The sequence below is a fragment of the Epinephelus lanceolatus genome, chromosome 19 (genome assembly GCF_041903045.1).
Source record: "Epinephelus lanceolatus isolate andai-2023 chromosome 19, ASM4190304v1, whole genome shotgun sequence".
Taxonomy (NCBI): domain Eukaryota; kingdom Metazoa; phylum Chordata; class Actinopteri; order Perciformes; family Serranidae; genus Epinephelus; species Epinephelus lanceolatus.
In genome coordinates this window covers 39,480,782-39,551,872 of record NC_135752.1, presented here as the reverse complement: position 1 = coordinate 39,551,872, position 71,091 = coordinate 39,480,782, and the positions used below count along the sequence as shown (strand labels likewise).

Sequence of the window (71,091 nt, the reverse complement as noted above, 5' to 3'; positions counted from 1 at the left end):
TTTCACTCTCTGAGTGTTTTGACTTGCCACAACAAACATGTCTGAATTTTGACCCGATTTTGACCAACTGGATCTGGATGAGCCATTTGAATTTGATGAGCGCCCGTGTTTATTTGAACACGGAGTACACGGACGTACACGGACGCAGAGCTCATTGAAACTGAAGAGCGGACGAGGAGAGAGAGGGAGCAGCAACAGGCAGAGGAACATGTCTGAATCCAGCTAAAGGTAAACACACACGTTCATTTCTCCTTTCCGTTATGTTGTCAGATAATTATACTAACAATCCGAGCCTATCTGTGTGAAAAAAATGCACTTTTAGTGGACGTATTTTGACGCTGTTTGACCATAGCGTCGTACTGGAGACATGTCACATATTGAACATCCTGTCACTCATTTAGACAAAAGGAGATCAGAAAATAGGGCCCAGGTTGAAAAAAACATTAGTTCCCCATTAAGTCCAAGTAGACGTTTGTGCCAAATTTGAAGAAATTCCCTTGACGTGTTCTTGAGATATTGTGTTCACAAAAATTGGACGTTCCCCTTTAAGAATAAACTGATCAGAATTTGGCAGTCGAACGTCTAAGGTGTCTAGATGGAGAAATCTACATCCAGAGCCGTGACTTTTTGGACGGACCAAATGTACAGAGCTGTAAAGTTGTCCACCATGGTAGCAGTTAGCTGCTAGCTAACCGTAGCTAACTTGTTTGTCCATTGTTTGGTCTGTGACGTAATAGGTCAACAGGAAAAAGGTCCAATACTAACAAGCTGAAAGGGGGCATATCTCCACCTATCGTAGAGGAGTCGCACATACTTGGCTCAATAAATGGATTCCCCTCCCGTGCTGGTATACTGGGACAAGGACAGGAGTAAAGCTGAGACTGTAGCTCCACTTAACTGTGACTGGAAACACACTGAGCGAGTGGGCCTCAGTTTAAACCTCCAGACTGACATGAATTCAGGCTGAAATAAAGTTAATTTTTCTGCCTCTGAACGTTTTTTATCTGCTCCTTTAAGTCTAACGTTGCACTGGTAATCAAGCTGGACAATGTGTGGAAGCTACTGAATAACACTGGACATAAATTCTCTATTGTGAAATACACTCAGTTACCAGTTTATTAGGTACCTTTGAATGTAAAGCTGCTGCAGTCTAATGAGACAGTCCTCCTCAATGAAAGTTTTAATGTTCAGTTTGTGTTTTAACTGTTTCAGAGACGTGTTGATTCGACTGTTCAGAATGAAGTTTGTGTTGCTGTTAAACTGTAGGATTAATTGTTGTATTAGACCATTAACAACCCAATAAACTGCTAACTGAGTGCAGCTATCCTCGATTAAAGAATTCACACCTCAGATATTAAATGCTGCTACCTCTGTAACATGAGTGCCTGTGAGACGGTGTTTGTTTTAACCTGCTGAGCTGAGCTGTGCTGACTGCTCTTTACTTTGAAATAAAACGTGTCAACTAAGTCTTAAAGGAAAAGTCTGGTGATATTATATATACATTTTTATTGTTAATAAATCCGTCATGGTGACGATAGAGGAAGAGTCACTGGATTCATCCTCATTACAGAGAAATACAAACCGTGCTAATGAACCTTCATTAATATAGGCCTATATTTTATCTCCAAGTGCACGTCACACACTGAGCGAGCCGCCTGTTAATGACGCTGTGGGCTAATGGGCATGTAGCTACTTCCATGTTTCAGATGATACGTCATGTTTGTAGTCGACCAATGAAGATGAGTTTACATATCACCTTGGGTTCGTCCTTCACCTTCTCAAAATGATCCCACACTTTGGATTTCCTGCCCGACATGTTATTAACTAGCCTGTGGAATAACCGCAGGTACCAGCCCTGGAAATTAACCTGACGAGGACACTTCCTGTGTCTGTCCTTTCAAAGTAAAGTCACACATGCTCCAGTCATATAGGTTTGGACTTATTTTTCACATTTGTTTGTTTTTTTTTTTTTTTTCTGTGACTAAACGACCAATGAAATCTTGCAGATTAATGACCTTTCTGCTCGACCATCAGGGGGCAGCCCTAGTTTTCGGGTTGTCCGTACATCTGTCTGTCCCATCCTTGTGAGCATGATTTCTCAAGAACGTCTCAAGGGAATTTTGTCAAATTTGGCACAAACATCCACTTGGACTGAAGAATTAACTGATTCTAGTTTTGTGGTCAAAGGTCGGTGTGACCTCACAGAATATGTTCTTGGCCGTAACTCAAGAATTCATACACTAATTATGACAAAATGCACCACCAATAGGAACCCCGTAGGAATTTCTTCGAATTTGGCACAAACGTCCACTTGGACTCAACAATAAACTGATTTGATTTTGGTGGTCAAAAATCAAAGGTCAGCGTGACCTCAAAAAATTTTTGGGCCATAAATGAAGAATTCATTCTCTACTTAAGAAACAAATGTCTAACAGGATAAAATAATGAAGGTCAAAAGGTCAAAGGTCAGCGTGACTGTGACATCATCATGTTTTAACGTCATATCTCAGGAACAGAAGGGGAGACATTTGGTCAGATACTGAATTGGTGACTCTGATCTTGAAACTGAGCTGATTTCAAATTCAATGTGACGACAAAAAGGCCTTAAAAGTCATTAAATAGCCTTAAATTTGAATTAACAGTTTATCTAATTTCATTTAACGATTTTTTAATCTTTTTGTGAAAGTGAGTGAAGCCTTTTTATATTATAGCTACATTTCTAATGTAAACAATTTAAAAACTATAACACTGTCGTTTTACTTCATACTTGCACTTATATATATGATATCAGTCTTAAAGGCTGCAAAGAAGGAATTCACCCCTTTCCCAAAAAGAGAAAACACAGACGTCGGTTGGTTTCTCCTGAACAGTCACTCTGTGAGGGGATTAACTCAGCAGCAGATTGTGTTAAATAAGAGACATGATAAGAAAAGTTTGATCCAATCAAACAAGAACAGAGCTGAACTTTAAAACTTTATCATCAGTTTGACAAGGAAACACAGAAAATGACTCTGTAAAGCTGGTGCTTTGCAAAGATGTCTCTACTTTAATGTTTCTGCACAACTCGTCGCTTCACGCTCAGCAGGACATGTTTTAGCGTCTTAATGAACACACACACACACACACACACACACACACACACACACCTGTGTACTGCTGACCTGCATTATATAACGTCCTCAGCGTCTTATCTGTTTTCAAGAGAAAACCACACAGCAGAGATCCCACAGCAGATCTCAGCGACAGGAAGTCACTCTGTACATCCACTCCTGAACGTCAGCACATGTTTGAGGTGCTCGTGTTTTACTTCTACTTTATAATTAAACTCCACCACATCTCTGGGAATATCGTACTTTTTACTCCGCTACAGTTGTCTGATAACTTTAAGTAGTTTTCAAAAGAAGATTTTACATTAATAATAATCTCATTAAAACACACTTTTAGTGATTAAACCTAAGAAACTGTCCCGTTGTGTCTCCTTGTCATGTTTCACACGTCGCTGAGTTTTAAGCAGTTCCATCAGAAAAGACATTTTCCAACTGAACTTCTAAAAACCCAGCAGTGAAACGATAGTGTAGTCCTGTAGCTGCTACAGAGTCACAGCTGTGACTACAGTAAAAGTGCAAACGATCCAATATTTCACAAAAAAGACTAGGAAAACAAAAAAAAACAGGAAACAGATCTGTGTGTCTGAAAGCTTTGTCTGTGACAGTGTGAGACAGCGTGGCGTCGGCCTCCTGACGTGACACGGTCGCTGTTTCTTTGCAAGAATTTAAGGTTACATGAACGTTCCTGTTCAGACGTTCCATTAGGCATGTGACGACCCCTCAGATTTATCTGGTGACTCTTTGGAGGGGCCTGACCCCCATGTTGGGACCCACTGGACTAAACTACCTGTGTATGAAGCAGTTCAAACTGTCTCCACCTGCAGCAGCTGGAACACGCTGCTCCGACAGTCACAGATCAGTCACTGGAGATCTGAATATTTCTGCACTTTGTTCTTCAATGTATATTAAATCTGCATAATCCTCCTGATTCCTTCTCGTCCTGCGGGTTTTATACAGCAGAGATGCTTGTGTGTGTGTGTGTGTGTGTGTGTGAACTCACAGGCGTTTCCTTCACCTCTTCCTAACAGCCTCATTAACCTCTAAATACCAGTTTAACATCAAAGGCCGTGTCAGAGCTCACACCTCCGTCTCCTCTCACGTCCACGCTCTTTGACGTGCACACACACTTCCTCACATCCTCACAGTTTATTTATTTCCTTTATTTTTCCGACAATACAGCTGCATGAAATGTAAATAAAACACTACGCACAGTTTATAGTTGTAAAAAAAAACAAAAAAAAAAACGCAGTCAGGAGGTCAAAAATAAAGCTTTCATTAATGTTTCTGCGTCAGCGTCGACACGTCTCTGTTTCTGACACCTAATGTGTGAAGCAAAAGTTTCTGAGGGAGAAGGAGACATCGTCCTCCGCCGAGGAGACTATCAGTCTGAGCCGCTGTGAGAAGAGAGCAGAGGGGTGTGTATGTTAATGTGAATTAATTCAGCTGTGGACAAAGAACTTACAGCACAAACCTTCATCTCAGTATGAAAAACTAATGATGTGTAGTTTAAGTTTATTAAAGGAATTAATAGAAATGTTTTCTCACTCCTCTTCACTGCCTCACCATGGTTTATTCACCTGACATGTTCCTGTAGAGAGAAAAGGAAGACTTAAAGCCTGAAAGAGGAAATAATGAAGTAGTGGCAGCAGCGCTCACATCCTTTTACTTGAATGTACCGAAACAATTTAAAAATACTCCGATACAAGTAAAACTTCTGCATTTAAAAACCTTTCCAAGTAAAAAACAGAAGTGCTGTCAGAAAATGTAAAGTATGAAAAGTAAAAGTACCTCAACATTATACTTAAGTTAAACATTTCAGCGCCTCTCTTTAATATCAACAGTGAAAACAGAGGTCTGTTTGTCTGTTTGTTTGTGAGTAAGCACGAGCTGTTTATGCTTTGAGCACCACAAACAGAAACCCATTCACCTCCATTCACCTGAGGAAAGAGCCAAAGTCTCAGCTGCAGATTTCTGAAAAACTTAAAGTATTAAAAAGAATAAAAAGCCTTAATGTCAGTGAACAGACTAAATTCAGGAGCGCTGCTTCTGATCAGCTGAATAAAAACACACAAGAACAACTTCAGCAAACCAAAAACTCCAAAGCTGATGTAATGTGATTAATACACTACATTTATTTGCTTGCACTAGAATAAATTTAATTAATGCACTAAAATAAAATCTAGTAATTACACAACAATAATATAATTATTGCATTAGAATAAATGTGATTATTAAACTTAAATATATTTTTTGACTTGAATAAAAGTCATTCTTACTCTTTAATAGAACATAATTATTATAACAAAATAAATGTAATATTATCTGACTATACCTAATGATGAAAACTCTGTGTGTGTGTCTGTTCCACGTTTTTCTCCTCACTGACTTGGTCAATCCATGTGAAATTTGGCACAGTGGTAGAGGGTCATGGGAGGATGCCAATGAAGCAATATTACATCAATTGGCCAAAGGGGGGCGCTATAGCAATCGATTGAAATGTCAAACTTTGAATGGGCATATCTCATGCCCCGTATGTCGTAGAGACATGAAACTTTGCACAGAGATGCCTCTCCTCATGAGGAACACATTTGCCTCAAGAACCCATAACTTCCGCTTATATAGATTTTCCGCCATTTTGAATTTTTTGAAAAACACTTCAAATGGATCTCTTCCTAGGAAGTTTGAGCGATCTGCATGAAACTGGGTGAACATAATCTAGGGACCAATATCTAAAGTTCCCTCTTGGCAAAAGTTGGAAAACTTACTAAAACTGAGCTTCTATAAGGCAATGAATATTGCGGAGGGCGTGGCTCATCACATAAAGGTGTATAACATCTCAAGGGTTTCACCCATCACCACGCAACTTTGTAGGCATATGACCACACATAATCTGAGGGGACCCCTCCATTATTGACCCCATCAAACAAAATGGGGGCGCTAGAGAGCTCATTTCTTATCTAGGCCTAACCGCCATATGGATTTTTACTAAACTTGGTAGATATGTAGAACAGGACGCCTCAAGGTGACTGGAGAAATTTAACTCTAATTGGCAACTGGGTGGCGCTATAACAACAGAAAAATGCTTCAAAATGGCTAAAATGCGACCGATCGCTGTGGCGCCCCCTGTGGACCAATGTTGGTGTTGTTTTCTAATTTTTGGTATGACTAAGTCATGGTATGGTATGCTGTACATAATCACAGAAACTGTCAGTGTGTCATTCTGTCAGTCAGTCATTCTGTCTGTCCCACGTTTTTCTACTCACTGACGTGGTCAATCTATGTGAAACTGCACATAGGCATTGAGGACTGGCATAGGTAGAAGGTGACAAAGCTACCAATGGCTATGGACTAGTGTTTATAAATGTAATGACTGCATACGATCCAGTAGGTTCATCCTCATCAGCACGTCTCAACATTTGTTTGTTTTTTATTATTTGAGTGAACTGATCCTTTAAATCACCTCCTTGTTTGTTTATTTGCAACACAAAGTTTGCTCCAAGTGTTTAATCTTTGTTTATGTCTGTTTTCATGTGTGCGTGTGTGTGTGTGTGTGTGTGTGTGTTATCATCCATGATGGGGGGGTCATCAGTCCTCGGCCCCAGCAGGCTGCCTCTGTCTGTGGTGAAACAGTCTCCTGCTGAGCTCGTCTTTGATTGGCTCCATTCAGACTCTTTCATCTCTAATGGGCCTGTTTGCTGCTCTGTTATGGACACAAACACACCTCCTCCACCTCCTTCACCTCCTCCACCCCCTCAGGCTGCTGTCGAGAGACCAGAGGGAGACACATGTCCCAACCTGGCCCTCAGATCTCTGCATACAGGAGGGAATGTCTGCGTCTCTATCAGCTGATAAAACCCCAAATCAGTCTCAAACTTTAACACAGAAAATCTTACTGTCAACAAATCTCACAAAAAGACCCCAAACTACAAGTTAGTCCTTTTTTTAATAGTTTCTGCCCCCTGTGCTTGGCTCTGTGGTTCCTACTGAAGACCTAACGCTTTAAAAACACAAATAAGTTATTAAAAACAGCTGATTACTGTAGTTTTGAATCATAATATATTTATTGAGGACTATTTTCAGCAGCGGATTAATCCACATTTGGTGCTCTGCAATGAGGTGTTAATAACTCTGATCAACTGAAAGTCAAAAAGTTTGCTGTTGAGATAAAATTTCATCACAACATATTTTACTTGATTAACAGGCTGCATGAGTTCATCATGAATCCTCTTTAAGTTGTTTTTAATGTTTCTTTTTTTACATAATAATTTCTCATCCCTTTGACAAAAGGACTCACAATTTGTCCCCTAAAATATCAATTCTCAAGAGGAAGAGCAGGAAAAGTAAAATTAGAAATAACCCCCCAAAGATGTAAAAAAAAATAAAATATAATAAGATAAAAATTGATAGAAATAGATAATGATAAAAAAAAATACATATACACTTGGCCTCACCGCTGGCCAAAAAAGAAGACAACCAACAAAACAAATCAAAATGATCTTTGTTGTCAGTACACTCAGGCACAATGAGATCTCACATCTTGATGTAATTTAAATAAAACAAATAGCAGCAAACAGCCATTTGTTACAATTGTGCATGTTCAGCTTCAAAAAGAAATAAATAAAAGGCACAAGTTAAATTAAGTTTACGCATTTAAAAACAACTTTCTTTCATTTGAACTAAGAAGATGCTTCAGTTCCTTTGTGTATTTTATTCCCTGGAAATAATTTGTTTATTGTCATTACACTCAGGTACAATAACATTTTGCAAGACTTATCTTGATGTGCGCTCTAAAAAGAACCCACTGGTTCAACTTAAAGAAATTATGTTATTGTTTCTAATGCATATTTTTAAGTAGGTCCAACTCATTAACTCTGACATTAATGAGTTATTTTATAACCTAATGAACTCAATTTGTTTGGTACAACCAACAGGATTTGCTTTGACCTCAAAAACCTCAATTAAGTTGAACCAACATAATATTTCTCTAAAAGTTGAGGTGATATTTGGTGGTCAAATTATTTTATTTAAGATATTATAACTTATTATTTTACTGAAATCCCACGCAAAAATGTTTTTGGTTTTGCAAACTGACTAAAACACGTTAATGAAACAAACATAATTTTTTAATGCTGAAAAACGTCTTTATTTTAATTTTTGGACCCATGAATCATTTTTAAAGTGTAGTTTGAATAAAAAATAAATAAATAAATAAATAAAAGTAGCAAAACAGTCGTAGAAGTCGCATCATGTTAAAAAAAAGGCACAAGTTAAATTAGATTTACGCATTTAAAAACAAACATCTTTCATTTGAACTAAGAAAACTTATCGTTGTGCTTCAGTCTCCGTCCTTTAGCTTACTTCTTTGTGTCTTTTATTCCCAAATGATTTGTTTACTGTCATTACCCTCGGGTACAATGAAATTTCACATGACTTATCGTGATGTAGTTTAAATAAAACAAAAAATACAAGTAGCGGAACAGCCGTTGAAAAGGTGTCAAGTTTAAAAAGGCACAAGTTAAAATTTCTGTCATGTGAAGTAAGAAAACTTTGTGCTTCCTGACGATGTTGACAAAAAATAATCAAAAATAATTACAAAACTATTCTTTTTTTGTGCATATTATTCCCCAGAAATGATTTGTTGCCTTTAATATTTATGATATTTTCAGTTTTGTCCTGCAGCAGTTGAGCTCCCATTGAGCCAAAAAACAAGCTAACATGTGTAAATAAAGCTGAATGGATTCCTCTATGCAGATGAAGGTGCTGATGACGCCCAATAATCATTGATCCTTGCTGCCGGCAGACTCCAGCAGTTGCCCGCCCCGTCTGTAACACAGTCAGTTAAGGCCTCTTCCCCTGTCCCATTGATCCCTATCAACCTCATCAAAGGCTCCCGGGGCTTTGATGGGGCCGGCGGGACGGGTCCCGGTGGACGAGCAGGCGCTGCGACTCCCCTCATCACATGAAGGACAGGAGAGGGGACGGAGGTCTGTCTCGTCTTTAGACTGTGACATTTAAATTTCTCCCATGAATCCGGGAGCTGGAGGCCGTGCTGCTGTGACGTGGCACACCTGAGGGTTACCAAGGTTTTATGGCAGGTAATAGTCCATATCCCCCAAACCCTGACATGTAAAGCAACGTCTCACTGATGTGGTGGAGTGTGTGTTTGATGAGTGACACGTTTCAAATTGTTTTAATTCCTCTAAGACACCACAGTCGACCCCTCCACCGTCAGAGAGTTTGTTTCCTTATAAACAGTAAACAACAACAACACCGCCATCTTTGAAGAATACTTTCATAAATATTTACTCGTCATGGAGACAGACACACGTGATGCATCAGTGTTACAGCTGTAGCTGCTCCAGGTGGAGACAGTTTGAGCTACTTTATACACAGTTAGTTGAGTCCAGTGGTTCCCAACCTGAGGTCGGGCCCCTTCAAAGGTCACCAGATAAATCTGAGGGGTCGTCACAAACACCTGAGAAGTTTAGTCAGAACCACTGATTTACGCTTTACGTACTGAGGAAACTAAGTAAAAAATACTAAATGAAATATGCTCCATTAGAACGAAGGACACATTCACACTGGCACTATTTGGTCCACTTTAAACGAACCCTGGTCCACTTCCACGGATACTTCGGTATGTGTGAGCGCTCACTCTAACTCTGGTGCGGACCAAATGAGTGAACCCTGGTCCGCTTGAAAACTGTCTCGGTTCACTTGCAAGTGAACCCTGGTGCGGTTCGCTCACAGTGGGAAATGCAAACGGACCATCCAGCGAACCAAAGAGAGGAAGTGAACCAAAGAGAGGAAGTGACGTAGAGCGCAGTGCATTTTGGGTACGCGTGCTTTTTTCTTTTGTTTCGGGCAGTATCGCCCCAAACGAGCAGCTGCTGTAACTGCGTGACGTTGTCCAGGCGGTTTGGTCCGCTTTAAAAAGTGCAGTGTGAAAGTGAACCGAACCAAATGAAGGTGTGAAATTTTTTGGCATTCCCTGCCCAATCGAACCGAATGCCCCGGACTATCCTGGTGTGAATTCTGTACGGACGTCACAGCAGCTAAATGTACGACAGAATTTCTTACTGCCGCAGGTGAAAACTGAGTTTGTGGATTAAGAGTTAAATTTTTAAACCTGCAGGCTGATGAACTTTCTCGGAGCTGCTCGTCACAGAGCAGGATGAGGGAGCTGATGAGGTGGAGCAGGCCGACACTGAGACTATCCTCCCCCATTATACAGCAGAGAGGCAGACAGAGAGGCAGAGAGGCAGCGCTGGAGGGTCGGAGTGACGACAAATGATCAGGACCTTGATCCACCACCTTTGGGATGTGCTGGAACGGGACATTCTCATCATGGATGTGCAGCCGACAAATCTGCAGCAACTGTGTGATGTCATCATGTCAATATGGACCAACATCTCTGAGGAATGTTTCCAGCACCTTGTTGAATCTGTGACACCAAGAATGAAAGTATGAAGTGACTTTACACATCTGCAGCTCGTCCTTTAAATAACTCATCAACAGTAAATGAACTGTATTCTGTTAATAAGCTGAGTTAGAACAACCACAGGAGACGGAGTAAAACCACAGTAGATTACAGTAGAACCAGAGTTGATATCAGCTGTGACATGATGATGTCATTGTGTTTCCTCAGGAGCTTTATGGCGTGCGTCTCATGTTGGGCGTGTTGCTATCAAAGCTCAGAGTCTCTTTGAAGTGACTCAGGATCTGTTAATGAGCTGTTAGCACCACCGCCCCTCCTCCTCCTCCTCCTCCTCCTCCTCCTCCTCCTCCTCCTCTGTGGACTCATTTTAGGCAATTTGGTTCACTGAAAATAGAATTTTGCTCTAAAATAGAAATCTGCTGAAAAATAAAATACAGTCATTAAATATTCTAATTTATTTATTTATTGTGTTCTGATGTGTTTTACAATAACTGTTTGTTTGTCTGTTTGTTTTTAGGTTTGTTTTTTTTTTTAAATTTAAAAAATTTACTGGCTGACTTTTTTCTTTTTTTCTTTACCAGCGTTTTTTTTTGTTTGTTTTCTGTTTTTAATGGTTGTTTTTTTTTTACATACGTTTTTTACTGGCTTTTTATTTTATTTTATCTTTTTTTACTTTTATTATTATTATTTAAACTGGCTGTTTTTTTTTTTAAATTATTCTTTACCAGCTGTTTTGTTTGTTTGTTTGTTTGTTTTCTGTTACTTTAATGGCTGTTTTTTATATATATATTTTTTTTTACTAGCTGTTTTTTCTTTACCAGCTGTTTTTCTATGTAATTTTTACTTTTATTTTTTTTTACCAGCTGTTTTTGTTTTGTTTTGTTTTGTTTTGGTTTTTAGCTATTTTTATTTTATTTTATTTTATTTTTTTTGGCCAGGTGTTTTTTTAATGAATGTTTTTACTGGTTATTTTTTTAAATTGTGTTTTTTTTTCTTAGTTTTTCTGACCCTTAAAAGAGAATGACACAAAAATAATCAAAATATATTTTAATTCACATCACATCACATTTAAAAAAAATGGAATACATTTTTTAAAATATTTTTAATGCCAATGTTTTATTTTTCAGTGTTTTTTTTTTAATTCAGTGTCGATTTTTCCATTTTGAATGTCAAATTTCATTTTTGATGTCAAAAGTTTCTGTCACTGCTCTGTCTCCTCCCCCTTCTGTCCTCTTCCTCTCCTCTCCTCCTCCTCATCCATTCAGCGGCTCGCGCGCTCTCATTACCTCATCAATGGAGCCGTGTCTTATTGACCAGATTAACCCTTTAAACCCACGATGTGTCTGACCCGCGTCATTTACACACAAACACCGCCTCCCTCCCCATCCTCCGTCCTTCATCCTTCCTCCTCCTGTCTCAGGTCCATCCAGGCCGCTGCCTGATGATGATGATGATGATGGTTATGAGCCTCTTCACAGGTCGGATCATCATCATCATCCTCAGCTCGTTATCAGTCACTTTAACTTGATCCCTTAATCCTCAGTTTGAGATGACTGAAGGCGCCTCAGAGTGGATTATTACGTCATACAGGAAGTACTTACAGGTACTTTTACATTGGTAAAGTATCCGAATACTTCCTCCACCACTGGGTCATACAGCTCTGTGATACTTCGTGTGATCATGTGACATTTTTATAACAAACAATATTCCTGTGAGTCGTCAGCAGCTGCTGACAGATTAAAATATATTTTGTTTGCAGTGGATTTACTCGAGTACTGTACCTGAGTACAGCTGGTAGAAGTGGGAAGTTTTGCACTTTTTTCCACCATCTTTATTTATATTAAAAAAATAATCTTATAAGTAACGACTGACTGAAGCTGTCAGCTTTGTAGAGTTCGGTATTTATGACACTGAAAAAATAATGTTGCATTGAAAAAAGGAATCCAAAAAGTATTCAAAAGTATTTTATTGTAATTTTTATTTATTTTTTTGCATTGTAATGTGTTTTTCAGTGACAATCTTACTCTTTTATTTTTTATTTTTCTTACTTTTAACTATCTGTTACTGTTTTGGTGTGGAAATAATCAGACCTTAAAAAAAAGAATGACATACAGAAAAATAAAAAAAAATATTTAAATGCACTTCAGAAAGCAAAAATATTAAAATAAATTTAAAATATATATATATTTTTGATGCCTGTGTTTTATTTTTTTATTATTGTATTTTTTGCCATCAATAGTAAACTGCTGCTTTTTATTTTATTTTATTTTATTTTATTGTAACTTGTTTTTTAAATTTTATTTTATCTTATTTTATTTATTTTATTTTATTCTTTTTAATTCTATTTTAACTTCTTTTAACTTCTTTCAACAACAGTAAAATGCTACATGAGGATTTCTCCACATTAAGTACCTTTATTTCAGATAGTACTTGGATACTTTAACTTGTAATGGAGTATCTTTACACTGCTGTTGGTACTTTTACTTAAGCAAAAGATCTGAATCTGTTTCTTGTTCATCCTGTAACACGACTCTAGAAAGTCTCTCATTTGTTGAGATCATTGATCTCTGTCGGATCATTTTCTTTTAATCCTGATCAGTTAAACTCAAGATAACAAGCTCAGACGATGGTGAGTGATTGTCTTTAATCTGGGATGATCCCGGATCAGTTTTATGAAACCACTCACTGCTCGTTTTGTTGCTGATTCACCTGACGGCTGCTTTTCAGACTGAGCTAATGGAGGTTAATGATCTGAGCTTTGATTAATGACCAGAAAAGACAAGTTATCAGGTGCAGCTCAGTCCTTCATAGAAACCGCATGCTTTTATAAAGTAGATATTTCTGTTATGTTTTATAAACATATCTCCTGTGTCAACAACGAGCCTTTAAACTCTTTATGCCATCTTCACTACAGAGACTTCTCTCCTCTTTTCGTGCATCATCTTTCACTGACTTATTCAGGATTTGATCATTTTTATTTATTTATTTGTTTGATTTTATTTAAATATGGACTTATTAATATAATTTTCTATTTATTTGCTATTTTTTTAATTTGACAGACTTGGACAGAGAATATATTTATTTTTATATAAATATTTACTTTGTGTTTATTGTACTAAATTTATTTTTGTATTATACAATTTATTGTATAAAATTTTTATTACATTCATATTTTTATTCATTTATTTATTTTATGTTTTTTGTCTTTAGTATTTTATTTTTAGTTACTTGTGAATTAGCAATATTTGTATTTATTTATTTAAATAGTAACTTATTTTTATTTATTTTTGTATTTGGGGGACTTGGACTCAATTGTTCATATTTGTATTTACTCATTTAATTTTATTTATTTTACATTATTTTTTGTATTAAGTCATTTTTTTCTGTTATATAATTTATTGTATGTCTTTAACTTTTTAATGTGTTTTTTTTTTCCTATTTTTTGTTATTTGTCAATTAGCAATATGTTTGTTTATTTATTTATTTTTTCAAATTTATTTTATAGTAACTTATTTTTTATGGGGGGTTTTCTATTTATTTGTTAAAAAAATTGGGGGGGCTTCATATTTTTTAATTTAATGTAATTGTTTGTATTTTGCCATTTTTTTCTATTCTAGATTTTATTGTTTGTATTTAAATTTTAATTGAATTTTTTTTTCTTGTTTTATTTTTGTTTATTTTCTAAATCAACAAATTATTTATTTATTTTTTTTTACATGTTGGAATTATCTGTAAATGAAAAACCTTCATTCTGTCTTTATGTTACCTGTAAATTCAGAGGGGACGGTGGACTCTGTCGTGTCTCGTGATCTTTTCCCTGAACCTGGATGTGGACGGTCGGAGCAGACGACATGAATCCAGCTGAAACTGTGAAGAGCAGGCCTGTATTTATTTTACAGTGAGGACGTGGTTGAGGAGGAGATACAGACAGTTTGGGCTGAGGTGTGTCTATTATCTTGTTTTGGAGGCAGGAAGGAGGAGGAGGAGGAGGAGGTGGGGGGGGGGGGGGTCCTTCCAGACTCACTGGAGCCTCACTGTAACAGCCTCTGAATGAGACTGAATGAGACGTCCTAATTACTCCAGTTGTGAAAACTAAAGGAGGGAGGGTGGGACGGACGGGAGGACGTCTGCTTTGATCTCAGGTCTCAGGGAGTTTGATGCTCCCTATAAATACTCACTGGCTGTGATGAGGGGGCAGTTCAAACCCTCCAAGCACCAGGACCAGGACAGACCAGCACACCAGCTCCTGCTCTTTGGACACAACTTATAAATCTCCACTTTGAAACCAAAGGATTTACTCTCACACTTCACAGCCATGAGAGGACACTTCTCTATCGAGTGGATGGCTCAGAGCAGCCAGCAGCCTGCAGGGACAGAGACGGTCTCGGTCTCTGGACCTGGACCTGCTGCCTGTGGGACTCATTCAGAGAGTCTGCCGGGTTTTTACTGCAGACAGAAGTCTGAGAATGTACCAGAGCAGCAAGAAGCCAGGAGCCAGGGCCTGGATGGGTTCAGCCTGAGCTCCCTGCAGCACCAGACCTCTCACAGTAACCAAGGTGAGTCCAGAATTACTCACAGTACCTTTACTTTACTGGAGTATTCCTAATTTATGCCACTATCTTTCTGCTTCACTACATCACAGGGAAAATTACTGCACTCTTCTACATTTATCTGAAAGTTACAGTTACTGTACAAATTAAAATCTCACACATAATCTGTTTCATCAGCTTTGAAAATACACTTTGAATCTCTTTAAGCAGATAAAAGATCACGTATGTGAAGAGGCACATTTTATAAAATGTCTTAATCATAATAAATCAGGTTCAGGTGCTGCAGAAATAACGCAAAAAAAACAACAAAAAACTCAGTCCAAAGAGAAACACACACAGTCCATTGAGAAACTGTGTTTGAATGAGCCGTAAAGACTTGTGTGGAGTTGTGATGTCACAAAAACACTACATAAAGGTAGAAACTGCTGCTAAAGTGCCCTCACAGTGAGGGAGGATTTTTACTTGGTGCCAGCTTTATGCTGAGGCTACGCTTTACATAATGCTTGGTGGTGGTGTGTCTGTGTCACTCTGCAGTTACAGCTCTGAAACACCAGTCAGCAGCGGAGGTTACTGTGAAGTGCTGTAAAGTTTACTTGATTCAAAACACATATTAAACACACGTTAAACACACATTAAACACACATTAAACATGGCTTAATAGAGACAATTACAAACACAAGTTCACAAATCAGCTTCACTATAACTCGCAGCATTCACAGACAAACACTTGTCTTTATCTGGACACATTTTCCCCACAAATACAACATGCTAACGTTATTAGCACAAGCCTATGGCATTTTACATTGTTTAAATTAGCCTAGCATCTAGCAGAGATTTCCTCTGCTCTATTTTAGTGAAGGCTTTATTGTCTTCACAATTGATTGTTTCTTGTCTGTGAAATTAAAGTCAAGTGTCTTATTCACCTGCCAGTTTCTACTTTCACAGCAGCTTTAGTTACTTAACAAATTAACGACAATGGAAACACACTCAGAGTTTATGAAACGTTTTGTGAATGTTTCCATCAGTCTAACAAGACGTCCTCTTTGTTCCTCTCTGCAGTGACTGAGGCAGGTTTCAGCAGCGGGACAGAGGAGGAGACGTCCGGTTACGAGAGTGAAGGAGGTCACTCCTTCTCCCCTTCAGCCCCTGCTGACTGCACCTCCACCTCCCCTGCGTCCCCTCCATCAGGGAGGAGGCCTCGCACGGCCTTCACGGCGGAACAGATCAGCAGCCTGGAGAAGGCCTTCAAGAGGAACGCTTACCTGGGAACACAGGACAAGGCGGAGCTCTGCAAGAGGCTCAACCTGTCTGACAAACAGGTAACAGCCCCACATGACTTATCAATTTATCATAATCAATACACTGATATGTGTTCACTGGGGTCATGACCTCTGGGTTTTTGTGACTCAAATTAAAAAATGTGTCTACGCCAAATAAAAATCTACAGGGTATTTCATAAGCTGCTTACAGTATTTTTGATTTAATTTAATTTAATTTAATTTAAATGAGTGGTTGGGATTCAGTATTTCAAATTTTTCTTGATTTATTTTTGTCTTTTTATATATATGTATATAATAAAAAATAATTAATAATACAAATAACATTACATACAACAGGCAAAAAGAAAATATTAAATAAAAATTAAACAAAAAAAAAAAGTCGAAGTCCACCAAATAATAAAAAAAAAAAATCAAACTAATATATAGGAAAAAAATCAAAAATACAATTAACAAAAAGTAAATATATATATATATATATATATATATATATATATATGTGTGTGTGTGTATGTATATATATATATATATATATATATATATATATATATATATAAAATTACTTTTTGTTAATTGTTTTTTGTTAATTTTTGATTTTTTCCTATATATTAGTTTGATTTTTTTTTTTATTATTTGGTGGACTTCGACTCAGAAGTCCATACTTTTTTTTTTTGTTTAATTTTTATTTAATATTTTCTTTTTGCCTGTTGTATTTAATGTTATTTGTATTATTAATTAATTATTTTTTTCCACCACTATACAGTTTTCCTGTATTCATTCATTCATTTATTGTTTCTTATTTTATTTTGAGCTATTTGTTAGTTAGTAATTTATTTGTGTATTCAATTTAACTGATAGATTTACTTATTTATTACTTTTATCAATTTTTTAAATATATTTATTAGACTTTTTATCATTTGAGGGACTCAGCAGTTCCACGTAATGGATTTTATTAAAAATTTACTTTTTGTTTGTTGTATTGAATTTTTTTTATTATTATTTATTTTTTATTATTATTTTTTATTACTACTTTACAAATTTCTTCTTTCTTCTTTTATCACAGTTTTTCTCATTTTATTTTAAGTTAATGTAAATGATTTATTTGTATATATATATATATTTTTTTTTAAATTTTTTTTTTTTAAATTATTCATTTTTTTATGTAGTTTCTATGTAGTTGTTTGATTTACTATATAATTTTCTTGTTTTTATTTGCATCTTTAAATTATTTTTATTATTTTTATTATTTTATTTATTATTTTTTATGTTTTTTTTTAAGAAATATTTTATTTATTGATTGATTACATTTATGATTTCCCCAATAATATCTTGTCCTCAGCCCTGAGAGAAATGTTAATGTTCTGCAGTGAAAACTTTGTCTCATGAGACTTTGTCTTTTCTTCTCCTCAGATCAGAAACTGGTTCCAGAACAGGCGGATGAAGCTGAAGAGGACGGTGCAGGACGCCCTGGCTCACGCCTGCCAAGCAAACGTGGCCTCTCAGTTCATGCATTACCCCGAGCTGCAAGGCTACAGGCCGGGGCCCTACCCCAGGTACCACTCAGCAGCTGCAGCAGCAGCAGCACAGGACGGCCCGGCTGCTGCCTCCTACATCCACCCACACAGCCTGCAGTACAGCTCCCCTCTGCCCAGCGTCCCCTCACTGCCCCTGGACTCCTTCTACCAGTACAGCAGCCTCCCAGGAGTCATGCTGCCCTCCACCTCCTCTCCACTCATGGCCTCCTACCCAACGTACCCTCAGTACTACTGATCCTGGACATGTGTATACCCAACGTACCCTCAGTACTACTGATCCTGGACATGTGTATACCCGACGTACCCTCAGTACTACTGATCCTGGACATGTGTTTACCCGACGTACCCTCAGTACTACTGATCCTGGACACGTGTTTACCCGACGTACCCTCAGTACTACTGATCCTGGACACGTGTATACCCGACGTACCCTCAGTACTACTGATCCTGGACATGTGTATACCCAGCGTACCCTCAGTACTACTGATCCTGGACACGTGTATACCCGACGTACCCTCAGTACTACTGATCCTGGACATGTGTTTACCCGACGTACCCTCAGTACTACTGATCCTGGACACGTGTATACCCGACGTACCCTCAGTACTACTGATCCTGGACACGTGTTTACCCGACGTACCCTCAGTACTACTGATCCTGGACATGTGTATACCCGACGTACCCTCAGTACTACTGATCCTGGACATGTGTTTACCCGACGTACCCTCAGTACTACTGATCCTGGACATGTGTTTACCCGATGTACCCTCAGTACTACTGATCCTGGACATGTGTTTACCCGATGTACCCTCAGTACTACTGATCCTGGACACGTGTATACCCGACGTACCCTCAGTACTACTGATCCTGGACATGTATATACCCAATGTACCCTCAGTACTACTGATCCTGGACATGTGTTTACCCGACGTACCCTCAGTACTACTGATCCTGGACACGTGTATACCCGACGTACCCTCAGTACTACTGATCCTGGACATGTGTTTACCCGACGTACCCTCAGTACTACTGATCCTGGACACGTGTATACCCAGCGTACCCTCAGTACTACTGATCCTGGACACGTGTTTACCCGACATACCCTCAGTACTACTGATCCTGGACATGTGTATACCCAGCGTACCCTCAGTACTACTGATCCTGGACACGTGTTTACCCGACGTACCCTCAGTACTACTGATCCTGGACATGTGTATACCCGACGTACCCTCAGTACTACTGATCCTGGACATGTGTATACCCGACGTACCCTCAGTACTACTGATCCTGGACATGTGTTTACCCGACGTACCCTCAGTACTACTGATCCTGGACATGTGTTTACCCGACATACCCTCAGTACTACTGATCCTGGACATGTGTATACCCGACATACCCTCAGTACTACTGATCCTGGACATGTGTTTACCCGACGTACCCTCAGTACTACTGATCCTGGACATGTGTATACCCGACATACCCTCAGTACTACTGATCCTGGACATGTGTTTACCCGACGTACCCTCAGTACTACTGATCCTGGACATGTGTTTACCCGACATACCCTCAGTACTACTGATCCTGGACATGTGTTTACCCGACGTACCCTCAGTACTACTGATCCTGGACATGTGTTTACCCGACGTACCCTCAGTACTACTGATCCTGGACACGTATATACCCAATGTACCCTCAGTACTACTGATCCTGGACATGTATATACCCAATGTACCCTCAGTACTACTGATCCTGGACACGTATATACCCAATGTACCCTCAGTACTACTGATCCTGGACATGTATATACCCAATGTACCCTCAGTACTACTGATCCTGGACATGTGTTTACCCAACGTACCTTCAGTACTACTGATTCAGCTGCTGTGATATTCTCTCAGACAAAATGAGACTGATTTTTATTCCTGTTATCCTGATAGGATCGGTGCTGACAGAAATATAAGGAGAAACATGGTGACCGCTGTGAAGCTTGAATCAAACAGGGTGGTGTGCAATAATGTGATTAATGTGTGTGTGTATAGTTTGGAAATATTTAAATCTGAATCTATGAAGTGCTTTATTTGATTTGTGTTTGTTATGTGAAATCAGATCGCTAAAATAAAATCATTATTAAACTCTACAGGTCACCTGGTGTGTTTTTATTTGTCATATCTGGAACAAGTGAGCTGCACACACTCAGTCCTGTCCAGGGGCGTAGTGGATGTGGGGTACATGTGGGAAGGTGCTGCTGATGTCACCACAGCAGAGAGGCCTGCTCCCTCTGTTGCCTCTGTAAGCGTCAAGCAGGGAGGAAAATGTGCAGCAAACAAGCCAGCAAGAGGCAGAAAACCCTGCACTCGATCTTTATATCAACCACACCACATCCTCACTGTGACCTCGTCACATGTCCACGTTTGGTCATGGACTTTCCACGTCCACATATGGCGTCCAAGGTACCCTGGGTGTGCTGGTTGTTGACGTTCTGGGACGCCGTGTCAACTTCAGCCTGTTACATGCATTGTCTGTTTTCAAAATACACTTCTGTTTTCACAGGAAATGTACAGTTTGCATACAGTGTCTTTCAAAATAAAAGCACTACTTTGAAGCACTGTGAATTGATGTTTTGTGGTTGGGTTTAGGAAAAAAGAACCGGGTTTGGCTTCATAATCTTACAAGACACAAACACCACTCTCTCGGGTGAAAGTCGATGTTTGTTGGACAATCCCATCTTACTAAAGAACAATCTGTCCTCCTCACTTCTAAAAATAATGGCTATGTCTTTTGTCCTGTCTTTTCACAGGGTGGGATGTGACCAAATACACTAAATATTTTGAGGTACTTGTACTTTACTTGAGTATTTTCATTTTCTGCCACCTTATACGTCTACCCCACCACATCTCAGAGGGATATATTGTACTTATTACTACACTACATCTAAAAAATATGTATCAGTATTACTGATCTAACAATAAAATAAGTCTTAATATTGACACTCACAGGGGGTAATTTTCTGCAGAATGAGTATATTTAAAACATATTTTGCTGCTACTTTTGTACTTTTACCACAGGATTTTGGATTGAACTTGTAACTGAATATTTCTTCATTGTGCTATTGATATTTTTACTTAAGCAAAAGGAGCTAAATACCACCATTTCTAAAAAGTAAAATTAAATTCATACCTCACAAAACTTAAAGCACAATAAAAATGTCTATTTAATTTCTCTGTGATATTTGCAAAACTGAAACCAGCACATAAAAACCCTCTGAAAATGTAACTGAGTTATTTAGAAAAAATATTTATTTATTTATTTTATTTTTTTCTATGTGTTTGATTTTTTACTATTTGGGGGACTTGCACTCAGCAGTTCCATTATTTAAATATCATTAAATATTTACTTTTTGTCTGTTTTATTTAATTGTATTTTTTTTATTTAATTTGTTATTTTTTTAAACTACTGTACAGTTTTCTGATATTAACTTTTTTTTTAATTAATTTATTTTTTTAAATACATATTTACTTATTTATTTTCTTTTAATTAGGTAATCTTTAGAAAATTATTATTTAAAAAAACAAGAGAAAACTTTATTTGTAATTATTATTATTGTTATTATTAATAATATTATCATTATTATTATTACATTTTAAGTTTATGTTACAATTATTATAATTTTTAGACACTCCTTTAGACCATTCTCTTGTTTGTTTTTAACTTTTTTTTATTATTATTATTACTATTATTGTTTTACTAATTTCTTGCTGATTTTCAGGCTCATTTATTCTTTGGTTGCTCATTATCTTCATCCTGTGTTTTTACAAGAAATCAAAGGGTTAATGAAGCAGTGACGTCATGCTCCAGCCGGCGGGCACGCTCAGTGACACCAATCAAACACACCCATGATGTTGCGTCATCAACAGGTGTCTTCCGGAACTGACCAACGTGCAGAGTGAGGAGGGGCTCGTGCTGGATCCTTCAGGTGGATTAACCAGGTACTTCCTGCGGTCAGTGAGGAGCTGTGACGTGCAGTGAAGTGTGTGGACTGTTTATACTGGTTTCACTGGTCATACTGGGACAGAGAGGCTGAGCGGACTGGTCACACTTTGACGATGAGGAGCGGTGAAGCTGTCCCTGGAGCAGATGGAGGAGGACTGCGCGGTGCACGAGACTCACACGATGACGCTCGGACAGGTGAGTACAACTACACGCCCCCTCTGATGGTTGCTCACACTGTATGTTGCTAGGCAACGTGGAGTTGTGTGCGTTTGTGTAGTACAGTTGTGTAAAACCTGTATGTGTGTGTGGAGCTGATACAGTTTGGTGTGTGTTTTTTATATCTCTCCAGCTCTTTGGGATCAGTAGGACCTGATTATAAGAATAAGAATAAACTAGGTCTGGACATACACCTGTATCTGTATCTGTTCAACCATCTAAACCATCTGTATCCATAGATGTACTCGGAATGGGTGGAGTTTGAACTTGGAGTTTGGGCGTGGCTTAATCTGAAAATGAATATGTGATCAGTGAGGTGCTATAATAAGGACAAGATAATGTGCATATGTCTCATCGCCGTTCGAGATGAGTCCCACCGCTGTTGTGTTGTCAGTGAATTCTATGATTGTATTTGTGGGGTGTGAAGGTGTGCAGTCGTGGGGGCTAAACACACAGCCTTGTGGTGCTCCTGTGCAGGGTCAGACTCAGGGAGGTGTAAGGGCTGAGCGTCACAGTGTGTGGGTGGTTGCTGAGAAAGTCCTTAAAGGTAGGGTCTGGAGGATTTTCCAGTTGCTGTTTGTAAACACACATTCAAATTCGGCCCCTCCTATCAGGCTCAACTCTCCCGGGTGTACGGAGCCCGGAGGTACGGAAGAAGGCTTCACAGAAGAGGTTCAGGCAAGGCTCGCGCTGGTGCACGCTCGGACACGCTCGGGCACGGCACCTGCGCTCTCTCATTGGCTGAGGAAATCTCCGCCCAGAAGCGGTCTGAGCTCACAAAAACATCAAAATACATTTAAAGGGCAGGAGCTCTGCAAACAGAGTCACCACCACACATGAGTAGAAGCCCATAGGTGATGATTAAGCAGGATTTCATTTGTATATGTCTATATTTTGTTTTGTTAGAAAATCCTCCAGATCCTACCTTTAAAAGATAACTTCGGTATTTTTCAACCTGGGCCCTATTTCCCGATGTGTATGTGTGCGTATGATTCATGGGTACAACTCGTTCTAAAATTGGTTCAGTATTGGGGGAGGCGGATGCAGCGGGGAGCCGCGAAACGAGCTAAAACGGTAAATACATCCCGTATAAGTTTGCGTATTAAAAGTGCTTTTTTTTTGGCCACTAAATTTCCCTCAGTGGAAACAAAGCTTTGATTTATTTTAATTTCAACTAAACTTTACAGCACTTCACAGAAACCTCCACTGCCAACTAGTGTTCTGGAGGTGTAACTGCAGAGTGACGCAGACACACTGCCGCACAAGTATAAATGCTCACAACAGCGAAGGCTACATGTGTAGGGTCTGATACACACGTATAAGTCCTGGTTAAGGTGGGGAGAGGGTGGATCTGATGTGCCCCAGGACTAGTTTTTCAAGGCACTATGAAGTGATGGGTGTCAGTGCGACTGGTCTGTATTCATTCAGGGAGCTGATGTTGGTCTGCTGGGGCACTGGGATGGTGATGGCCGGGACAATAGCACGCTGGACGCTGTGGTGTCCAGTTGTCGGTTATATTTGATTTCCGGTCACTTCTTGTGAGGCTGAGGACGGTGGTTGTTTATTTATTGTTGGTAATGAGTTGTGTGAAGAAGCTGCAGAGTTCATCTGACTTTGTTTCTGATGTTTTCCACTGTTGTGTGACTACGCTGACATTTAACACATTGTATTCAGTTCATGTTCTTTAATTTAACCTCCGTTATCTTTTAAAATGTGACAGTTACTGAGAATATATTTCATTTACCTACTTTTTACTTTAGGCAAGTACTTATACTGGAGTTACATTTCTGTCAAGTCCTTGAGTACAATAATATATATCTACTCTTTCCATCCTTCATTATAACGGACCTACTTTTTACTTTAAGTACATTTTTACACACATTTACTTGTACTTGAGTAAATCTTCTTTAAAGTAACAGTACTCGTCCTTGAGTACAATATTCAAGTAGCTCCTCTTTCTATCTTTGTGAGTAACTGACCTACTTTTTAACTTTACAAACACAAGTAGTGTACGTCAAGTTAAAGACGTGTCAGTTATAGTCAAAGATGGAAAGAGTTGTACTCAAGAACAAGTACTGTTACTTTATATACATTTTTACACACGTACTTTTACTTGTACTTGAGTAAATTTTATTTAAAGTAACAGTATTTGTTACAGTACAGTATTTTATGCAGTATTTTAGTCCTTTAGGCAGGTACTGTACTTGAGTTACATTTCTTTCAGGCCCTTGAGTACCGTATTTGAATACTCTTTCCATCTTTGTTTATAACTGACCTTCTTTTCACTTTAAGTACATTTTACACACATACTTTTTCTTGTAATTAAACATCAATATTTAAAACATGTGCAGTCCCACCCCCCTTCACAATAAAGACATAAAAGCAGCAGAGGACTTTTATTTTGACAACATTAAACACATCTTAAATTGACGGCGAATTGTTGTGTAAAAATTCAACATAATCCAGAAAATTGTGTGTTTGATGCTCCAACTTTTCTTACAGAGGACCCTCAAACTCCTCTGCTTCACACGTGTCCTCCCCATTGTTGAAACGAAACCTGTGGCCTTGACTAAATGTAAAAAAAAAATATTTAAAATTAAGAGTTGTGCTTAGCTTGTGCTGGAGTTGTGCTCCGACCAAAACAACACAATTTATTAATTTTAATTTCAGTAAAAAGACAGATTATCACTGAGAATAACCAGGACTATTTGTCCTCTTTTGGGGTATAGATTAATGTTTTAAACACAACTTTATTCTGCTTTAAAATCCCAAATTTCCAAATGTTCTGTTCCAGGTTCAGACCAAAGTGAGATCGTCTCAGTTTAATGTGTTTTCCTCAGAGTCTCAGTCACTGGATTCAGATTTCAGCTTCATGTTGCACAATTACTGAGAAATCACGTTTCACAAGTGTTCCTGTGGCAGCCGCTGACAACACTGATGTCATGTTCCTGGGAATATTTCAGGGAATTTCAGTGGGTTTAATAACACACCAGCAAGACTGATAATGGCCATAATAATTAGCAATAACAACAATAAAATAAAAATAAAAATATGAAATAAAATACACAGAAAAAATATTGTTGTAGGTTTAATGACACAAAGAGGAGTTTTAAAGCAGACAGATTTGAATATTTTTCAGATTAAATGTCTCAGAATTTAATGTTTTAGGCAAATAAATAAATAAAGTTTAATTAAAAAGTAAATAAATGATAACAGCAACAACAATAATAAAATAAAATACATAGAAAAAATATTTTAGTGGGTTTAATGACAGAGTGTTTAAAAGCAGACAGATTTTAATATTTTTCACTAAATGTATAGTATCTAGACTAAATGTCTCAGACTTTGATGTTGTAAGGCAAAAAATAAATAAATAAATAAAACGTATATTTAGTGGGTTTACTGACACTAGGAGGAGCTACAGTGCAGACTGAGTCTATTCATCAAATATAAAATTCTATGTTTTCAGGCAGAAATTAAATAAATTAAAAGAGACGACTTTGAAACAAGATTCAGACTAAAACGTAGGGAGATGACATTTATAGAGAAGATACATCAACAGTTAAATTAGTAAATAAAATGAGAAATGTTGTGATTTAAAAAATAATAATATTGATAAGATAATTGTATAAAATCTGGTCAGTGGCTCCAAACGTTCTCCTTTGACTCATGACTTCAGTATTTCTCCTGTAAAACTCACTGCACGCCACTGTGCACAAATACTTTGACTCTCTCTGCAGGAGTGAATCCAGCTTTTCATCACCAACCTGTCCAGCATAAACATAAACAACATAAACGTGTGTGTGCATGAAGTCAACACAACACAACAAGAGGGTGTATGAAATGAAACAACTCTCCAGCTCTGTGGTTTCATCTGTGAGCTCACAGGTGCTGTTGACATCCGGCTGGGATTAAACTTACCTGAGAGCCAAATGAAGCTCTGCTGCCACCTGTGGACAGAAATAGGTACTACAATGATAATGCTGCAGGTGGTAATTTAGATTAATAATCTAAAATATGATCAAGTAATAAATTATATTGTAATATTATCGATTAAGATAAAACTCAGCAAGCTACCCAGCAGATAGAGTGCGCTCCATCTTTACCAGCTACAACATTAAAGTGACGGACACATGAATATGTCAATAGTTATAATCCAATAATATAATTATAGTTATTCTGAAATGGGCCATTCTGCATAATGAGTATTTTGTTGTTGGAGTTTTAAGCATATTTTGATACTTACTGACTTAAATAGGATTCTGAATGCAAGACTTTTACTTAAACCAAAGTATTTAAGTTACTTTTATTGAAGTTAAAGATTTAAGGACTTATTCCACCAATGGCTTTTAAAATATGATGCATTATTGTTGATTTAACTACACAACTGTGTATTAAAAACCTCAGCAAATTGCCTTGATTTCTTAAAAAAAAAAAAAAAAAAACCATGGGAAGAAGGCAATGAGCAACGAAAGAAGAAATGACCCAAAATTAGCAAGAAATTAGTAAAAAGAGAAAATTAAAAACAAGAAAATAAGTAAAAATAAAATAAATAAATAAAAATATGAACTGCTGAGTGTAAGTCCCCCAAATAAAAAAGTATACAAATAAAAATAAAAAAAACAGTGAAAATAGGTTAATATTTAAATGAATTTAAATAAATAATTATTGCTAATTGACAAATAATAAAAAACAAATTAAGTACATACACTAAATTATATAATAGAACAAAATGATTAAAATTAAGTACAACAAACACAAAGTAAATAAATAAATAAATAGTTAGCCTAAAGTTAATATTTAAATACATTTGAATAATGAATAAATAGAGATTGCTAATTAATAAATAACATAATAATTAAAAATCAATAAAAAATTTAATATATACAATAAATTATATAATAGAATAAATAAATAAATAAATAACAAAATACAAAAAATAAAATAAAAGGTACAACAAACACAAAGTTGATATTTAAATAAATAAATAAATGAATAAAAATGTGAACTGCTGAGTCCAAGTCCCCCAAATAAATAGAGAAAAACTATAAAAATGAGTTAATATATTAATAAATTTAGTAAATATTGCGTATTGACAAATAACTAAAAAAGAAGAAAAAAGAAAATTAAATATATTTAATAGAATAAATAAATAAATTATAAATCATAAAAAAGTACAACAAATACAAAGTAAATATTTAAATAAATAAATAAATAAATAGATAATTAACTGAAGAAATATTGCCCACTGACAAATCATTAAAAAAAGAAAAAAATAGATATATAAAATAAATTATATAATAGAAGAAATATAAATAATTGATAAAATACAAAGAATGAAATGAAATTACGTACACAACGTGAATATTGAAATAAATAAAAAAAGATAAATAAATAAATAAATATTGCTGATTGACAAATAATTAATAATAAAAGAAGAAAAAAATTAAGCACATACAATAAATTATACAATAGAAAAAATAAATAAATGAAAAATACAAAAAATAGAATAAAATTAAGTACAACTAATACAAAGTAAATAATATGTCTGTGACGTAATTTTAAAATGTAAAAATAATAATAATCATACATATAGTTTGCCCTAGTTTTTTATTTTTTTAATTTTATTTTATTTTTTATTTGTGGGACATTTCTTTCCAAGTTGCTCAGTGCCTTTTCCCCCATGTTTTTTTAAATTAATCACACCAGTCTGCTCAGGGTTCAAAGCTCCATCTGCACCAGCATTTAAGGCTGCATGTTAATTATGCAATAATATCATCTAAAATAAAATCAAACAGTTTCTGCAAAGAGAGTATTTTTACTTTTGGTACTCAAGTAATACATATTCTTTATCCACTGCTGATACTAGATGATAATAGAGGATATTATTATGAAAAACTGGTCAATAAATCAACGTGCAGTGGGTCACAAAACTATTTTGCTCATTTAAAAACAGGCCCTGACATCTTTCCAGATTTCTTTCCGCTCTGACTTTGTGGAGAAAAACAAAGTGTGTCGACACATTTAACCAGCTGAAGCCAAAAATAAAAAAACAACCTAATATTTTAACATATTATGTCATAAAAACAAAAAGATTTCATAACCAGAGGAGGACATGTTGGAGGACAAGTACGCAAACGGAACCTCAGAGTGAACCAATGGCTGCGGAGGGATTTTTACATGTTTGCGTGACGGATAAAGCCAACGGACCAATCAGAGGGCAGTAACCGTGTGAATCTCCAGAAGTGGCAGCCGGCCGGGCCAATCAGAGCGCACCCTGAAGTACACCCAAAATGAGCGTGAAGGGGGCGCGCGCTGGCGGAGCAGGAGCAGGAGAGAGGGGGCAGAAGCCGAATGGTGGAGCTGAAGATGGCGGATGGCGACAGCGGGAGTGAGCGCGGCGGCAGCAGCGGGGGAGGAGGCGGAGGCGGCTTCCAGCACTTCCAGCGGGACCAGGAGACCCAGGAGCTGGCGTCCAAGCGCCTGGACATCCAGAACAAGCGCTTCTACCTGGACGTGAAGCAGAACAGCAAGGGCAGGTTCATCAAGATCGCCGAGGTGGGGGCCGGGGGCTCCAAAAGTCGCTTGACCCTCTCCCTGTCAGTTGCGGCGGAGTTCCGTGACTACCTCGGGGATTTCATCGAGCACTACGCCCAGCTGGGGCCTAGCAGTCCGGAGCAGATAGCCCAGGCCACCGTGGGGGAGGACGGCGGGCCCAGGCGAGCCCTCAAGAGCGAGTTCCTCGTCCGGGAAAACCGCAAGTACTACCTGGACTTGAAGGAGAACCAGCGGGGGAGGTTCCTGCGGATCCGGCAGACCGTCAACCGGGGACCGGGCTTCGGAGTCGGGGGGCCTGCGGGCGGCATGCTGTCCGGTCAGACCATAGCCCTTCCGGCCCAGGGGCTCATAGAGTTCAGAGACGCCCTCGCTAAGCTCATAGATGACTACGGGGGAGACGACGAGGAGCTGGTCGGAGGCTCTGCCGCCGGGGGCTACAGCGAGCTCCCCGAGGGCACCTCCATCATGGTGGACTCCAAGCGGTTCTTCTTCGACGTCGGGTCCAACAAATACGGAGTGTTCCTGCGGGTGAGCGAGGTGAAGCCCAGCTACAGGAACTCTATCACCATCCCCTTCAAAGCCTGGAGCAAGTTCGGGGGAGCGTTCAGCAGATACGCGGAGGAGATGAAGGAGATCCAGGAGAGGCAGCGGGATAAGATGTACGAGAGGAGAGACGAGTCCGAGGGCGACGACGTGGATGACGACTGATGAAATGAAACCAGCTGTTAGTCCACTTAACGTGACAGCTCTGCAGCATAGGGGTATTTTTGCATAAAAGAAGAAGAAAAAAAAGCAGGATGTGCATGACAAATCGTGCTGTAATAGCCTACTAAAGTATCGTGGCGTAAAACAAAGTACATGTGCAGGGGGTCATTGGTGTATTATCCTAAAAGCGTGTAGGGGTGAGGGTTGGAGTGATTGTGTGAATCTCTGCAAGTGAAAAAAAGTGGACTAAATGTGTCGGTGAGGTTTGTGTCTCACTGGGGAAAAAAGAGTGCTTTATTGTAAAAACAAAAAATATAAAAGAGGAGAGAGAGAGAGCCTACTAAAACCAGCAGATTGGTTTTTATAACTAGAAACGAAGCCAATGAATGCTTTCCTATTTGCAACATAGTCTATATTTAAAGCGTGAGGAGTCAACCTGTTTAAGATGTTTTCCTTGCTCCTGGTTTAAGGAGGGAGAAACTAGCATCCATTGTATTCCTGTTCCAGTCCAGGTCTCTCCTCGGTGGGCAGATTGTGGGATTTTTTTGCAAGTCGGTCAGATGAACCTCGAGAGGAATGTATAGAGAGCTGCCGTCACTCTGTGGATGTTTTTGCATTGGAGATATCAGAGCTGTCAGACAGCACGGAGCCCTGCAGCAGCAGCAGCAGCAGTGAATCGAAAAGATTACCCAAAATATTAGGGGGAAGTTACTGAGAGGATTATCTTTAAGCCCAAAAAACAAGGGCCTTGTGGACTAAACTAAAGCTTTGACTCCAGTAGTCAATAACAGAGCGGATCAGCTGGGTTTTATGTTATACATATAATCTTAGCGATATTTTCAAAGCATAATTCACATTGTTTCCTGGAAGATTCACTTTCCTCACGCCAGAGCATCCCTGGTGTTTGAGAACAGCAGCTTGGGGAGAGGACTGTCTTTAGTGCCCCCCCACCACCACCACCACCACCATCAGGGACATACAGATCTGTACACAAGACTTTAAATGCTCATTTGCTCTCACATGCCACTACAAGGGTCCAAATATCTGGCATTCAGACGGGAGCGCCGCATCAGACACAGTGAAGCTTCTCTGACCTTCCAGCTCTGCCGGACTGCAGAGCGTCACTGATGAGTTTTCCCATCAGCCTCTCTGTTGCGGTCAGAGCCGGACTGACGGCCGTCTCAACCAGCCACGGGCCTTTTTTCTGACGTAACATCTTCCAACACGTGAAGACCCTGGACAGAAACACATTGATGGATGTCTTTTCGTTTTGTTTTGTTTTTGTTTTCAAAAGAGAACTATATTGAAATGAGATTCTACTTATAGGTAAAAAAAATAAATATTACTGAACAAACCAGCAAAAGATATTTTGAAATACTTACAAAGAAAAATGTATTGTGTAAAGGAATTTCAAGATTAAAAATAAAAGAAAAGGTTAATTTCTTAAAACAAAGTTGTGACTCAAACCTCCAGATTATTTTTCATTTTGTTTTTCCTAGAGTGAAAGTATAACACTTCCTTAATTAAAACTACTTTAAATGCAATAACCCATGTTGTGACTGTATATTTTTAATTTCATGGTTCGTCCTTAAAGATAATAAGTTTATTATTGCAGCCTAATTTACTGAATGTGAACAGGAAGCAGCTGATGGAATCTGATTTGTTTTTATTAATCTTTTGGTTTATAAAATGTCACTGTTGCTTATTTTTCTGCCCAAAACCCCCAAATTTTCCCTTTATAATCATTTTAAACAAAGTAAATCTGCAATTTTTGTCTCATTTATTTGATAAATAACTGAAATGATTAATCGGTTATCCAGATAGTTCCCTAGCAACCAGCATCTGCTTGTGTCGTCACTTTTTTTATTTTGCTCTTTCATATTTTCTGTCGTCTTTTTGTCCACGATCTGCTTAAAGGTGCGTGATTCACCGAGATGGGATGGAGAAATCCTTACTGGGAAATCCAGCAATATCAAATCCAGACCAGGATTATTGTGCTTTCACTTCAGAGATCAGTGTGAGGATTTAAAAAAGATGTCACATAGGGCTCCAGCAACATATTGAACTGGTTTAAAGCTGCAACTGGGATAATCTTTGTTAGCGATTCATTGCTCAGTCAGACAGAAGTGAAAACGCCCGGCACAAGTTCTTAAAGGGATAGTGCACCCAAAAATGTAAATTCAGCCATTATCTACTCACCCATATGCCGAGGGAGGCTCAGCTGAAGTTTTAGAGTCCTCACATCACTTGCAGAGATCCAAGGGGAGAGGAGGTAGCAACACAACTCCACCTAATGGAGGCTGACGGCGCCCCAGATTCAAACGTCCAAAAACACATAATTGAAACCACAAAATATCTCCATACTGCTCGTCCGTAGTGATCCAAGTGTCCTGAAGCCCCGACATAAAAAGTTGTTTGGAAAAACCTCATTTGAACTCTGTTTTTAGCCTCATTGTAGCCTGTAGCTCTGACTGCCTCTCTGGGCACTGCGCTCACGTGTGTGTGCTCGCACGAGACCGTGAGACATGGGCACCGCCTTCATGTGTGTTCACGTGCTTTCGCTGGTCTCGCGCAAGCACACGTGAGCGCGGTGCCCAGAGAGGCAGTCAGAGCTACAGGCTACAAAGAGGCTAAAAACAGAGTTCAAATGAGGTTTTTCCAAACAACTTTTTATGTCGGGGCTTCAGGACACTTGGATCACTACGGACGAGCAGTATGGAGATATTTTGTGGTTTCAATGATGTGTTTTTGGACGTTTGAATCTGGGGCGCCGTCAGCCTCCATTAGGTGGAGTTGTGTTGCTACCTCCTCTCCCCTTGGATCTCTGCAAGTGATGTGAGGACTCTAAAACTTCACCTGAGCCTCCCTCGGCATATGGGTGAGTAGATAATGGCTGGATTTACATTTTTGGGTGCACTATCCCTTTAAACTCTGAGATAATGTCTTGTTTTTGTCCGAGTGACTGATCAAAACCAAAAGATGTTGAGTTTATAAACAAAGGAAACAAGCACAGCCAGAAACTATCATTCTTGCTTAAAATCGATAAATTGATCATCAGAATTGCTGATAACTTATTTCCTGTGAATTTAAAATCAGTGATTTGATTTTATTTTGACATCAGATAGTGCTGCCATGTTGTTTGTCTAAAACTATCAATGCATTATGAGGACAAACAGGGAGCGCTGCCATCAGCTGAGCTTCACAGACGAGACAAAGAGTCACTTAAAGATTAAAAACGACTGACTAGTTCACTCAGTGTAAAAATCCATAGCACAGACAGTCACTCCAAAAATACATCTGACTGAAGTGAAAAATCCGTCATTAATACATGGATACACCAGCACGTTTTGACGAGAGTGTCGATTCATCGCACAGTCAGAAGTGAAAATGTTCATCAGAAGTTCTTAAACTCTGAGATTATGTCTTGTTTTTGTCCAACGTTAAAGAAAGGAAGCAAATATTCATTTGTGCGTAAAACTGATAAATCGATCATTAGAATTGCTGATGATTCATTTTCTGTCAAAGTAAAATCAGATATTTTAGATTATTTTGAGATCAGATTGTGTGACTGTGCTACACCAGTGGTTTCAAACTGTTTGTGCCCAAGATACACCAAGGGGCGAGCCAAAATCTCAAGGCACACCTGTATTTATACCTGTGCACAACAGCTTCTGTAGCGTGTGTTATCACTCTTATCACGACATAAGACAATAAAAGTAAAAGGACAGGTAGCTTCATGATGCTGTCTACTGACAGGGTTTGCTCTCGTCTTTCGGTTGTCGGTCGTCTTCTCTGGTGCTTTGAAGTAATTTGCTCCGTACAGTAAAGTTATCCATCGGCAGAGCTTTGATGTGTCACACACTTATAATTCCCACGCACAAACGGTGACATATTGGTTCCCTGTGAAGGTTTTTTAAATTAAATATTTCTTAGGTAGAGTTTGTATTTTTATTCGGATATATGTGCACACAACACACTGAAATCCATTCCTTATTTTCTGTACAGACCCATTTGATTATTGAGATAATCATGTGAGGACCACTGTGCTTTAGAATTATCTGTATATTATTTTCATATAGGTTAAAGTCTTGTGTCTAAAATCTTATTTAAGCAAAGGTACATAAATATTAAAATAAAAGTACAGTCTTTGTAAACTCTGGTAAAAACACCAAACGTAAAAATACTTACGTAGAATGATAATGTGCAAGTGTCAAGTAGATAAATAATATGTTAGTTAAGGTATATCTTGTGTTAATCTGCAAAGTTACTAATGCTGTCAAAGTAATGCAGTACAGTAAAAAGTATATTTACCTCCAAAATGTGGTGCAGCAGAATTTTAAAGAAGCATAAAATGGAAATACTCGCGCAGAGTAAAAGTGCCTGAAAATTGCAGTAAAGTACAGCATTTGATTAAATGTACTTAGTTACTTTCCACCATTGATCGGCAACAAGATGTACTTAAAGAGTAAAAGTACTCATCACGTCCTCTGTCAGTGATATAATATTGAATATATGTATTAATGTTAATGTTGTAACAGGTTGAAATGGAGCTAATGTCATTGGATCAGTTCATTGTCTCTGACCTGATCACGTGTTTTGCATTTATGAATCTTATTTTCATTATTAAGGCTGAAACAAAGAGTCGATTTTAATCAGTTAGTGAACAGACGACTCTGTAACGTTTGATAATAAATATCTTTGAACAAAATTAAGGAATTTGAAGACGTCACTCGCATTCTGAAAACTTTTGATAATCGTTTCTAGTTTTTATGTCTCCATGCTGGTGATAGCTGTGGCTGTAGGCTTTATGTTTTTGGGTTATCTAACCGTCCCATTCTTGTGGACGTGAAATTTCAGGAACACCTTGAGGAAGTTTGGACTCACGGAACAGCTGATTAGATTTTGGGGCTTATAAGTCAGATTTCAAGATTGTTGTGACCTCATCGGTCTCATTCTCATTAACACGATGTCTTAAAAGCATCATGTGGGATGAATGTTTTTTGGCACAAACATCACTTTTAGCCAGAGATAAACTAATTAGAATTTGGCGGTCAAAGGTCAAGATCGCTTTGACCGCGTCTGTGACATTCTTGTGAACATGATATCTCAAAAGCGCCTTGAGGGAATTTTTCCAAATTTGGCGCAAATGTCCACTTTGACTCTAGGAAGACCTGATTATATTTTGGGGTCTTAGGCCAAAGGTTAAGGTGGTTGTGACCTCTGTCTCATTCACATGAACATGATTTTTTAAGAATGCTTTCTTTATTTGGTAAAAACGATCACTTGGACTCATGAGCTGATTAGATATTTGGTGGTCAAAGGTCACTGTCACGTTGCATCTTTCTCCATCTCATTTTGTGAATTTTGTAACGCAGGGAATTTTTTCAAATTTGATACAAACATCCACTTGGACTCAGAATGAACTGAGTGAGTGGAGTTTAGTGCTCAAACGTCAAGGTCATTGTGACCTTATCTGTCTCGTGATTTTTCAAGAGTGCTTTTTTTAATGTGGCAAAAAGTTTCACTTGGACTCGAGAATGAACGCATTAGATGTTTGTCATCAAAAGTCAAGGTCACGGTGACCTTGTATCCATTTCATTCTTGTCAACGTGATATCTCAAGAACACTTTGAGAGAATATTTAAAGAATGTTTATACCTCCGTGCAGGAGATAGTCATGGCCAGAGGCATGATGTTTTTGGGTTCTCCATCCCGTTGTTGTAAATGAAAAATCTTAAGAATGTCTTGTGGGAATTTCTTCTGATTTAGCACAAACATCCAGCTGGTCAAAGGTCAAAGGTGAAGGCCAGTGTGACCTCACAGAATATGTTTTTGGACATACTGCAATAATTCATACACTAATTCTGACTAAACTTGACACAAATGTCTAACAGGATAAAATAATGAAGGTCAAAAGGTCAAAGGTCAGCTTGACTGTGACATCATCATGTTTTAACGTCATATCTCAGGAACAGAAGGGGAGACATTTGGTCAGATACTGAATTGGTGACTCTAATCTTGACACTGTGCTGATTGTATAGATCTTCTGTGTGTGAAGCATCCATGTTTTCACTGACATGGATGGAGACTGTCAGAGACACTGGACTGGTGGGCGGGGCGCTAATTCTAGTTTTGTTATTTCAGTGACTAAGTGATTAGTCGAGGGAGTATTTGGCAGATTAAAGGGACACGTTGCAGATTTTCAACCAGCTTTGTATCATCATGTGGGCAGTTTGTGTAAATGAACTATGGTAAACTTCCCATTGTTAAACCGTCGCCCACGTCTCCCTGCTCAACTGGCAGCTCAAATCTGCAGGATGACGCATTTTTGTGCCGCCACAGACACACAGAGTAGAGGTTATTTAGTTATTTCTCTTCTTAAATCTTTTCAGAAACATATTTTATCTTACTATTTAACTGTAATATGAGATCGTTTGTTACCAGCCAGCCATCATATTGGTTCCTGTGTCTAAGTTTTTATTGGTCGGGTGCAGCGCAGTGAATTCTGGTAGTTGTAGGCTTTTTCCCTCTCAAGCAGAAGCAAATGTCATAGTCCCCTTCCTCTGTTTTCTGCGGTCATGTAGAACCTAAACTAAAGCTGCCAGACAAATGTAGTGGAGTACAAAGTACAGTATTTGCCTCTGAGATGTAGTGGAGTAGAAATGTAATGTAATATAAGATATGATACAATACAAAACACAACAATAAGATTAAAGACCATACGATATGAACCGATAAGGTAAGGTGAGTCACAGTCTGGTCCAGTCATGTCAGGTACGGTACGGTACGGTACGAAATAATCAGATCAGATAATTTGCAATACGATACGATACGATCACGTCTGATATGATGCAATGTAATACAAACTGATAAGGTACGGTACGGTATGAAGCTAAATGAAACGATCAAATCAGATAGGATTCGGTCACAAACGATATGATATCATATGATATGAACTGCTAAGGTTAGGTACGGTACGGTACAGTACGAAAAGATAAGATCAGATAGGATATGGTCACATGTGATACGATGCGATATGAACCGATAAGGTAAGGTAAGGTAGGGTATGACATGATATGGTGTGAAATGATCACTCACATCTGATAAGGTGTGTTAGGATGCGATACAATACTGGGGAAATTCAGACGTTACAGCAGCTCAACAATTAGAAGCCAAAGAAAAATGACAAAAAGTGATTGAGTGCTAAAAAGGATAAAAATGTTACAAAAATACAAATCAGTTAAAATAAAAACGAAAAAATATAAAATCTACATTCACACTTTTCCCTTATACACAAGCCCTTTTTAAACAGGAGTTGTGCAGATTTGCAGGAAAGCCCAATCAGTGTTTTTTCAGCATTGGCAGTATAAAAACAAAATCAGGGAGTGCAGCAAAATGCCGCCTACCTACTTTTGTTTATACAGAATGTGCCTTTTTCGGGGCAATGGGGGGCGTGAGCAAGAAACAAAACGTGTAGCTCAGCGTGTGACGTAAACAGTGACGTGGGAGGGAAGCCGCGGCTGGTCAGTCCTTCGGCGATTCTCTCATAAGTCGGCCCGTCCTTCACCGTCCCCGTCATCTGACGGTTAATGGCCTCTTTGTTTGCGAGGACAAGGAGGGCGCGCAATTCCTTGTCTCCCCAGTTGCTCATCTTTACAGTGTCTGTCAGGTTTGTGTTTCCCTCTTGCTACTAGCTGCTTGCTAGTTCCTGCTATCAGCTGTTTCCTGTTTATCCACCGCCAGTGGCTCGCATGTGCGGCGTCATCAACAGCTCCTCCCACAAGTCATCAACAGCCCCTCCTGTTGCAGAAGGCCGCCTCTGTCTGTTTAAACTAAAAGGGTTCCACCAATATGTCTACCCTACGAGGAGGAAAATTGGGCACCTTGAATCAACTCGCCAATCCGGCTCTGTGTGTCTAAACGCTCGCAGCTTGCCGGCAAAACAGCCCAACATTCACTGAAAATCTGGCAGTGTAAAAGGGGCTACAGATACAAGTGGCAGAAAATAGAAATACTCAGGTAAATTATCCCAAACTTCTCAGCCCCAAACCACTGGTCATACATACAATGGTAAAGTTAATACTTTGGGGTTTGGGGTCAATATTCTATTAAAATAAGCCAAAATGGTCGTTCCCCACAGTTTTCTGAAAGTTTATAAAAGATTTACTCATAAATCAAGAAAATAATCTGCAGATTGATCGTTCGTTCAGCCCTAACAGGAATTTAAAATCAGATAGTTCCAGCAGAGTATGAGGAGCATATGCTTTACAGTTGGTGTCCACACACACACACACACACACACACACACACACACACACACGCACACAGTTTGGCGTGACGCAGCAGCTGTCTGCAGGAAACAGCTCCAACACAACCAGAGCCTGTTCTTCAATCTGGTGCGAAATCCGGACGCTGTGCTGGTTCGTCGTGGTCCGTCTGCTGCCTGTGGCCACCTCAGCGCTCTGAGGATGAGACGGACGTGTTGTCTGAAAACATTCAGCTCAACTTGCTTCCTGAGTCTGGTGTGAGGAGCAGAAAGGGGGAGAGTAGAGGAGGAAGACTTAAGAGTAATTTGATCTTCCTCCTCCCCTCGTGCTGATCCCCTGTTGTTGCTTCTTCTTCTTCTTCCTCTTTGCCCGGTCTCTTCCTCCTCACTTCTCCTCCCCTCCCACTCTCAGTAAATTTGGCAGCTGTTAGGCGCTCATGTGCGCTGTGAGGGTGTGCTGACAGGACATGCTGGCTATTTTAATGTGGGAGGCCTCTGCACACTCGACATTCCTGGTCAAGGAGTCAGCTGTGGCATTAGGACCTCATTGCCCGTGGACACAACGCCGTACAACAGTGCGATTGTGCTGAGGTCTGCTCACATGTGGCACACACAAGATCGTGCTCTGTGTGCAGGCAGGTACTACATGTGTACTCATAAGAGATGTTTTGTTCCGGCAGTAAGCTTCGTGCTCATTGGTTCATTCTTAAATAAGTGCTGAGAGGTCAGCTTGTTGTGGTCAAAGTGGCTCTTCAGTTTGTCCTTTTTATCGTCTCCTACAAGCTCTGACATGTGAATACTGACTACTTCTACTCGAGTACTGCTCTTAGGTACAGTTTGACACACCTTACTTGCCCCTTTTATGCTTTTACCCCAATTCAAAAAGAAATATTTATTCACAGCTATAATTAATCTTTACTTTGCAAATAAAGGTCTCAAATTGAAAACAAATGATCAGTTTCAGTGGTACCCAGATGATGCACCGTCTCATGGCGGTCACTTCCTGTCGACGTTACAGATCGGAAGCACAGAGAGTCGTCGACTAGAGATGATGCGCCGTCTCATGGCGGTCACTTCCTGTCGACGTCACAGATCGGAAGCACAGAGAGTCGTCGACTAGAGATGATGCTCCGTCTCATGGCGGTCACTTCCTGTCGACGTCACAGATCGGAAGCACAGAGAGTCGTCGACTAGAGATGATGCGCCGTCTCATGGCGGTCACTTCCTGTCGACGTCACAGATCGGAAGCACAGAGAGTCGTCGACTAGAGATGATGCGCCGTCTCATGGCGGTCACTTCCTGTCGACGTCACAGATCGGAAGCACAGAGAGTCGTCGACTAGAGATGATGCGCCGTCTCACGGCGGTCACTTCCTGTCGACGTCACAGATCAGAAGCACAGAGAGTCGTCGACTAGAGATGATGCGCCGTCTCATGGCGGTCACTTCCTGACGACGTTACAGATCGGAAGCACAGAGAGTCGTCGACTAGAGATGATGCGCCGTCTCATGGCGGTCACTTCCTGTCGACGTCACAGATCGGAAGCACAGAGAGTCGTCGACTAGAGATGATGCGCCGTCTCATGGCGGTCACTTCCTGACGACGTTACAGATCGGAAGCACAGAGAGTCGTCGACTAGAGATGATGCGCCGTCTCATGGCGGTCACTTCCTGTCGACGTCACAGATCGGAAGCACAGAGAGTCGTCGACTAGAGATGATACGCCGTCTCATGGCGGTCACTTCCTGTCGACGTTACAGATCGGAAGCACAGAGAGTCGTCGACTAGAGATGATACGCCGTCTCATGGCGGTCACTTCCTGTCGACGTCACAGATCAGAAGCACAGAGAGTCGTCGACTAGAGATGATACACCGTCTCATGGCGGTCACTTCCTGTCGACGTTACAGATCAGAGAGAGAGAGTTGTTGACTACCTCCTTGACCACCTCTGACAGTTAAAAAAGATGAGAGCCTCTTTTCAAAACTATCTTCATACTAAGTTTTACAGGTGTTATTAAACGAACCAATCATGAATGCATCTTAATTAAATGTTCATCAGCGCTAGTTGGAAGCAACGACATCACTCTGTATTCATTAAGTCTTATTATTAGTCACACAGACAGAGCATTTGTGTGAGATGATTAAGGGTGGTGGTAGAGGCTCTAATGCTCTGCAGACGTTTTTATTGCTCCGTTTGGAGAACATGTGAATGAGGTACATCAGGTGTTAACAGGCGATAATTCTCAGGCAGGTTCTGCAGTTAGAAGGAGTTCATTTGTCTCCAATGATTTCTGGGCGGATTTGTAGCCTTTTATTTGTGAAGGACACCGGAGATGATGATGTCCTCGGGTAGTGTGAGTCTGAATCTAAAAATATGTGAATCATGTTAGTGTGTTCACATTTGACTGACTCACCCTCCACGTCAGTCGTCCGACTACTCACAGGAAACCTCTGAATATTTGAGACAGAGCAGGAAACTCCATTAATCAGGGTGCAAATGAAAGGCATCATTCTCCACACTCTTCAATTACAATACACACAAAATGATTTTGTTTTTGTGCAAACATTAGTGAAATGTAGCAGCTGTGAACATGAACAGTTTCTATTATCTGCAGTGCATTTTGGTGGCTGATGGAATTTAACCGTTTTTTTATTGTGCCATGGAAACTGGCAACACAGTTTTTTCTGCTCTGACAGACACCTGCATTCAATCAGCTAAAAGAATGATCAAATAAAATAGCAATTAAAACAAAGTCTCTGACACAAAAGTGGATTAAAAATAAGAACAATTCATGTCATGTTCTTGAAATAATGGCGCAGCAGAGCGCACTCTAAAGGCACTTAACGAACACCTCCATTAATGAGGCCCTCTGCATATTCAAGCAGATGCACTTCATGTAATGTCACATTTTACAAGACGACTTCATTCCCCCGAGCTCTGAGGTGAGAAGCCGGCTCCTCTCGGCCCTTAATGAGAGCAAACAGCAGCTCCTCCACACCGGCTGCTGCTGTAACTAACCAACATGAAAATAGATCTCACATAAAAAGACTCGCAGCACAATATTGACAGATGTGGTTTCTGTGAGTACGAGTCAAACTATGTTAGAACGCAGTGACTCACAGGGAATTCCACAACTGTTTGGATGAAATTCTTTTAGTCTTCTAGTTTGTACAACATATTTGCCCAGAATGTCCAAAAACATATAAATATAACTGTCCTTTGTATTGTGGTATTTCCGTGGTTTCCAGACAATTCAGACTCCAGATGGCTCTGTGCGCCGAAGGCTTCATGGCTGAGGGTCAAATGGAGCCAATGAACATCTTATTGATGTTTGTCTAAAGCTGGAAACACACCGGCGCCACTGCGGTGCGTCATGTGATGCACGCCAAGTGCCGCCCCTAGGACGCATTGCGCTGCAGCTCCTCAACAGACGACCACACAAAGTTATTACTACTTTTACTCAAAGATGTGTTCTTCCTCCACCTCTGCGTTAGCCTCAAATCATGTGTGGACACTCACTAATTAAACTTGATTTCTCAGCTGGAGGAGCCGATCTCCAGAGATGTGACTCGCCAGGAAGTATTTTTTTGGCCGTTGTCTTTATAATGACAGGATTGTGGGTCGTTTAGCTCAGGACATTTCTCGACCTCAACGAGTGTCTCCTCATCCATTCTTTGTCACACGAGACACAGCAAGAGCTACTTAGTTCTCTTTATACAGCCATGGTGAGGAGAGGAGTCGAGCTGCTACAGGAGCAGAAAAAGAGTTTGTGTGTGTGTGTGTGTGTGTGTGTGTGTGTGTGTTCCACGTTTTTCTCCTCACTGACTTGGTCAATCCATGTGAAATTTGGCACAGTGGTAGAGGGTCATGGGAGGATGCCAATGAAGCAATATTACATCAATTGGCCAAAGGGGGGCGCTATAGCAACCCATTGAAATGTCAAACTTTGAATGGGCATATCTCATGCCCCGTATGTGGTAGAGACATGAAACTTTGCACAGAGATGCCTCTCCTCATGAGGAACACATTTGCCTCAAGAACCCATAACTTCCACTTATATAGATTTTCCGCCATTTTGAATTTTTTGAAAAACACTTCAAATGGATCTCTTCCTAGGAAGTTTTAGCGATCTGCATGAAACTGGGTGAACATAATCTAGGGACCAATATCTAAAGTTCCCTCTTGGCAAAAGTTGGAAAACTTACTAAAACTGAGCTTCTATAAGGCAATGAATATTGCGGAGGGCGTGGCTCATCACATAAAGGTGTATAACATCTCAAGGGTTTCACCCATCACCACGCAACTTTGTAGGCATATGAGCACACATAATCTGAGGGGACCCCTCCATTATTGAGCCCATCAAACAAAATGGGGGCGCTAGAGAGCTCATTTCTTATCTAGGCCTAACCGCCATATGGATTTTTACTAAACTTGGTAGATATGTAGAACAGGACGCCTCAAGGTGACTGGAGAAATTTAACTCTAATTGGCAACTGGGTGGCGCCATAACAACAGAAAACTGCTTCAAAATGGCTAAAATACGACCGATCGCTGTGGCTCCCCCTGTGGACCAGTGTTGGGTGGCAATTTTTTCCTGTATTTGACAGGACAGTGAAGCATGACAGGAAGGATGGGAGAGAGAGAGAGCAAAGAACGAAGGCGATTTCAAGCCCCACTGCTGCAACAAGGGCTAGCTGCACCTTTCCCATGTGAACTACCAGTGCGCCCCACTTTTAAGTCAATACAACATATAAACACTTTAACTATCTGCCTTTCAACGTGCTACCTCAAATACTAATGTACAGTTTTAGCCCACTAACTATCCCACTATTGGCAATGGTACTACTGTACTTTCAATAAAGCAATCGTACTATCACATTCACAAACACTCTGTCTGAATACATTGCTCTTCTTAATGGGTTCAGTTGACTATTTAATCTGCAATTTCCTATGACCTGTATCCCAAACACACACCATGTGAAACTGTACGTGGGCAACTGTGCACTCAGTGGGTATGGACTAGTTATTATTATTATTAGAAGTATAAAGTAATAACAAATGGGAATACTCTAGTAAAGCACAAGTACCTGAAACATGTACTTCAGTGAATATACTTAGTAACTCTCCACCACTGTTAATGTTTCATGATCAGTCGGTCAATGAAGAATCTCAGGATGCGTTCAAAGTACTACGTTACAGTCCAGTGATGGAGGGAATAATTGTAGCTCCACTTACACCCCGAGCACACGAGATACACATAATGAGCGTGGACCTTTTCTGTATCCAAGCCAGCGGGAACCCCCAACAGATCCATTATCACTTTCCCAAGTCTCCATGAATATTCCTCCTCTGTAGATGTGCTCCTCCCAGCTGGAGAGCTCCGTGTCCCCGGTGACCTCCCATCATCACTTTCATCCCGCTCTCACCTCCCGGGCAGCGCAGCAGTAATGTGTGCAAGCATGCACATGTGAACAGTAGGACTGATGCAGCCTGTGAGCGATGTAATACCTCACTAGGCAGTGTGCCAAATCAAGCCAGGATTATACCACATGCTCCCAGCAGTCCATTACTATCACGCTAGGATCAGTCAGATCAAACCCTACTCACTACTATAAATATGAGTGTGACTGTGTATGTGTGTATGTGTGTGTGTGTGTGTGTGTGCGTGCGTGTGTGTGTCACGCCCTCAAGCAGTAGTGGAAGAAGTGCTCACATCCCTCAATTAAAGAAGTAATACTGCAATGTAAATGAATCTGTTACAAGTAAACGTCCTGCAAGTCAGAGGTATCATCCAGTTTCATAGTGCAATATAAAGATGATATTATTAATTCATTCATTCATTTTCCGTAACCACTTATCCTGTTAGGGGTCGTGGGGGTGCGGAGAGGTCACCAGACTATCACAGGACTGACACATAGAGTCAGACAACCATTCACACTCACATTCACACCTACGGACAATTTAGAGTCACCAATTAACCTGCATGTCTTTGGACTGTGGGAGGAAGCTGGAGCACCTGGAGGAAACCCACGCTGACACAGGGAGAACATGTCAGAGCACCTGGAGGAAACCCACGCTGACACAGGGAGAACATGTCAGAGCACCTGGAGGAAACCCACGCTGACACAGGGAGAACATGTCGGAGCACCTGGAGGAAACCCACGCCGACACGGGGAGAACATGTCAGAGCACCTGGAGGAAACCCACGCTGACACAGGGAGAACATGTCAGAGCACCTGGAGGAAACCCATGCTGACACGGGGAGAACATGTCAGAGCACCTGGAGGAAACCCACACTGACACAGGGAGAACATGTTGGAGCACCTGGAGGAAACCCACACTGACACAGGGAGAACATGTCAGAGCACCTTGAGGAAACCCACGCTGACACAGGGAGAACATGTCAGAGCACCTGGAGGAACCCCACGCTGACACAGGGAGAACATGTCAGAGCACCTGGAGGAAACCCACGCTGACACAGGGAGAACATGTCAGAGCACCTGGAGGAACCCCACGCTGACACAGGGAGAACATGTCAGAGCACCTGGAGGAACCCCACGCTGACACAGGGAGAACATGCAAACTCCACCGTGCTGCTCCTAGATTTTATTATCAGATTATTATTAATGTGTAAGCAGAATTTATACTGTTGCAGTTGTAGAACAAATGAATAATGTATGATTAATTAGTGATTAATCATTATCAAATATTTTAATTGATTGACATCCCTAGGAAAAATACTAAATACTGATATACACTCACCGACCACTTTATTAGGGACACCTTGCTGGTACCAGGTTGGACCCCCTTTTTAATTCTTGGTGTCACAGACTCAACAAGGTGCTGGAAACATTCCTCAGAGATGTTGGTCCATATTGACATGATGACATCACACAGCTGATCCATGATGAGAATCTCCCGTTCCAGCACACCCCAAAGGTGCTCTATTGGACTGAGATCTGGTGACTGTGGAGGCCATTGGAGTACAGTGAACTCATTGTCATGTTTGAGATGATGTGAGCTTTGTGACATGGTGCGTTATCCTGCTGGAAGTAGCCATCAGAAGATGGGTACACTGTGGTCATAAAGGGATGGACACGCTCAGCAACAATACTCAGGTAGGCTGTGGTGTTTAAACCATGCTCAGTTGGTACTAAGAAAATCTCCCCCACACCATTACACCACCAGCAGCAGCCTGAAGCGTTGATACAAGGCAGGATGGATCCATGCTTCCATCTGAATGTGGTTTTTCCAATCTTCTATTGTCCAGTTTTGGTGAATTGTAGCCTCAGTTTCCTGTTGTTAGCTGACAGGAGTGGCACCTGGTGTGGTCTTCTGCTGCTGTAGCCCATCTGCTTCAAGGTTGGACAAGGTGTTGTTGCTTCAGAGATGCTCTTCTGCACACCTTGGTTGGAACCAGTGCTTATTTGACTTCCTGTTGCCTTTCTATCATCTTGAACCAGTCTGGCCATTCTCCTCTGACCTCTGGCATCAACAAGGCATTTTGGCTCACTGGATATTTGCTCTTTTTGGGACCATCCTCTGTAAACCCTAGAGATGGTTGTGCTGAAAATCCCACTAAATACTCAGACCAGCCCGTCTGGCACCAACAACCATGCCACGTTCAAAGTCACTTCAATCACCTTTCTTCATCATTCTGATGCTCAGTTTGAACTTCAGCAGCTCGTCTTCACCATGTCTACATGACTAAATGTTAATGAGCTGCTGACACCTGATTGGCTGATTAGCTATTTGTGTTAATGAGCAGTTCAACTGTAACTAATAAAGTGGCCGGTGAGTGTTGTTATAAAGTGTATGTTTACATGTTATATCAACAGATTTTGCATCACGTTTTATTGTTGTTGGTAAAAGGGTGTTATTTACCTCTGAAGTACCTTCAACAGTACATGAGCACTTGTATTTAGTCCAGCACTGCCCTCGTGTGTGTGTGTGTGTGTGTGTGTGTGTTCATGTTAATGTGGTCGTTTGTGTCCAGCTACAAAAAAGAAACCTTTTTTTATCAGGTTGCAGAAGAAGAGCTCTGAGGGGAAAAGGTGCACAGAGACGGAGCGAGAGTATCTGCAGAGACGGAGGCTGACAGAGGGGAGAAAGTGAAGGGGGGGGGGGGGGGGTGCACGAGAGGAACCCATGTTTTTGTATGAAGCAGAGAAACAGGGACAGGCAGGGAGGGATCCTACGTTAGCAAGAGGAAGCATGATCCCGCTGTGAGGCCGGGCTGCTGCTGGGGCTATATTTAGCTTCTGTTGCCATGTGCCGGGAATGTGCATGGCAGAGGGAGACACACACACACACACACACACACACACACACACATATAGTAGGTTCACTACTGGTCATGCACTCCTGCACGTGTGTGTGTATGTGTGTGTGTGTGTGTGTGCAGTTTCAAGGATGTGATTTTTGCTCGTGATTTCAGATCATCAGTGTCTTTAGATGTGAGGTGTAAACACGAGTGTTCCCCGTCGCTCACACACACTGACACGTGATTTTTTACATCTCAGGCAAAACTGGAGGAAGGAACGTGTCTATAAATCATAAACGCTCCAGCAGAAGACTGAACTATTGAATTAGTTCAAAGAGGTTGATGAAGGCGCTCTGCGTCCTCACGGATACATCCTGTGTGTGTGTGTCGAGGACGGAGGCGTGAGAATGAAAAATGAAACATCGTGCATGCTTCGATATGATTTCCCTTCATCTCTTTAAAGTTAAATGCACATCACTCTGTAATCTGCTTTATGCACCGACGATGCAGAGCAGCGCTGCATGGCGCAGCTCAGCATCTCTCATTGGTGGTGTCGTGGAGTCGAGAGGAAGCCCAAGGTGTCGCCATGCAAACCCGAGCGGGCTGTGCCAATGAGGGGAAGAAGAAATTCTCTGAGGTGCCTCTGATTGGCTGGAGTTTTTTTTGAATTCTGCTATTGTGAAGTGGAAGGGCAGATTGACTTTTAATTTGGCGAGTGCTGTGAGATTCAGATTACAGGCTGTATGATGTGTCACCAGCAGAGGACATCGGCACTCCACTGTACATATCAGCACTGATGTATTTTAGAGACAGGAAGAAGTGGACCCACTGTGGCATGTTGACACCAGGACACAGATTTTATAATTCAAATACGAGAAAGCTTTAAGAAAACAGAGCTGAGCGCAAAATACAGAATTACAACATCTGATTTAAAGCTCCAGTGTGAAGGACAGAAACAACCTGGTCTCACTCTGAAGTCGTTGAAAACCGGCACTTGGTCAGTGGTCAGCGCTGCAGCCTTACTTCTGTTCAGTCTCCGGTTAATTTCTGTTTGTGCACGTTCTCTGAGAGCTTATGGATACAGACAAAATGAAGCTGTACCACCAGAACTCGTGAAGGCAGCGAGGCACAGTTCTAACGAGATTCGATCGAAGACATTTTTAAAATTGGGAACAAATCAGTAATATAGTGAGAATAATTCTCCGTCCACATGTCGTGACGTATTTAACTGCCTTACAAACCACCACTGTCTGCAACGCCAACCGGGTCTCACTCCCAAGTCGTTGAAACCCGCTGCTTGGTTTCATGTCGGCATGAAACGTGGCCAGTCACTGTTATTGTTTAATGATGCTCGGCAGCAGAAGTCTAATTAGGGCGGGTAGGAGGGGTGGATGCCGGCGTTCGCGTCCCGTGAGACAGTAAAGCCAAACCCTGTTCTTTTTTTCCTAAACCCAACCCTGTGTGTGTGTTGAGGGGAAAAAACATCAATCCACAGTGTTGTACTAAGGTAGGGCTTTTATTTTGAAAGAGACTGTATGCCAACTGGGGTCTTGTTCACGAGTGAGGGTAGAATGGAGCGTGAGATGGATCTGCGGTTTGGTGCGGCTTCTGCAGTGATGCGGACGGTGGTGAAGAGGGAGCAAAGCTTTTGATTTCCTGGTCCATCTACGTCCCAACCCTCACCTATGGTCATGAGCTCTGGGTAGTGACCGAAAAAATGAGGTCACAGATGCAAGCGGCTGAAATGAGTTTCCTCTGTAGGGTGTCTGGGCTCAGCCTTAGAGATAGGGGGAGGAGTCAGACATCTGGAGGGAGCTGGGAGTAGAGCCGCTGCTCCTTCATGTTGAGGTGGTTCAACATCTGATCAGGATCCTCCTGGGCGCCTCCTGTTAGAGGTGTTCTGGGTACGTCCCACTGGTAGGAGGCCCCGGGGCAGACCCAGAACACACTGGAGGGATTACATATCTCATCTGGCCTGGGAACACCTCGGGGTCCTCCAGGAGGAGCTGGGAAGCATCGCTTTGGGTAGAATGTGGTTTTATGGAGGTTATGTGTCGAAGTGTTTCGTGTCCTGGCTGAGTTTGTTTTATTTTTGGACACAAACAAACAAAACAACGGCGCTCACTGATCCATCTTCTTTTGTATTTTAATTGTGGACAGAAAACGAACGTGTTTCAGCGTAAGCCATCTTGGCCCCTTCTGTTCAACATTTACATGCTCCCGTTAGGCAAGATCATCCGCCGCCATGGTCTCAACAGTCATTCATATGCCGACGACACCCAGCTCTACATCAGTACAAACTCTTCTGCCCATCTGCCCCCTCAGTCTCTCATCAGTTGCCTCCTCGAAATAAAATCCTGGTTGACATCTAATCTACTCAAACTCAACAGCAACAAGACAGAGCTCATGGTTGTGGCCCCCAAGGCACTGCTGGGGAAGGTTGGGGATCTAATCCTAACCATTGACAGTGCCACCATTTTACCATCTGCTGAGGTCCGCAACCTGGGAGACCCACATCAAATCTGTCACCAAATCTGCTTTCCACCACCTGAAAAACATCTCCAGACTCCGGCCATCACTCACTGACTCCGTTGCAGAAACACTCATCCACTCCTTCATCACTTCCCGCCTGGACTACTGCAACGGTGTCCTGTTTGGGGTTCCCAACAAAACCCTGGACAGGCTCCAATATGTACAAAACTCAGCTGCGAGGGTCCTCACCCGCACCAAGGCCTGGCAGCACATCACCCCCACCCTCATCCATCTCCACTGGCTCCCGGACAAGTCCCGCATAATCTACAAAATCCTCCTCCTCACCTACAAGTCCCTCCATGCCCCCGCCCCACAGTACATAACGGACCTCCTCCACCCCTACACTCCATCCAGATCTCTGCGCTCCTGTGACTCCAGCCTACTCTTCATCCCTCACTCCCACCTCTGAACTTTTGGTGACCGGGCCTTCAGCGTCGCTGCCTCCACCCTCTGGCACTCTCTCTCCCCTGTAACCCACAACGGCCCTTCACTGGACATTTTCAAATCCACCCTCAAAACTCATCTGTTCACCATGGCTTTTTAATTCGATCATCCATCTCATGCCCAGTGCACCATCACACAGTGTCTCTGCTTTCTTCTGTTGATTGTTATAGTTTTGTTGCTTTTCTGTACTGCTTGTATTGGTGTTATTGTTTCCTTACTATGTATTGTAAAGTGATCTTGGGTTTTTTGAAAGGCACTATATAACTTTAAGTTATTATTATTATTATTATTATTGTCATCAGCATCACAGACAAAAAACACTGAATTACTCCGTCATGTTTAATGTAAGATTTGGAAAAACAAGGATTAACAAGTCATTTAAATCCTTCATGTTAAACACAGGGGTCAATATCAAAGTACAGAAACACACTTTAAATACATGAACAAACCAAAAAGTTATTTTGCATGATTATGTATTCAAAAAAATACACAAAAATGTCATAACAATTTAACACCATCACACTTTCCTTTTGTTTTAAAACACGTAACAAGAAAACATTTGTAGAGATATAAATGTAATTCAGTGAACAAAGACAATCAGTAGTTTTGAGGAATATCCTTTTACAACTTTCTCTGCCAGAGGAGAACTTTAGTTTGTACAAATCATTTTGTCAGTAAGTAAAGATAATATAAAGAAAATCTACATTTAGTGGATTAATTCATAATCTCACCAGCGGCAGTGTTCACTGCAGGCTCAGGGAAGAACTGAGACGATAGCACCATCTAGTGGTGAGGCAGAAGCATAATGCTGCATACATTAACACTTATTAACACAGGACCAGGCGACACGTCTCAGTCCATCCTGAAGGTCAGGTGTCTGTTGGCGTCCACCTTACACAGTTCCACAGGCTGGTTTTCGGCGTCACTGGTGCTGATGAACCAGCCCCTGTACTTCACAGACTCAAACATGTTCTCACACATTCCCTTGGTTCTCTTGAAGAAGAGGAAACGGTCCATGTCTCCATCCTCGCTGATGCTCTTTAAATCTTCCTTGCTGCATTCCTGTCAGACAGATAAAAGGAAATGTCCCTTATTAATTATCTTAAGTAAAAAACACCGCTCTACCAGTTAAAGGGGAAACAATGTTTGTTGTGTTAAAAGACAAATAAAGGTTTGTTTTCATTTATTTTTTATTGTTTTGGTTGTTTTGAGATCTCAAAGTTTTTATATCCATCAATCATGGTTTGTTTTTGTTTTTATTGTGCACTCAAAGGAATATCAAATGTCAATAATGAATTTCTCATCTGTTTTTGTAAATAAAGTCCTCAAATGAGTCAAAGCTTTAGTTACTAAATCAAAACTGTGAGAATGATCATAATTATTAAATAAATGACAGAATTATCAAAATGACAAGATAAAAGTCAAAATTATGAGACTTAAGACAAAATGATGAGATAAAAAAACTTAAGAATAAAAATCAACATTATGAAATGAGTCAGAATTATAAGAAAAAAACAGAATTACGACAAAAATAAATATTATAAATTAAATTAAATTATAAATAAAAATTCTGAAATAAAATTTAAAAAAATTAGATAAAAGTCAGATTTATATAAAAAATATCAAAATTATGAAATAAAAAGTCAAAATGTATAAATTGTGAAATAAAAGTCAGAATTATGGGATTATAAAGTCAAAATCATTACATAAAAGTCTGAATTATATGATTGAAATCACAATGATGAGATAAAAGTTATAACATAAAGTCAAAATTATTAGATAAAGAGTTAAAATTTTAAGATAGAAATCAAAATTATTAAAGTTTTTAGATAAAAGTTCTGAAATTGTGGAAAAAAAACAAAGTTTTGAAATAAAAACTTAAAATTATGAGATAAAAAAGTATAAATCGTGAGACTGTAGTAAAAAATATGGGACAAAAATTCAAAATTATTGGATAAAAGTCAAAATTATTAAATAAAAAATTAAAAAATGGTGAGACAGAAACTATAAACTGCTATTAAAGTCAACAATTTTAGATTAAGTCACAATTATGACAATAAAATTAAAGTTAAGAAATAAAAACTCAAAATTATGAGATAAAGTTTAAATTGTGAAATTTAAGTCAAAATTATGGGATAAAAAATCTGAATTATGTTGTAAAAGTCAAAGTTATCAGATGAAAAGTCTGAATTATATGATTAAAATCACAATGATGAGATAAAAGTTATAACATAAAGTTAAAATTATTAGATAAAGAGTTAAAATTTTAAGATTAAAAATCAAAATTATTAAGTTTTTAGATAAAAGTTCTGAAATGATAAAAAAAGGTTTTGAAATAAAAACTTCAAATTATGAGATAAAAAGTATAAATTGTGAGACTGCAGTAGAAAATATGGGACAATACTTAAGAATTATCAAAAAAGTCAGAATTATGAATTATTTAAAATTGTGAGGTTAAAGTCAAAATTATTGGATAAAAGTCAAAATGGTGAGATAGAAACTATAAACTGTGAGATTAAAGTCAACAATTTCAGATTAAGTAAAAAAAATAAAGTTAAGAAATAAAAACTCAAAATTATGAGATAAAAAAATCTGAGTTATGGAGTGAAAGTCAAAATTATCAGGTAGAAAGTCAGAATTATAGGATGAAAATCACAATGATGATGTAAACAGTCAAAATTTTGAGATAAACTCAAAATTGTGAGTTTTAAGTCAACATTTTAAAATCCATTTTTTTTCTTTTCCATCCATTTAAATCACATCAAGTGAACGCCTCCTCTTTCAGCATAAAAAACAGAAGTGTAATTTTCTTGCTCACCTCGAGGGTCAACACGGCTTTGTCGTCTTTCATAGAGCAGGAAATGTGCAGGTTGCTTTTCAGGGACAGGAGGACGGTCAGACTTTCATCGGGTTTGACGATGGAACTGATGTACCTCGCCAGTTTGAAATTCACTTATGTGAGGAACAGAGAGACAAAGTATTAGAAGTATTCAGGTACTTTACTGACGTCAGAGTAGAAACACTGTGGTCTAAAATACTCTATTACAAGCAAAAGTCCTGAATGTAAAATTTCACTTCAATTTCACTTAAAATACTGCATCATATCATATGATGAATATTTATAAATATAATAAATAAATAATATAATAAATATTTATAAGTACACTTCAGTACGAGTTCACGTCCTTCTCAGTACCTTTGCGTTCACAGTTTCCTCCTTTCAGAGTGACGGCGAGCAGCTGACACTCCTCTGACGTGAGGACGATGTGTTTCCGATAAAGGTCCAGCAGCGTGCACTGGTTCCCGCTGTTGACACGCTCGTACACTCTTTTGGCTTCGGCGGACGCGCTCGTGGTCGACGAGCTCGCAGTCCTCTCCACGACTGTTTCTGTGGGAAGATGGAGGCAGATGTTTTTTAAGCTTTCAGAAGAACAGAGTGTCTGATAGAGAGCTGAAGTCATGACGTCACATCCGGGCTGCAGCGGTGAAGAGATGAACACATGAATGCACCAGTAATTATAATGGGAACATGGGCTGGTGAGTATGTTTTGATGTTAATACTTTTGTACTCTCTGAATTTTGAATGCAGGACTTTTCCTTGAAAGGGGTTAGGGTCCCAGGGGTCGGTTGCACAATACACCTTAAGTTAAGATTTTCCTAGTTAAGATTTCCTCATTCATTCATTCATTTTATGTAGCTGTTTATTCTCTTGGGGGTTGCTGGGGGGCTGGAACCTATCCCAGCTGACACTGGGCGAGAGGTGGGGTACGCCCTGGACAGGTCACCAGACTGTCACAAAGCTAGTTAAGGATTTATCTTTACAAGGACCAAGTCTTAACTTTAAGGGGAAATTCTAAGAAAATTTCATCACTGGAAGCAACTCTCTCTGCCAGAAAGCTTTGTGAACACAGCCTCAGGAGAACCCAACAGATACGCTTTTTATTTCACACTTTACATTTGACTGATTTTCTAATTTTTCTTGCACAATTATTTTCCTGGTATTTGGGAACAAATTTAATTTTTTAGTTTGTGCGTTCAATGGTTGTATTGTAAATCTTCCTCCTCTGACCAGTCTGGTTTTCTTGTCTTATGAGCCAACTTTGTGAGACGATAACAGGCGTCACAAGCCTGAGTCCGAGTTAAGAAACAATCTCTAAGAAACTTACTGCTGTAAAATCTCTTTTGTCCGTACCAAAGGAAACCTTTTAGTGCAGCGGTTCCCAGCTGGTGGGTGTTGGGTCCATTCTGAATGGACGGCAAGTGACTCGCAAACATGTCAAGCTCTTAAAAAACATACTTTATTTTTAAGTACAGTGAATGTACAGCACAGAGCTTTTATTTTGAAGTTCCATTTCCTGCTGTAGAGTGAGTGACGGATGGACGGCTAGTTCAAATGCAAGTATGACGCTGAGTGGATTAAACTGTGTGGACCTTGAACCAGTGACTAAGGAGAAATCTGGACCCTGTGTCTGGATCAGTTGGAAACCGCTGTTTTAAGGGGTTCTGTGCAACTGTGTAGTCCCTCAGCTAAGGAGAAATCAAGCCTTAAGTGTCATAGTTAAGAAGAAAACCAGTCCCTGATACTTTTTCCACCTCTGCACATGACTCATTCATGAACTCCCCCTTGCATCTAGCCTCTGAATATCAAGCGTTTATGGGAAGCAAGCCGCACGACGTGCTGTTGACTCTGCGCCAAGGTTTAATTTTTAGTAATTAGAATAGTTTAAAAATATCAGTGTGATTTTGAATGACACTGTTTTCTGAACCTGGATGTTGTGGTTTCTCTTTAACTCGCTGTAATGAAGTGAAACAGTGTGGTTACCCACCGGTCACCAGGCTGTCCATGATGGCACAGCAGAGCTCGTTGTCACTGAGCTCCCTGCCGCAGTGAGTCAGGGACTTTTTCATCCTGTTCACACCCAGCAGCAGGTAGGCGACAGACCGCAGGGTTCTTGGGTTGTGGGAAACCACCATGTCCAGTCCCTCATCGAGTTTGAAGATCTCATCCTGCACAGACAAGCAGAAGAGAGAACATCATCATCATCATCATCATCATCATCACATCCTCCTGCAGGTGTTTCCTCTCGTCTCAGTCACACAGAGCTGGAGCTTGCGCTGAGGCTTGAAGAGCAACTAAACCAACAAACCACTTTCCTCAGGTAACCACAACGGCGTGTGTGTGTGTGTGTGTGTGTGTGTGTGTGTGTGTGTGTGTGTGTGTAGCTCATTGACTCAGGTCCAGATCTCAACGTTTGAGTGTGAAGTATTTCAACTCTGCATGTTGTGTTCAGCATATTCACAGTGACTGCCCTCTACAGGTTCAAACCTGGCTACTGCAACTGAATGTTGCTATTGGCTGTTCTGATGACAACTGACGTATAAGGTGGCAGCTTTTGTCACCAACCAGTTGCTTTGGTGGTTAGTAAGTTGCTTAGTAGGTTATCAGTCATTCAGTTAGTTGGTTGGTTGGTTAGTTGCTTAGTTAGTTAATCAGTTGGTTAGTCAGTCAATTGCTTTGATGGTTAGTTTGGTGGTAAGTTGCTTAGTAAGTTATTCAGTCAGTCAGTTGGTTGGTTTGTTAGTTTGTTAGTTCATTGGTTAGTTGGTTGCTTTGGTGGCTAGTTTGGTGGTTAGTTGCTTAGTACGTTAATCAGTCATTCAGTTAGTTGGTTGGTTGGTTGGTTAGTTCATTGGTTAGTTGGTTAGGTAAATAGTTGGTGTCTTTGGTGGTTAGTTGCTTAGTGAGTTAATCAGTCAGTTGGTTAGTCAGTTAGTTAATTGCTTTGGTGGTTAGTTTGGTAGTAAGTTGCTTAGTAAGTTAACCAGTCATTCAGTCGGTTAGTTGGTTGGTTGGTTAATTAGTTAGTTGATTGCTTTGGTGGTTAGTTGCTTAGTAAGTTAACCAGTCATTCAGTCGGTTAGTTGGTTGGGTGGTTAATTAGTTAGTTGATTGCTTTGGTGGTTACTTGCTTAGTGAGTTAATCAGTCAGTTGGTTAGTCAGTTAGCTAGTTAATTGCTTTGGTGGTTAGTTTGGTAGTAAGTTGCTTAGTAAGTTAACCAGTCATTCAGTCAGTTAGTTGGTTGGTTGGTTAATTAGTTAGTTGATTGCTTTGGTGGTTAGTTGCTTAGTTAGTTAAATCAGTCAGTTGGTTAGGAAGTTAATTGCTTTAGTGGTAAGTTGCTTAGTAAGTTAAGCAGTCATTCAGTTGGTTAGTTGGTTGGTTGGTTAATTAGTTAGTTGATTGCTTTGGTGGTAAGTTGCTTAGTTAGTTAAATCAGTCAGTTGGTTAGAAAGTTAATTGCTTTAGTGGTAAGTTGCTTAGTAAGTTAACCAGTCATTCAGTCGGTTAGTTGGTTGGGTGGTTAATTAGTTAGTTGATTGCTTTGGTGGTAAGTTGCTTAGTTAGTTAAATCAGTCAGTTGGTTAGAAAGTTAATTGCTTTAGTGGTAAGTTGCTTAGTAAGTTAAGCAGTCATTCAGTTGGTTAGTTGGTTGGTTGGTGGGCGGCTGTGGCTCAGAGGTAAAGCGGGTCGTCCACCAATCAAAAGATCAGCGGTTCGATCCCCGGCTCCTGCAGGCTGTATGTCAAAGTATCCTTGAGCAAGATACTGAACCCCAAATTGCTCCCGATGGCTGTCCCATTGGTGTGTGAGTGTGTTAAAACTGAGTAACAGGTGGCAACCTGCATGGTAGCCTCGGCCACCGGTGTATGAATGAGTGTGTGAATGGGTGAATGTGACTCGTAGTGTAAAAAGCACTTTGAGTGGTCACTAGATGACTAGAAAGGCGCTATACAAATACAGGTCCATTTACCATTTGGTTGGTTGGTTGGTTGGTTAATTAGTCAGTTGATTGCTTTGGTGGTTAGTTGCTTAGTAAGTTAATCAGTCATTCAGTTAGTTGGTTGGCTGGTTGGTTAATTAGTTTGTTTGTTAGTTGGTTAGGTAATTAGCTAGTTCATTGCTTTGGTGGTTAGTTTGGTGGTAAGTTGCTTAGTAAGTTTATCAGTTATTCAGTTGGTTGGTTGGGTGGTTTGGTGGTCAGTCAGTCAATCAGTCAGTCAATCAGTTGTTTGGTGGTGTAGTGTACATGACCCTTGGATAAACTTATGCTGACGTGACTTCAGCTGCGTATCTGGCGCTGATTCAGGTCAAATGTGAATATGTGAGGAGCTGCGATTGTTCTTGGAGCTAATTGTGTCAAAAACAGGAAACCAGCGCTCTAGGACAGGAAATACCTTTAAATGTGTATTGAAGAGCTGCAGGTGTGTCAGCTGATGCTGCTTGTTTGTCAGACACTATGATAATAATAATAATAATAATAAACTTTACGTATATAGCACCTTTCATACATGGAGGTGTAGCTCAAAATGCTTTACAACAAAATAAAAACAGACAAATAGAATTAAAATAACAAAAACAAGTGCAAATCCTGCACAATGAAACCAAGAACAATATAATATGTAAAAGATAAAAGTAAAACAGCGGAATGCATGAAAGCAGTTAAAAAATGTGAAGGATGGGGATAAAAACCAGGGAATAGATACTATACTACACTTATAACTAACATGATGTACTAATTATTTGGCTTTCTTGTGAGTAAACACTCAAATGTGCAACTGTTATTTAGTTTGGCAGAACGGGTCGGCACTGTTGCTTTCCCGGCTGCAGAAACACCTCCGGACTGCACAGCTGTCCAGCAGACCTAGCATTTAGGCACCAGCGGTTGCACTGAGGCAAACAGACTGTGATCTCCTGCCTAGAGCCGCAGTTTGCAGTCATCATTATTGCCGGGACTGCTTCTCCAGTCTCATGGAGGTGGACGTGGGTTTCACCAAGGTACGCAGGCTTAAAGGGACAGTTCAGATTTTTTGAAGTGGGGTTGTATGAGGTACTTCTCCACAGTCAGTGTATTACATACGGTAGATATCAGTCAGCACGCCCCCAGTTTGGAGAATCAAGCTTGAGTATGACACAGAAGCTGCACTATGTACTGCTGTTGACGGGGGCAGCAGTGAAAGGTATTTTAGCTACCGAAAAAAAATCCCACCAAAAACCAAAAGTTGATATCAGTTTGTAGAGAGTGTTTCCACCGTTTGACCTTTCCGTCACACAGCCCATTCTGACGGAGAAACCACTCATGGCTTCAGTTACTGATCTAACTCTCGTCAAAGCCACCAGACTCCATTCATAAAAACAAACAAACAAATAGTACAAGGCAGCAGTAGACCAGCAGCGTCTGTGCTCTGTAATGTTAAATCACTGGTTTTCTCAATGGAGTCTGGCCTTGAGGAGAGTGATGTAACAGCTTCATTTCCACGTTGGAAATCCCTGTCTGACGTTAAGGTAAAGCTGTGAAAATGTTCTAAATATGGTGCACACTTCAACTGATGTTTTTTTTTTTACGTGGGACATTTTTAGGTGGTTAAAATACATTTTGGTGCTGACCCGTCCACAGCAGTAGCTTAGCTTTCATGTTGGACTCCAGCCTGCTTCTCCAAATCAGTGGCGTGCTGACTATCCCTTTAAGTGCAAAAAATAAACATGAGTAAAAATAAAAAAAGTTCACTTCTAACAGTAACAAAAAAAGTAGTCTCAGTGAATTATGGCTTCAACAGCTTCTGATAAATATCATTCATCTTACCGTCATGTTAAAGCAGGAGGATTCAAATCCTGTTGCATCGACCTCACATGAGCTGAAATGCAAAACAGATAAATATCAGATCAATAAAGCTCTGAATTCATAGTTGCAAGGCTGTCATCCCTTACATTAGAACAAATGTAAACCTGTAAATAATTCGCTCAGTTTGCAGGAAGTATTCAGCTCCTTTACTTAAAGGGTAACTTGAGTATTTTTAAACCTGGATCATATTTTCCCTCATTTTTGTGTCTCAGTGACCAATGGGAGCAACAGTTTTTGAAACTGCTCCAGCAGCCGCAAAACAGGCAACAGTGTCACCAGTTGGGGCAATTGAGCACCGTCACTTTACATTCAATAAAACTTTGTCTAACAGCACTATTAAAAGGATCCCTACAGAGACAGAGCTTTTAGAGAGTATGACGGTGATTTTGTGTCTGTTTCTGGTTAAAAAGTCTTAAAAGGCATTGAATTCATTAATCTAAAAATAAGGCCTTAATTGGCATTAAAATGTCTTAAATCAATCTTTCAAAGGTCTTAAAAACATTAACACATGGTAAGTAGGATTTAATGATTGTAATTAGTCTCAAATCTAAAAATAATAGGTAACATTTATTTTTTAAAAATAATTTGCCGAATAGCGGTAAAGTCACGCAATCACGAGAGCGGAACCCACAAAACAGTAATGTGTTTGCGGCCGTGACTCTCAGAGCAGATGCACGTCGTTCATGTAGCAGTCGGACCACGTGGGAAAGTTTAAATTTAATGAAAATTGGCTGTCCAGCAAAGATTTTTCTGGATGGCTGAAACCGGTACCAGGCAATTTATACGAGGCACGGTGTATTGTGTGCAAGAAATGTTTCAAACTCGGCACGATGGGAATCAAGGCAGTGGAGTCCCACATGCACAGCGCGAAACACAAAGCCTCAAAATCAAGCTGTCGACAAACGCCAGGTATTTCCCAGTTCTGTTCTACTCTCGTCTCTACCGTGCCTCCACCCCCATCTCCGATATCAGCAACCGGGACAGCAACACCAAATCTCCGGACAATGTTCGGGTGCACGCCTACGCTGAAAGTAGAAGTACTGTGGTGTCTGAACACCGTGACAAAACACCAATCACACAAATCAAACGAGGGAGTTTTTTAATTTGTGTTGATTGTGCCGTTGATCTTAAATTTCATTTCAAGTGGCATTAAAAAAAGTCTTAAATTTAACTTGCCTTAAGCTGTAGGAACCCTGCACAGTGTCATTTACCTGCTCAGATGAAGCCACAGACAGTTATTCATCCTGAAACACATTTTTTATTTTATTTTAGGCAAAATCTTCAATGTTTTACTGACTTCAGAGGCCCATTACTCTGTCTCTGTATCACCTAGAATGTTTCTGACACTTTCACAAGAAACTTCAGGGAGTTTTCTTTCTGGCAAGACCTCATGCATGCATGTAGTCAGAGCGATTCAGAAGCTACAGTCATTTTAATTTGGGTATGTCATTTTAGGCGTTTTTGCTACAAAACGGGGGTAAACGCACTTCATTCAAATTCAACAGCAACAAAATAAAACTCAAAAAGGCCTTTTTAGTTCATCTCTCAGATGTTCCAACAATCACCAGCTCTGGTTTGGTTGAAATTAACCCTTAATTCACCAGTTAGATGTGACAACATGCTGCCTCTCTACACACTAACATGACTGTGACATGACACTTCATCCTTCAGTTCATCACAAACATTCAACATCTAATTTCCAACTGAAGCTGTCAGACAAACATAGTGCAGCAACAAGTACAATATTTCCTCTCAGACGTTGCAGAGTAGAAATATAAAGCATCATAAAATGGAAATGCTCAAGTAAAGTATTTATACTTTGAATAGTACTTGAGCAAATGTACTTCAGTCACTGCCAGTTGCTAATTTTCACAGTTTTTCTGTCATGTGTTTTTCAGCAGCACATTTAGAGGTAAGTGAGAAGTGAAACACAAAGCCAGACAGCCTGGAGCTGTTCCCTTTTCAGAGGCAGTCTGAGGATGTACCGAGCTGTAAGAGCTCTCAGCTTCCCGAAACACATCAACGATTATCTAAAATCACGCTTTAAGTTCTCACTTGTTATTTTGATTTTGTTTTTAAAAAGATTAATTCAGATTAAAATAATCTAAGTGTGGACATAAACATAGTAGACTTTCTTGAACTTACTCGTCCAAAGCTTGAGACAGATCGAAGTCACACATGGTCCCGACGTTGAATGTTAAAGATCAAAAGTAACTGATGTCACTGAAGCTTCCAGATGATAGCCTCGTCCCACCTGCAGGCTGACTGAGCCTCTCAGCCGGAGCCTCTCGCTTTTAAGCCCTTCAGCTTCCTGGTTGTAGGTTGAGGCTTCACACATGAACTTTCTCTCACAGTGACATCAGGGACCACATTAAAGCCCACGGCAGCTTTAACCAGAGGGAATGGAACAAAACGCCCCCTCACTGAACATTCCCATTCCTGCAGAGTGAAGATTAAATAACAAGCTGAACCTGCTGTGATGATTCTGAAAGAGGACACTGTAAAGACAAATAGACAACAGTTTGTGCTCGATGAGAGGAAATATCCCTCAGTTCCTGTTGCCGAGCTTGTTACTAAAGGTGTAGATTTCAGGGTGACGCAGGGGACACGTTCCCTCAACATTTGGAACATGTGAATTTGTTCCCCCCAAATAAAAACATAAAAGTAGAAAAGGATGTTGATTTTGACAAAATTAAAGACATTTCAAACTGTTCTCCTTCTGAAATAATCAAATACCGCTGCTTTGTCGGTGATTTCAGCGACACCTGATGCCAGAAGCCACCCATCGCAGCAGTATGATATGTCTTCAATCAGCCAGGGTGCACCTGTTGTGGCAGTATGATGCATGGACGGGCAGCATCAATTATTAACCCCGCACGTAGCATCTGTCATGGCGGTATGATATGCCTAATTGTGTTGCCTAAACCTAACCACGTGTTTTTGTTGCCTAAATCTAACCATGTAATTTTGTTGCCCAAACCTAACTACGTGTTTTTGTTGCCTAAAACTATCTACGTTTTTGTTGCCTAAACCTAACTACGTGCTTTTGTTGCCTAAACCTACACGTTTTTGTTGCCTTAACCTAACTACGTGCTTTTGTTGCCTAAACCTACACGTTTTTGTTGCCTTAACCTAACTACGTGCTTTTGTTGCCTAAACCTATCCACTTGCTTTTGTTGCCTAAACCTAACTCCGTGCTTTTGTTGCCTAAAACTATCTACGTATTTTTGTTGCCTAAACCTAACTATGTGCTTTTGTTGCCTAAAACTATCTACGTGCTTTTGTTGCCTAAACCTAACCACATTTTTTTGTTGCCTAAACCTATCCACTTGCTTTTGTTGCCTAAACCTAACTCCGTGCTTTTGTTGCCTAAAACTATCTACGTGTTTTTGTTGCCTAAACCTAACTCCGTGCTTTTGTTGCCTAAAACTATCTACGTGTTTTTGTTGCCTAAACCTATCCACTTTATTTTGTTGCCTAAACCTATCCACTTGCTTTTGTTGTCTAAACCTAACCACGTGCTTTTGTTGCCTAAACCTATCCACTTGCTTTTGTTGCCTATTCCCTAACTCCGTGCTTTTGTTGCCTAAAACTATCTACGTGTTTTTGTTGCCTAAACCTATCCACTTGCTTTTGTTGCGTAAACCTAACTATGTGCTTTTGTTGCCTAAAAATATCTACATGTTTTTGTTGCCTAAACCTATCCACTTGCTTTTGTTGCCTAAACCTAACTGTGCTTTTGTTGCCTAAAACTATCTACATGTTTTTGTTGCCTAAACCTATCCACTTGCTTGTGTTGCCTAAACGTAACCACATGCTTCAGTTGCCTACCCCTAACCATGTATTTTTGTTTCCTGAGACTAACCATGTGTCTTTGTTGCCTAAACCTAACTAAGTGCTTTTGTTGCCTAAAACTATCTACGTGCTTTTGTTGCCTAACCCTAACTACTTGTTTTTGTTGCCTAAACCTACACGTTTTGTTGCCTAAACCTATCCACGTGTTTTTGTTGCCTAAACCTATCCACTTTCTTTTGTTGCCTAAACCTAACCATGTAATTTTGTTGCCTGAGACTAATCATGTGTCTTTGTTGCCTAAACCTAACTACGTGTTTTTGTTGCCTAAACCTATCCACTTTGTTTTGTTGCCTAAACCTAACCACGTGTTTTTGTTGCCTAAACCTATCCACTTTCTTTTGTTGCCTAAACCTAACTCTGTGCTTTTGTTGCCTAAAACTATCTACGTGTTTTTGTTGCCTAAACCTATCCACTTTCTTTTGTTGCCTAAACCTAACCATGTAATTTTGTTGCCTGAGACTAATCATGTGTCTTTGTTGCCTAAACCTAACCACGTGCTTTTGTTGCCTAAACCTACACGTTTTGTTGCCTAAACCTAACCACGTGTTTTTGTTGCCTAAACCTATCCACTTTCTTTTGTTGCCTAAACCTAACTAAGTGCTTTTGTTGCCTAAAACTATCTACGTGTTTTTGTTGCCTAAACCTATCCACTTGCTTTTGTTGCCTAAACCTACACATGTTTTTGTTGCCTAAACCTAACCATATGTTTTTATTGCCTAAAACTATCCACTTGCTTTTGTTGTCTAAACCTAACTCCGTGCTTTTGTTGCCTAAAACTATCTACGTGTTTTTGTTGCCTAAACCTATCCACTTGCTTTTGTTGCCTAAACCTAACTACGTGCTTTTGTTGCCTAAAACTATCCACATGTTTTTGTTGCCTAAACCTATCCACTTGCTTGTGTTGCCTAAGCCTAACCACATGCTTCAGTTGCCTAACCCTAACCATGTATTTTTGTTGCCTGAGACTAACCATGTGTCTTTGTTGCCTAAACCTAACTAAGTGCTTTTGTTGCCTAAAACTATCTACGTGCTTTTGTTGCCTAACCCTAACTACTTGTTTTTGTTGCCTAAACCTGCAAATGTGTTTTTGTTGCCTAAACCTAACCACGTGTTTTTGTTGCCTAAACCTAACTCTGTGCTTTTGTTGCCTAAAACTATCTACTTGTTTTTGTTGCCTAAACCTATCCACTTTGTTTTGTTGCCTAAACCTATCCACTTGCTTTTGTTGCCTAAACCTACACATGTTTTTGTTGCCTAAACCTAACCACGTGTTTTTGTTGCCTAAACCTATCCACTTGCTTTTGTTGCCTAAACCTAACTCCGTGCTTTTGTTGCCTAAAACTATCTACGTGTTTTTGTTGCCTAAACCTGTCCACTTGCTTTTGTTGCCTAAATCTAACTACATGCTTTTGTTGCCTAAAACTATCTACGTGTTTTTGTTGCCTAAACCTGTCCACTTGCTTTTGTTGCCTAAATCTAACTACATGCTTTTGTTGCCTAAAACTATCTACATGTTTTTGTTGCCTAAACCTATCCACTTGCTTGTGTTGCCTAAGCCTAACCACATGCTTCAGTTGCCTAACCCTAACCATGTATTTTTGTTGCCTGAGACTAACCATGTGTCTTTGTTGCCTAAACCTAACTAAGTGCTTTTGTTGCCTAAAACTATCTACGTGCTTTTGTTGCCTAACCCTAACTACTTGTTTTTGTTGCCTAAACCTACAAATGTGTTTTTGTTGCCTAAACCTATCTACATGCTTGTGTTGCCTAAACCTAACCACATGCTTCAGTTGCCTAAACCTAACCATGTGCTTTTGTTACCTAAATTGAACCATGTGTTCTTGGTGCCTAAACCTGACTACGAGCTTTTGTTGCCTAAACCTATCCACTTGCTTTTGTTGCCTAAACCTACACGTTTTGTTGCCTAAACCTAACCACGTGTTTTTGTTACCTAAACCTAACCACGTGCTTTTGTTGCCTAAACCTACACATTTTTTTTGTCTAAACCTAACCACGTGTTTTTGTTGCCTATACCTGACCATGTTTTTTTTGTTGCCTACACCTACACACATGTTTTTGTTGCCTAAACCTACACATTTTTTTTGTCTAAACCTAACCACGTGTTTTGGTTGCCTAAACCTACACATTTTTTTTGTCTAAACCTAACCACGTGTTTTGGTTGCCTAAACCTACACATTTTTTTTGTCTAAACCTAACCACGTGTTTTTGTTGCCTATACCTGACCATGTTTTTTTTGTTGCCTATACCTACACACATGTTTTTGTTGCCTAAACCTATCCACTTGCTTTTGTTGCCTATACCTACACGTTTTTGTTGCCTAAACCTAACCACATGTTTTTGTTGCCTATACCTAACTACGTTTTTTTGTTGCTTAAATCTAACTATGTGTTTTTTGTTGCTTAAACCTAACAACATGCTCTTGTTGCCTACACCTAACCACGTGTTTTGTTCCCCAAAATTACCATGTGCTTTTGTTAACTTAATCTAACCACGTGTTTTTGTTGCCTGAACCTAACCAAATGTAACTAAAATGTTTTGAATTTCATTCACTAAAAATGAATAAAACTAATAAACATTTTGTCTTAAGACTAAATCTAACATAGGACGTTGGAGCAGAGCACTTTCTGTTTCATATTTTTCACATGTGAAAATGCAGCCTACGCCCTTACTCATTATGCTCTCCACTGTCTTTTTTTTTCCGGAGATGATGACTTTTTCTAGCAGATTTTATTAATCATTCAGTTTATTTATCTGCCACATAAAATCATAACATATGTCTATCTATCCGTGGACAAAATGAGTAATATTCTAGCTTGTACATCCTTTTCGACACATTTAACTCAAACTGAGGTTTCATGGATTTAAACGATGCTCGGCTGCAGTAGGTGAGGTAAAGATTTTCTGTTGTTTGCAGAAACAAATATTTTGAATTAAATGTGACAATGCGTTTCACATTTAGCTGCTTCACTGTTGTTAAGCATTGTTTTCTTTAAGTGCACCTGCTGCAGATGATGTAATATGGTATTGTGGTTGTCTCTGCCGGTAAATAAGCATCAACTGACCTAGAAAAAACTTTCCCCCACCTCCAGTTCCTAGGCACTAAGAGGGGGGGTGTCAGTTCGTCGAAAAAGGTTGAAGACTTTGTCCTCACATGTAGTTTTGCAATGTTTTTTGAGAGGAAGTGTCGTGTGGGTTGTGTCTCATCCAACTCTCACCATCTTTTTTTGGGAAATATTGTGGTTGCAGAAAGACAACGGAAAGTGATATCATTTACACAGTTCTATCAGGGATTGTGTCAACGCTTGTTGTGCATTTGACTTCAGGTTTCCCCAGCTGTGCTCGGTCACATGCAAATGAACTGACAGGAGTCGGGGAACTCCCAGATCTGGTTTGTATTGGAGGATAACTCGGTGGTGACAGGGTTAAAGGCCCAGCCACAGCAGACTGGCATCAAAGACTTAGTGGCAGTGCAGGCTCAGGTAACCTATGTCTGCAACACGCCGCAAAGACTTTAACCAACATCAGCTCGTACGTTCTGTGTCTGCATGAGAGGAAATAAGTCTCCATACCAGCAGGCGGAGGTCGTCTGTACTCATTCAAAAAGGGAAGCCGGAAGACTGGCGGGATGACACGTTTACCTGCAGACACGTTAGGCTCGTTTGAGATTGAGCCAGGCCGGCACAGAATCGATCACCAGCAATCACTGCACAATGCGTGCCAGTTAGATCTCATGAACTACTGGACCAGTCAGCCTCATTTTGTGTACTCGTGTATGACTATATGCTCAAGGAGCTCTTGTGGTTGCCATGGGTTTGGTCATGTGTGTGTGTGACTGTGTGTGTTTCTGTCTGCCCACAGCTAATCTCATGAACTACTGGACCAGTCAGCCTCATTGTGCGTGCTCATGTATGACTGTGTGCTCATGGATTTCTTGTGGTTGTAGTGATTCCTAATTGTTGAAAACCTGTTTTATTATTTATAAGTCACTGACTGCTGACTCCTCGCTCCTCTTAATGGACCTGATTATTTCCATACCTGATGTGTAATGATCCACTACAGTTAGGCACCATACAAGATGAATACATCTCCTGTTTTTTGTTTGTTATTTTTAATTTATCTTCGCTGCCTTCTGGACTGAACGGGAGCCAGAAAGGTACAGTCCCACACGCTGAAGGTGCGAATTGGTTTTGTTCCATCTGCAGCATGTTGTCATACCACACTGGGAAGGTTTTGCTTGCCTGATTCTGTGGACTTGCAGATTTTGTTTGATTTTGATTTTTCCTTAATATTTCATACAAGTATCTTGGAGTTCACTTAGATGACACTTTTAGCTGGAATGTCCATGCTGAAGGTCTGTGTTCTCCTTTACAGCAAAGATTGTTGATTTTGCGCAGTGTAAGGTGTGGACACAAGCATCATGTTTTTATTTTACCAGAGAGCTTAATCCGATATGGGATGTCAGCCTGGTATGGCAACCTCACTGTCAAACTGAAAACTAAGCTTGCTGGTCTGGTGCACACGGCCATGAAGGTTATGGGAAGAAGGGACTATCAGACCTTGCAGTTTATTTATGAGCAAACTGTTTTTAGTGACTGATCCATCCCATAGTCTTCATTTAGAATATGACCTCCTACCCTCGGGCAGACGATATAGAGTCCCTAACTGCAAACTCAAGAATTCATTTGTTCCAACCTCCATCAAACTTTTAAACAATTCTGCTTGAGGCTGAAGATTGTGCAGTAATTTTTATAGTGTTTTTATTATGATGATCTTTTAGTATGTGTTATGTGCAATGTTATGGGATATGTGCAACACTGTCATGTAATAGTTGTTGGGATGGTATGAGTGCTGATGTATTGTTTGTTGTCATTGTGGCTGTCAAGGCATTTATGGCACAGTTGCTGAGTCCAAGACAAATTTCCCTTAGTGGGACAATAAAATATATTGTATCGTATCATATTTGTGCTTCTACCATCAGTAAGTGAGCAGGCTGTGTCGTTAAATTGCGTCTTTATTGTTGTTATTTCCTGCTTTGTTGTGCTGCAGCCTGCATGTATGGCGGACTCTAGTGATGTCTGTGTTGTGTTGAGATGAAGAGGCCCAGACTGTGGATATCTTTGGAGGTGATCTCCGTTTATTCCTGACAACTGACAGCAAGATGTAAAAACAAAATCCTCCGTCAATTACGACCATATTAACTCGAGCCCCTCTCCCGTGGAGCACCACAGCAAAAGGGCGGCCATGTTACATTCAATTAAGTACAATAAAACATAGAAAACATACCTAAGAGCAAGAGGTAAAAACAAAATCCTTCATCAGTTACGACCAGAGTTGGGTATAACGCGTTACAAAGTAACAGAATACAGAGTACTTTGATTACTTTTTGCAGTAACGAGTAACCTAACGCGTTAGTTTGCTGTTTGAGTAATCAAATACTTAAGTACATTTTCAAACAAGACATCAGTTACTTCCGTTACTTTTAGAACGCTGGTCCTTCAGCTCCGAAACAGCAACGGCTGTCGTTTGGTTCTAATAACGGAGATAACGTTAAATTTATCAGTCTGAAAGAAGCCACGGAGCTTGTGGCTCACTACGCATAGCTGTCAAGTCTCCTGTTTCGGCCGGGAAACTACTGTATTTTACCCCTCTTTCCCGCCGTCCTCCCGTATTATAATATAATTGAAGAAAAAAAAAAAAAACATTCCTCTGCCTCTCCAAACTGAACTCTGTCACTAGCCTCGCGAGAACTGCCACCTGCAGTAGCCTAGGTGGCAGTTGTCGCGAGGTTAGTGTCGACAGCGGGTCTGGTTGACAAGTGGTTATTTTAGATTTCCTGTACACCCAGGGACAGGTTTTGCTATGGGCAATGTGGGCGACCGCCCAGGGCGCAATCTATGTGAGGGTGCATGAGCGCCCCCCAAAAAATACAAAACAAAACAAAACCTCGCCAGTTTTCTCTGTTTGTGTCAGTAACGGCCCACAAACCTCACCGCACTTTAGGGACTGTTCTTTACTTATGAAGGGACTGTTCTTTACTTGTCAGGGGAGGAGGGTGGCTGGTTGATTTTTATTTTATTTATTTATTTTATTTTGATCCCCCCTATGTTAATCACTTATTGATGCTGTTTTTGAAGTATGAATAAGTCAATAAGTAATTTATTCCATTGAAATATCATTGATGTATTATAGAAAAGTGATTTATCTTTTTATAAATGACAAAAGGCACATCTGCCTCATTTTCACCGTGGTGTCGTGATACTACTCAGAACCATGATATTTTCACTGGTATTGGTTTTGCGGTGGGTGCCGAAAAATTTCCCTTATTTTCAAATCCAAAACTTGACAGGTATGGCTACGTGGTCGGAGAAATGCTGCCGTTGTCTACGGTGGAGTCCAAAACATTCCGCAGCATCGTCAGTAAAATCCCCATGACTCAATAGATGGAGGAGGACTCGCTGACAGACAGGTCAGACTCAGGACTTGCATTATGCCTGGTTCACACTACACGACTTTGCTGCCCGTTCTGAAAGTCACTGTGTCACATTACACGATTGTGGAATCATAAAATCATGCCGTGACTTGGCCGACAGACATGACACACTACACGCTGGTACTCACCAATTATACCCAGTCGTCTTTCACGACGTGTGTGATGTCATCGGGTTATTCTTGTCCTGTTTTCATTACTTTTTACTTTCACTTTCACACCATCATTTCCCCCTTTTACTCTGTGTGGTAACATCCCTAGAGGAAATATTAAAAACGCTGGGGTGTTGTTGTCATACGATACGTCTACGGCAGCAGATCGTTCTGTGTTTCTACTGGTCAAAGTGACGGCTGTGATGGGAGAACTGGATCTCAGTGAAGGGCAAGTGGTCCATAACTTTAATTTGGAGACAACAAAATGTAGGCTTAGCGCCCTGTGGTCCATTGCCCAATAGGAAATGTAGAATACTCAAAAGTACTTTAAAAGTGCTTGAGTTACTTTTCTCAGGGAGTAACGCAGTAAAGTAACTGGTTACTTTTTTAAAAAGTAACGCAGTAACGTAATTTGATTACTTTTAAAGTAACCCTTACCCAACTCTGGTTACGACCATATTAACTTGAGCCCTGACACAAATTGAGTGACACAGGAACATGTTAGCGTATTATACAGTGTGAGGGTCCAAAGGTCAGCGCGATGTCATGTTGTAAAGCCCTGTGAGGCAAATTGTGATTTGTGGTATTGGGCTTTATAAATAAAATTGAATTGAAAAGTGTAGGCTGAAAAATGAACTTATGAACAGCTTCACAGCACTAAACACATAAATTACTACAAGAGCAATGTCTCTCACCTCTCCCATGGAGCACCAGGGGAGAGGTGAGAGGTAAGGTGGGAGACACCCCTTTATAGGTGGGGTACCCCCAAAAGTGAAGTATCAAAGGTTCCACATATTGACTATGGAGGCCTGAGAGGGTCAGGTAATAACAATGTTACTGCTGTATAATTGACCCTGTTACAGACAGAGTTATGAACAACATTAATCAAAGATTTGTACGGATTACTGTTAATTTATTATGCTGATCTGTTCTGTACGACATCTATTGCACGTCTGTCCGTCCTGGAAGAGGGATCCCTCCTCAGTTGCTCTTCCTGAGGTTTCTACCATTTTTTTTCCCCCGTTAAAGGGTTTTTTTGGGGAGTTTTTCCTGATCAGCTGTGAGGGTCATAAGGACAGAGAGATGTCGTATGCTGTAAAGCCCTGTGAGGCAAATTGTGATTTGTGATGTTGGGCTTTATAAATAAAATTGATTGATTGATTGATAATTATATTGTATCTTAGTTAAACACTTCGAGCTTGTTGTTAGCAGGAAAAATCTGCTCTGCGTGACATGCTGCAGCTCCGTCACAACTACACGAGGTGACTAAGTTTCTCTTCTGTCTGCTGAAGGTTCATGCTGTGTATATTTGATTATCAATGGTACAAAAAAAGGAACAAGATGGAGACTCTCACGTATCTATGTGCATTTCCTTTCCTTCTTGACTGCCTGTCAGACTAGATATACACACTTTCATTAAAACATGTTTTCAATTTTCAAATATAATAAAACGTTTGCAGACTCAGATCATTAATACAAAATATAAATCCAGATTTAGCATGAAATGCCTAAGAAAAAGACAAGTAATGCAACATCTATGACCTTTTTCTTTTAGAGTGGGAGAGGTGACAGTGATTATATTTGTCAGTTTTTTGGAATATGATGTGAGCTTTGAGGAAAGACAGAAAGACCATGGGATTAAAGGTCGACCCATCTCTCTGTGCATTTTAACAACCACAGACATGAAAGGGGGAAACCACGGCGTAATTTCCATGACAGGAAGTCACCAGAGACAGATGTGGAAAGACGACAGACAGATAGTACAAGTGGAGGAAGCTCATTTTATTGCATCTTTGTAGGAGAAATACACATGTAGAAACAATTTAAAGTCTCAGTGCACTTTTTTGTCATGGCAGACACAGTAAGAAACACACAGGTGTATTTAATAACACGGATCGTAGCTGCATTCCACTGAGGGAACGTCCTGGTTTTGTGCACGTGGCTCACTGGAGTAACTTCTAAGTGGAATTGAGATATCCTTAAGGTTACCAGTTTGACCTCTGACTTTTCCTCAGTAACATAAAGTCAAAATATCTGTTGTGAAAAAGCCTCTACTGTAGCAGGAGATGACTGATAGTGACACGACTCACTGACCTAGTTGTCTCACAGAAAGCTACTGGTGAAAATGCTCCTGTGGCAGGAAGTGGTGCTGGTGGTCCACACGATACACACTTAATGACTGCATGTGAAAGACAAGCGATATTTTCACTTTTAAAAGTGTTCAATGGCTGTGTGTAACTGACACCTAACAGACGTGTTCATGTTTTTGTTATTGACACGAAACCAGAGCTTCTGCAGACAAACATCTACGTCTTATTTTGCCTCTTGTTTTCAGTGGTGTTTTTTGAAGGCCAACCAGAAAGGCAGCATCGCCCTGGTTCCCTCGTCAAAAAGCCTGTGGGATGTCTCCATTGGCGTTTGGATAATTGCAGAAATTGCAGTCATTTTCAGATACTTGGAAAGACGATGGAGCAGCTGCAGCTGGAGTCGACACAAATTGTCTGATTTTGATCTATAATCACATTTTAAAATAATATCCGACAAACCCACATCCTACAGAGGGAGTGTCAGCTTTGACCCTCCTGGTACATCAGTGGATGGTGCACAACCGATAACCGTGATGCTCATGTGTTGTTGTGACATGTAAGAAAAATTAAAGGGCAGCTCTTCTTCAGGTGACTGAGAATATTAACACAGGATGTGATGATCAGACTTTGTCAGCCAGAGCAGTCAGTCAAAAATTACACAGACAGTGATATTAGAGTGGGGCTGTAGTCTATAAACCCCTCGTTACAAAGATGAATGCACATTGTTCAGTGGTGCAAAAGGCACTGGTCTACAGAGACGTGGAAAACAAGGCTATTGTCAGGTGAGTTATAGCGTCAGTTCAGGCAGGACACAATGTCAAACTCAGCTCACATCCCAGCTACATCAGCTGATCTCAAACAGCCCAATCAACTGATGGATCAGCTGACTGATGGATAGATCACAAGATTTCTTTTAATGCAACCAAT

General features: G+C 40.1%; 3 protein-coding genes across 3 annotated transcripts; 2 read left to right on the top strand and 1 right to left on the bottom strand.

Moving 5' to 3' along the window:
- Window positions 1–14,741: 14,741 nt before the first annotated feature.
- ved (ventrally expressed dharma/bozozok antagonist) lies at window positions 14,742–19,266 on the top strand. Its single transcript, XM_033647715.2, has 3 exons — window positions 14,742–15,101; window positions 16,155–16,414; window positions 17,783–19,266. The coding sequence occupies exons 1-3, from the start codon at window positions 14,861–14,863 to the stop codon at window positions 18,140–18,142; spliced, it is 861 nt and encodes a 286-aa protein (XP_033503606.1). The 5' UTR covers window positions 14,742–14,860; the 3' UTR covers window positions 18,143–19,266.
- An 8,456-nt stretch (window positions 19,267–27,722) lies between these two features.
- Window positions 27,723–30,920, top strand: purbb (purine-rich element binding protein Bb). The gene has a single exon (XM_033647433.2). The coding sequence runs from the start codon at window positions 28,468–28,470 to the stop codon at window positions 29,377–29,379; it is 912 nt and encodes a 303-aa protein (XP_033503324.2). The 5' UTR covers window positions 27,723–28,467; the 3' UTR covers window positions 29,380–30,920.
- An 18,280-nt stretch (window positions 30,921–49,200) lies between these two features.
- il1b (interleukin 1, beta) lies at window positions 49,201–59,857 on the bottom strand. Its single transcript, XM_033647455.2, has 6 exons — window positions 59,708–59,857; window positions 57,524–57,575; window positions 53,706–53,886; window positions 52,076–52,267; window positions 51,698–51,831; window positions 49,201–49,941 (listed from the first exon to the last, which is right to left on the bottom strand). The coding sequence occupies exons 1-6, from the start codon at window positions 59,740–59,742 to the stop codon at window positions 49,732–49,734; spliced, it is 804 nt and encodes a 267-aa protein (XP_033503346.1). The 5' UTR covers window positions 59,743–59,857; the 3' UTR covers window positions 49,201–49,731.
- Window positions 59,858–71,091: the final 11,234 nt, after the last annotated feature.

Bases quoted from the DNA above. Each gene is read 5' to 3' on its own strand.
- purbb (XM_033647433.2), top strand. From the start codon at position 28,468: ATGGTGGAGCTGAAGATGGCGGATGGCGACAGCGGGAGTGAGCGCGGC.
- ved (XM_033647715.2), top strand. From the start codon at position 14,861: ATGAGAGGACACTTCTCTATCGAGTGGATGGCTCAGAGCAGCCAGCAG. The intron at 15,102-16,154 runs GTGAGTCCAGAA...TCCTCTCTGCAG, and splicing joins GACCTCTCACAGTAACCAAG to TGACTGAGGCAGGTTTCAGC. The intron at 16,415-17,782 runs GTAACAGCCCCA...TCTTCTCCTCAG, and splicing joins TCAACCTGTCTGACAAACAG to ATCAGAAACTGGTTCCAGAA.
- il1b (XM_033647455.2), bottom strand. From the start codon at position 59,742: ATGTGTGACTTCGATCTGTCTCAAGCTTTGGACGA. The intron at 57,576-59,707 runs GTAAGTTCAAGA...TTTGCATTTCAG, and splicing joins CTGTCTCAAGCTTTGGACGA to CTCATGTGAGGTCGATGCAA. The intron at 51,832-52,075 runs GTACTGAGAAGG...TCCTCACATAAG, and splicing joins AGGAAACTGTGAACGCAAAG to TGAATTTCAAACTGGCGAGG.